This window comes from Antechinus flavipes, chromosome 3 (genome assembly GCF_016432865.1).
Source record: "Antechinus flavipes isolate AdamAnt ecotype Samford, QLD, Australia chromosome 3, AdamAnt_v2, whole genome shotgun sequence".
Taxonomy (NCBI): domain Eukaryota; kingdom Metazoa; phylum Chordata; class Mammalia; order Dasyuromorphia; family Dasyuridae; genus Antechinus; species Antechinus flavipes.
The window spans coordinates 262,443,352-262,515,440 of NC_067400.1; the positions used below are offsets into that span (position 1 = coordinate 262,443,352).

Sequence of the window (72,089 nt, forward strand, 5' to 3'; positions counted from 1 at the left end):
GTTATATATTGTATGTATTCTTTCTCCATATAAGAATGTAAACAGTTTAACCTTGTTTAGTTGCTTTATGAATTTTCTCATGATTACCTCTTTAGGCTTCTTGAGTACTACATTTGAATATCAAATTTTCTATTCAGCTCTGGTCTTTTTCCTCAGGAATGCTTGAAAGTCCTCTATTTCATTAAATATCCTTGCTGCTAGAGGATTATATTCAGTTTTGTTAGGTTTAATCTTAGACCATTTGCTTCCCGGAATATCATATTCCAAATCTTCCATTCCTTCATCATAATAACTGACTAACTTTTGTGATCCTGACTGTGGCTCTTGGTATTTGAAAATTTTCTTTCTTCCTGCTTATAGTATTTTTTTCTTTGATCTGGGGATTCTGGATTTTGGCTAAAATATTCCTGGGAATGTTCATTTTGGAGTCTCCTTCAAGGTTTGACTGGTGTGTTACTACTGGGCTTATATTCCAAAGAGATATTAGAGAAGGGCAAGGGACCCACATGTACAAAAATGTTTGTTGCAGCTCTTTTTGTAGTGGCTAGAAACTGGAAACTGAGTGGATGCCCATCAGTTGGAGAATGGCTGAATAAATTATGGTATATGAATGTTATGGAATATTATTGTTCTGTAAGAAATGACTTACATTTCTTGTTGTATGAATACAGAGAGGCTTGGAGAGACTTACATGAACTGATGCTAAATGAAATGAGCAGAACCAGGAGATCATTCATTATACACTTCAACAACAAGATTATATGAAGATCAATTCTGATGGATGTGGCTATTTTCAGCAATGAGAGGATCCAAATCAGTTCCAATTGATCAGTGATGAATAGAACTAGCTACACCAAGCAAAAGAACACTGGGAAATGAGTGTGGACCACAACATAGCATTTTCATTCATTCTTTCTGTTATTGTTTGCTTGCATTTTTGTTTTTCTTCTCAGGTTATTTTTACCTTCTTTCTAAATCTGATTTTTCTTGTGCAGCAAGATAGCTATATAAATATGTATACATATATTGTATTTAACATATACAACATGTATGGGACTACCTGCCATCTAGGAGAGGGGGTGGAGAGGAGGAGAAAAGTTGTAACGGAAATTTTTGCAAGGGTCAATGTTGAAAAATTACCCATGCATATGTTTTGTCAATAAAAAGATATAATAAAATGAAAAAAAAAAGTACTAAGATTAGAAACACTACTAAAAAAAAAAAAAAAAGATGTGTAGATAATACTTTTGTCTTCTCACTCTAAGATATTTGGGAAGTTTTTCTTTATAATTAAAAAAAAAATCATGTGTAGGTTCTTATTTTGGTTTTTAAGAAGATTTGTGAATCTTAGCTTATCTCTTGATCTGTTTTCTAGATCAGCCATTTTATTCTATGAAATATGTCACATTTTTTTCTATTTTCTTATAATTTTGACTTTCTTTTATTTTTTTTCCCCACGTTTCATACAGTCATTAGCTTCCATTTGGCCAATTCTAATTTTTTTTTTCCTGAGGCAATTGGGGTCCCACAGCCAGGAATTGTTAGGTGTCTGACGTCGGATTTGAACTGGGGTCTTCCTGACTTCAGAACTGGTGCTCTATCCACTACATTAACTAGCTGCCCCTCAATTCTAATTTTTAAGGAGTTATTTTCTTCAAAAATATTTTGTGCTGCTTTTCAAGCTGTTAATTCTTTTTTAAATAAATTTCTTGGCTAGCTATCTTCCTTTTCCCATTTTTTCTAATATTTTTATTTGGTTTTAAGAATATTTTTTTCTCTTTTTAAAATCTCTCTCTCTCTTTTTAAATTCTCCTAAGAATTTGCAGTGTGTTTATGTCCAGTTTGCCCATTTCTCTGAAGCCTAGAGGTAGTTACATGTTGTTCCAGCACAGACGCGTGCGGAGGTCTACGGTTAGAAGTGAGTTCTCCCTCTGCTCCTGGGCTCAGAGGCTAATTAGGGCTGCCTAATTTAGTCGTTTATTCCTTTCTCAGGATAAAGGGAGGGCCGCCACCCTCGTGACTGCCCTGGAATGGTACGCAGGACTGGGTACTGGGTCACAGCTGCCAGAAGCTCCCCGTTCGTGTTCCCAGTCCTTCCGGGCTGCCCGAGATCTCTTTCTTCTCAGTGCTTCCAGCTCTGGTGACCAGATGCAGCCTCCTGGCCATTCTTGTTGCTGCATCTGTCCTTGCTGCTACTCTGCGAAGACAAGTCATTGTGGAGCTTTCCTAATCACAATGTGGTAGTCAGTATGGTTGCGGAAGAGGTGAGTCGGGGAACTAGGCAAAAATGCTGATTTTTATTTCACCAACTTGACTCCATCCTTTCCTGCCTTTTCCCTCAGGTTATTGTATCAGGTTGTCTGTATCACTGTGTGTGTTAATTTTTGGCTCAAGATTTACTCATTTAAAATTTTACTTTGTGAAATTGTTATGACCCTCGGGGCCCATGGTTATAACTACTGATACTATTACATGATCAGAATAGGTGATAATTACTGACTATAATTCTTCATGCCCTGGAAAACAAATTTCAACAAAGTTTCTAAAGTTCATGACCAGCTATTACTTGATTGACTCATTTTAAGAAAATCTGACTTGGTAAGAGACATTGATAGAGATTTCATTTTGATACAATATGATTTCTTTTGGTTTTATCTGTAGTTGCCTTCACATAACATCCAGAATCTTGCTTCTTAGAAATAAAGAGAACAAAAAACAAAGATAAAAAAAAACCAAAAACCATTGCCAAATTATTTCTGTAAGAACACAGTATAGACAAATACCACTACACATGGAATATCAAACCTTCCATAAACTATCCCACCAATTTAATATGAATCTTCTCCTTCAGTGTCAGGGGAAGATTATTCCTGTGCAACTGACTTTCCTGCCTCTCACACAAATCCTGACATCATGATTTATGTTCTTGAACAAATTAGGCTTAATTTCAGAGAGGATCATCAGCAACAGGTGTAATAATCTTGGCAGAACATCCATTTTAATTAATTGCCTTCTGATTAATATAGCTGGGAGGATGTTGGTGCCACATATCCTGTAAGGATCAGTGCTGTCGTGTAATTAATTTTTTCTTTCCCCTGAACTTAAAATCTCATCAGTTTTAAATTACAAAGGCTTTGGCTTACTTCATATTTCATTACAACAATCTACCTTCTATGGAAATGTTTGCATAAGGAACTTTTAAAAAGAAAAATTAATCTTAACCACATTGCAGCATTTTAGATCTCAGCTACTTAACTAGCATGCTGTATTGTATATAAAAATTAATAGCTGACTCATAAGAATCTAAAATTAAGGGCCTTTGAGAAAAGGTGTGGGGGCTCCATAGAACAGTTTTATGATACCTTTTTCTCTTTCCTGTGGAGTTGGAAATCAGATTCATATTACAACTTTGCAACCTGTCTTTCCAGCCCTGCATCAGCATGCTTACAAAATACTTGGATAAAAGCAAAACAAAAAGCCTGGATGTCTCTTCTAGGACTTCTAACCTAGTTTATCCAAAACAAAGTTTATTCTTATTCCTGACCCTTGCCTGTCCTTCTAACCTATGTCTCCTATGGCTCCACCATTCATCCTCTGTTTGAAGAGGGGTTTTTACATTGTTCCTTTGACTATTCGATAGTAGTTTTTTATGGTGGGATTATTAAATTTTTTGTTTACTCATTCTTCCAATCTACTTCCTGACTTCAGACTTGATGTCAAGACTAAAATAGGCACCCTTCTGGAGGGAAGGTCTAGGGCTGGTCCTGCTGCTGCTTTCTTGGGGTACTGAATGTTGCTTTACCTCAGAATCTCAGGAATAGGAAACCTTTCAGTGATCCGATCCAGGGAAAGGTCTGATTGCTGCCCCGCTAGTGTGAGTCCCAGTAGTCTCCCCGGTGCCTCAATAGTCATTCAGGTAGGAGACTCTGCTGGGTCAGAGAGACAGAATTGCAGGCTTCCTCTTGGCCTGGGGCTCTGGCCGGCTATCCCTCTGCAGGCTGAAGATTAGGCTTGAAGCTGGAATTGAGGGGTTTGAGCTATATACTGCAGCTGTGGCTGAGTTCTGACTTCCTCCTCTCCTCCGGGCTATGTCAGTTCTCCTCAGTCCACAGAACGGGGTAGTGAGTGCCAAGGCAGCCAGCTGGTGCCTGTTCCTGCCTCCTGTAAGAGCTTGCAGTGCTCAGGAATGGGTCAGATTTAGAGGTAGGGAGCCTTTGATATGGATCTGGGGCCTCTTCTTGTCCTGGTGCACAGCCTCCCGGGGTCTGCCAAATGACTCTTGGGGACCTCTTCTTGTATTTCCTCACCAGTTATTGTTATTCTAGTTATTATCCTTCATAATTGAAGAGGACTGCAAGGGCATCCCAATGTCAGGGTACGGTGTGCCCACCTGCTGCCGATGGGCCCAGGCACAGATAGCCTATGAACATTTGCAGGGCAGAGTCTCTAACTGGCCCGGATCCCCTTCCTTGTGAGCTGCTGCCATTTCGTTGCTCCTGGAGCGCAGCCTGTGTTTGACACCAGTGGGCCAGGCTGGGGGGGCCTGTCTCAGGCTCTCCCGTCTGATAAGTGATTCCAGAGTTCTTCAGAGAGCCCTTGAGGGAGCCCTCGGATCTCTTCTTCTCACCTCCGTGGGCGTACCCGCCTCTGTTCGTTCTCTGTAAAATTGGTCAGCCCATCAGCTTTCTGGCTCGGCGGTTCTGCTGTAAAAGGCGTCAGTGTCTGCTACCTCCTCCTGCCGGGCCATCTTCAGAATCTTCCTGAGACAATTCAGATGAGAGCCCTTCGGCTTCCTGGCCCGGCGCTGGGCCGCGGTCCCCAGGCGTCCCGGCCCCCAGCAGCGAGGGCAGGGCAAGGCTTTTAGACCTTAGCTTTGCATCTTCCATCCCACTCTGTCCTTCGGAGCCTCCCAGCCAGTGAGAGAGCTCCGACATCATTCATGTCATCACCTTCATTATCCGTGGGCAGCACTCTTACCTCAGCACTGCTCTCTCTCTCTCTCTCTCTCTCTGTCTCTGTCTCTGTATGTATGTATACACATACACACACATATATGTGTATGTATGTATGTACACACACATATATGTATATATACATATATATAACCCATGGTTCCAAATATGGGTGTGTGTGGGGGGGTGCTCGCTAGTGGAGAACTCCTGTTATCTTGGGTTAACTGCCAGGCTAAAATGAGCACAAATGGTAGAGAACTGATCTGTATGTTAGATTCAATAAAGTGCATTTTATAGCTCTATTTGGGAGTTTTTAGGGGGAGTTTGCTATAATGAAAATTATACCCCAAACAAAGCTTATTCTTACTCCTGACCCTTGCCTGTCTTTCTGACTTGACTATGTCCTATCTAGCTCCACCATTCATCCTCTCTGTTTGAAGAGGGGTTTTTACATTGTTTCTTTGACCACTTGATAACTTTGTTTTGGATAAACTAAAAGTCCTAGAAGAGACATCCAGGCTTTTTTTTTTTTTTTGCTTTTATCCAAGTATTTTGTAAGCATGCTGATCCAGAAATGCTTTCTTAGTACTGTTAAAGATTCAAAATCATTTACAATCACAAAAGATTACATTCTCATATATATTTTCTCCCTATGATGCAATGCTCAAATGAATCACTGATTTTATCAATTTGGAATTTTCCTTTCAACAACGTAGACCATAACCAATCCTTACTCATATGCTCATTCTGTCAGTCATTAAGCATTTATTAAGTGCTTGATATATGTCAAGCATTGCGCTAAGTCTTGGAGAAAGAAAAAATGGTTTGGATTTTAACAGAGGAGATGATATATAAATACTTAAGTACACATATATGACATATATGTGGATAGATAATGCAAATGGAAATATATATGTGTTTGGGACAAATAGACCTACCCAAATTGACTACTACAGAGATCACTCATAGAAAGCAGAATAATTTATTAGAATCTCGAGAAGCGGACCCCATCCTGGTCTGCGAGCAAAATTTCACAGCAGGATAGGGCCAGAACCTTGAAGATGCTTACAGCTTTTATACATTTCAGACAAAGAACCTCTAAAATCCCACCCTCTATATGTTGTGATTGGTCACGTAAATCTACTGTTCCCCTAGTTGGTCAGTGGAATGTAGTAGACAAGATGATATACAGCTTCTTCAGCCACTTAGTCCAGGCCTTATCTAAAATCACGTGACTCCGGAGAAGCAGAAACTGAGGCCTAAAGGCTTGATCTACTTTAGAATCTGTAAGTTCTTCACCTTTTCCCACACATATGTGTGTGTGTGTGTGAGTGGGGGTATATACCTGTCTGTATTACATGGAAGGTATGTGAGAGAGAAATGTATTAGTAGTGGAAAGAAGTGGGAGTAAAAGGTAGAATTGGAACTGAATCTTAAAGGAAACTAGGACAGTGAGAGGGCACAATTTAAGAGGGAGAACATTCCAAGCATGGAGATAGAAGACATGGAAAAGACATGGAGTTAGAACCCAGGATCATATGGAAAGAAGTAGGTGGCCAGTTGCCTCTGGGTTATAGCATATATGGAGGGGAGTAAAATGTGAAGAGATTTAGAAAGACAGAGAGGGGCCGAGTTATGAAGGGCTTTAAAAGTCAAATAGAAGATTTTATATTTGATCCTGGAGGCAATAAAAGGTCACTATAGATGGAGTAGAGAAGTATGACATGGTCCAAACTCCACTTCAGGAGAATCTCTTTGAAAGCTGAGTAGAGAAAGGTTGGACCATGGTCTAGTTTCTTTTCTCTTCTGGACCTGTTTCCTCATGTGCAAAAAATACTAATGCATGGTCTTTAGTAAAACCCAGTGAGCAGGCTGAGCCCGAGCTTGAAAGAGTTCTTGCACCTGGGAACCTCGCCCTCTGCTTGGGCCAGCACCAGATGCTCGCTGATTTAGCTCTCCCTATTTCCCAGGGCCATCCATCCCATGGTCACAATCCCTGCCCCACTGTTCCTATCCTGTGCCCCCAAACTTGACAGTGCCTATTTCCATGAGACCCAAAGGACACCTATTTTATTCCATGAAATGCCAACATGAAAACTGTCTTTAGACCTAAAATTGTTGTGGTCCAACCCTTTTCATGTATGTAAGTGGTCCCAACCTTAGCAGTATTCAAGTCCCTTTTGTAGGAGGTGGGGCTTCTATTTGCAAACATAATTTTCCTTACTTGGAAATTAAACTTCTGTTTGTGTCCTGACTCTCAGCCTGCCATTTGGCCTCTGGTCACCAACAGGTTAGAGGCCAGTTCCAGGCCGGTTATGATGCTTAGGTCAGACTCCTGTGAACGGTGGTGGGTCTCTTTCAGGAGATTATCTAATATTTTAGGGCTTGGTGCAATTTGGAAGGATTTCACTATTGTTAGGGAATCCCTCTTTAACTTGGATTCTCTGCTGGCTTTTTCTATATAATGGAATTATTTATGAAGTATTATTATAAAAATAAATAAGAACAAATGAGTAATAGTTATAAAGGACAGTGCCTCACACATAGTAGGCACTTGATAAATGCTTGTTCTCTTCCTTTCTCTCATCACAGTGACATACATCTTTGATAAGCACATTTTTCCCTTTTATCACTTTTGGTATGAATTGAAAAGAACTGAACAATGTTCTGTTGTTACATCTTTTAGGTGACAATTCTTTAAATGTATTTTCTTAATGTAAATAACGACTGGGGTCTCTATATATTTCTATAAAGTATATGTTAAGTACATGTGTATATTATATACACATTCTTTTTTGAACTATCACTTGTGAATGCCTGCCTTTTCTCTACTAATAAATACCATCAATGAGGATATCTTCAGTAACTGTTAATGCTTCTCATAATTTTTTTTATAATGGGAAAAATAGAAATGCAGATCAACAATTGTTCTTGTTTCAACATCCTCACAATTGTGTTGTGCATATCCTGTCTACCCTTCACTTAACACATTTCCCCCATCTTTGTTCTCTTTAGTGCCATTTACTCTCTGAAGTATATCCTGAACTCTGATTCTAGAATTAACAACGAGTGGCTCCACTGTCCTGGATGGAGAAGTTTTTCATTATAGTTTCACAGATCTTTTCCATCCCTCCCCCTCCTTTTGCTGCCCTTCTCCTATTTTATTCTTAAGATCCCTTTGGTATGATTTTGCTTATTTGGAACCCTCATCAAGTTTTCCTTATCCTGGTTTTATAGTTTTTTTTTCTCTACTCTCTGAAGTACTAATGCTTTATAATCATCCATTTAGTCATCATCATAGATCTAGGTCTTAGTGAAAATAAGCAGAGCAGTTGTAGCACTATCCAAATTTGGACATATTTCCACTGGACCAGAATTACTCCATTTACATGACTTCAAATAGTGTTTAGTTGGATATATGTAACCACTTCCTTGAATTATTCACAGAAAACGGGACATAATAAATGAGTTGATATTCTAATTCTGTCATCAATTTCAGCATCTCCCTGCTTGACAGATAAGCCAGCTATTTGCTGCTGGTTTAGTAGTTTTATATTCCCCTTGCAAAATGAATTGATTTGTATCAGTTAAACTTGTGTATGAAATTGTTAGTGACCTTCCTTTCACTGTAAATTTTATCACAATTTCTTAAAAACAATTGTTACAACTGGATATCACTTATTTTCTTAGTATTTTTATTCTTGCTTTGTGCTCATTTTAATTTTTGTAATAACAAATTGGTAGACGGTATAGAGCTGATTCAGAGTTGACACCCACATCATAACAAGTCTTGTTAAAATATAATTTTCTTTTTTGTAAAGCTCATTATGTACAGCCTATCAATTTTTTAAGTATTCAAGACATAGGCATAAGCAGCCATTAGCTTCTCATTCCTTATTCCTGATATTAAATTTTTTTTCTCTTCTCACTATTTTGCGGGATATCAAAGTAAATGTTGCATATAAATTTCAAGATAATTGAGTTCATGAAGTTTCTTTTCCTTCTTTGCAAAAGATATTGTAGAGAAGCTGAAACTACCTTCTTAGTGGCATTTTTGCATATGTATGTTATGGGCAGTACAAGACAAGACCAAATAACTGATAAAATGTTGTTGCATGTGACACAAAATAAACCAACCCTGCCAATCCCTGTGTTTCAAGGATTCTGTTGTAATCAAGGAATTCAACACCACGTGGCCAGTTTCTGTGTATTTAAAAGTAGGCTGGCCCTCAGAAATTGACTTGTATTATTGCTGAGACTATTGGCTCTTCCAGCATAATGGAACTTTAAATAGTTTGCACTTGACTGACTAGCTGACTTTAAGAATCTAAAGCATTTTCTCGGACATACGGCATTAAGGGTAAGACTGTGGAGTATTAGTCAATCCTGAAAATGCATGATGCCCTTGGCCATCTTTGAGCAAAAATCCAACATGGATGGATGAGGTTCCCTAAGGGTAGGCCCCAACTGCATTGAGGTCCGAGCACTTGAGGCTAGCTAATTACCAATTAGACAATACTCTTATTAGTATATGCTTGGAGAAAGAATGGCCCCACCCATTCTGTGCAAGTTTGATGGGTTGTATAGGAGATAAGAGGATTTGGTGGGTGGGAGTGAGAGCCAGAGGCACTGCTGATTTTAAAATACCCTGGGTGCTAAATGCAGTCATCACACCCAGCTATCCAAAGATATTATTCACAATGACATAGCAAAGAAATGTTCAAATGCATAAGTATGTTTCACCTTTTTTAACCATGACAACTTTTCCTTTTCTCAAAAAGCACAAATGCTAGATAATCGATTTTTAGGGCATCCATCAGTAAAGTACTAATCGATGTCTAATGAAAAATAAACTTACACTATTAATTCTTACCTTCAAAATCTATGTCCATTTATTTGTGTTGTTTGATCATTTCAGTGTCTGACTCTTCATGGTCCTATTTAGGGTTTTCTTAGCAAAGACCCTGGAGTGGTTTGCCATTTCTTGCCAACTTATTTTACAAATGATGAAATTGAGGCAAACGGAGTTGAGTGATCTACCTAGGGTCACACAGCTAATAAGTATATAATGCTAGATTTGAACTTGGATCTTCCTGAAGCAGGTCTGGTGTTCTATCCTCTGTATCACCTGCCCCCCTTTATTGCTATTCACTTAAAAAAAAGATTATATTATGTGTTCAATTAAAAAAAAATTATAAAGAGAACTAAAATGCTTTTATTTATACTCATGACAATGATGTAAATAAAGCAGCGTCAGTACTCAAATGGGCCTGTTTTTCACTATTTTGAATGTTTCTTCTAGTGAAGACCAAAATCCATCATGCTTGCCCATCTTTCCCAAAATCCTCTCCCATAAGGCTTAATATGTAAATCCAGTGTACGAAGCCCTTCCTTATTTTCTCCTGATATTGCAAGCATACCTGGAACTTAAGGGCTGATCATCACCCCTCATTCTGAACCCATTTATCTTAACCTTTTATCACATCTTTGACATAGTAATATTTGTAAAACAGCTCATTTTAAAAGGGCACATGTATTTTCTAATAAGACAATTTTTTCTGTAAAACTACTTATTTCATTTCATATACAATTATATAGATGCGGTGAATGACTAAGACATATTTGCAATCCTTATCAATTTTTATTTCAGTCACTTAATAAGTTTGATACATTGATTCACATCAAAAAGTAGATTATCCACTTAGCACTCTGTAGAATGAGATTGTAATATCAACTGTACCAATTAATATGAGTTGAAAAACATACATGAAAATAAAAAAATGGATTTTCAACTCAAGCCATTCCCAAAAGTACCACCATAATAGAAATGTGTGTCTGAGTGCATAACTTACTGTAAGAATTCACAATACCATATGCTGACAGATGAGAGTATTTCAGAGTTGGCAGGAACCGAAATGACATTTAGTCCAACCCCCTCATTGTACACAAGGGGAAACTGAAGCCCAAAAAGTTTAGTGACTCCTCCAATGTCACACAGCTAGACATGGCATGAAGTGGAATTAGAACCCTGCTCTTCTAGGTCCAGTCCAGTCAGATACTCTGTGTTTCCTTTTCTAGGTCTTGCCCATCTCTTAATAGATCATCAAGCTTCCAAAAGAGGTTAAAAAACAGTTATCTTCTGTCTACGGGAATATTTTTCTAAAACTATGTATGTAAATATTTCTCCCATTTTAGGGCTTTTGTAGATCATAAAAACCTTCATCCAATACTGTTCAAGATATTTACATCATCTTAAGACATTTACAAGTAATTCATAATACATAACAATCTAGAGATGATTTCTATTCATACTGTTAAAGAACTTAGCAAAATATTTCTATTATACTTTCAGTGCATTTGTTCCCCAGAGATGAGCAACACACAGGCTAACATTTATAAATATTTAAAGTTTCAGTGCACATTTCCAGATTTAAAATGGAATGAAATTATTTTAATGCCATTGTATTAACATAGCAGAGTGAAGGATTTGTGTCACATTTTCACTTAAATATTACCCACTTTGAAAAATGGTTACAAGTACACACAAAATAGAAAACAAATATTATCCTTTAATACATTTTAAATACAACATTTACTTTAAACCATACCAAAAAACTTATCTTAATATAATATGGACGATTTCCATATTCTTTTATTAGGGTGACACAGAAAAAAGTTAATCCATTCGGATCTTCTGATTTGTCATCCTATAAATAATGCTATCATAGCCAGGATCCATGTTCCACAGGCCATAGGAGATGATGATCACAGCTAAGGCTAAGCCCAACATTATCCAAAGAATCATGTTGAAGATTACTGCGTAATTTATGTCGTATGTATATGCAAGATTGTATGGATTTACCGAATTGCTCTATAGTTAAGGGGGGAAAGAGAGAAAAGATAAACATAGAAAGTTATCTCAATTGTAATCAGAAAAATTATAATAACATGTCAGGAAGGCACAGGGAACAACATAATGCTGCTAGGAATGTTAGGTCTTAATTGCCCCCTCCCTCAAATTTCCATTTTCACCTAATATACAATCATATTTTACATAAATCAAATTTCATATCTGTATTAAATAGAAATTTAAATACTATTTGAAGTACATGAAAATCTATGATGTATTTTCAATCTTCATTCACCAAATACACTTAATTTTACTTAATTAAAAAAAAAATTCAAAGAGAAGAAACTTTCTACATTATAAAGAAGTCTAGTATCATTTGTAAAAGGATTATATTCCAATTCAACAAAATGCCTGAGGGATGAACTCACAGTTCACCTTAAAGAGACAAGAATGACTTGCAAAGGGATGTGGATTGGAAAGGCAATTTCAATACAAGGGATCAACCAAAAGGTACTGTTTTCCTTTCTAGTTCCCTGAATGCAAAGACTTTCCTAAGTTACTAGAAAACATGACCTGTAACATTCAAATAATGGGAAGTTTACTATTTAATCTTCTTGATTCAACTTCCCAATAGAATTGGATATGGAAGAAACTGTGGTTATACATGAAGAAGACTATATCTATGGATGAGTATATATATAATTTTACTTAAAAGTCACATACATAACAACTCATTGTTTTGAATGATCTACATTACTATTCTTCTAAATCAGTATTTAGAGAATACTAAAGAAATATGCTAGAGAAAATGAGCATTTCAAATTATGATTCTATATTTCAGTCTTAAAACTAAAGGGGTCATAGCCAAAGTCAACAGGAAAATATTTTCACCATTAATTTCTAATGCATAATTATATGACAAAACAAAATGAGCATCACCTTATTGATTCTGAACCATTTCCCTTTCATCCCTGATCCTAGAGAAAAATTAAGTGTTTTACCAACCAAACTCTGGAAATACACCTCAAAATCACTAGTACATTACAAATTTAACAGCTATACCTGAATGTGATTTCAAATTTTCTCAGTGGGAGTTTAAAAATAACAAAACTTATATTTTAATTGTAATTACATCTTAGATTCAGTATATTTAGTTTAACAGTTTCAAAGTGAATTATGATTTGGTTAGGAAAAAACTTCATCCCTTGATCGTAAAGGAGTATATAAAATTAGAATGCTCAGAAAATTAGAACTTACATTCTGTTTTGCCTGAAGAATAGAACGTGTCTTTCTCACAAGTGGGGAGTCAAATGACTTTACCGTTACTACTTCCACTACTGCATTCCCACCATAAAGGTCATACATCTCATCTGCAAACTAAGAAAGAGTACTTATTTTACTATCAAAATTAAATAGAAGTTTATGAATTTGAGATTAGGAAAAGGAGAAAAATGACTTCAGGTGGAGGCACTGGAGGTCATAAGGATGAAGAAAAGTACAGAAAAGGGAGGCAGGCACAAGGAAGAGAGAATCGGTTATGATGAAAAATAGGAATGTCAAGAGTTTTTGCTTGCAGAGGTTGAGAACTTAATGAAGAGATCCAGGATAATATTTTCCTTATGTGCAGCTAAGGTGGAATAAAGGCCTAAGGTCATGAAATTTGAGGATACTGAGGAAGTCAGAGGTTAGAATTTCAGGGTTTGCCTCAATGTCAATGATAAAGTCCCTTTGCAGAAGTCAGGAAAGGAAGAAAGTGAACCAAATATTTAATTCTGATAAAGGTGAAAGAATGACCCAGAGACCAATGGTCATGACTACCACAACCCATACTAGGTAATATATTTTGAGAGAGTACTAACTTTCAAAAGGACAAGGGGTTGCTGAGTGATAATGACCAAAGGAGAGTGAATAGGCAATAGGAAGCAAGGAGTATTCTATCTCCCTTTTCAGCATTAATAGGGACTAGGAGACAGTACAGCCAATGCCAGAGAGCATGGCCAGGGATGTCATGTCATATGGAAAAGCCTGATTTCTGTAAGTGCCAGATAAAAGGACTATGAGTGGAACAGATACAAAATGAAGGTTAGTTTTTTTAGGGCAACTATTTCTTTTGGATATTAACATTTCTGGAGTCCAAGATCCTGAAAATGTTTCTTCAAATCTATTTCCATCTAGCATCACTACTAAACCGATTTAAATAATCTACTGAAAAAGCATTGTCCCCAAATAACAGCTCAAGACTATTTAAGACAACAAAGTATTGGAGGAAAAAATACTGTCAAATAAAAAGTTGTCAATCAGTCCCCTCATATCTACTATAGATCTCTTCCAACATGTTTATTGCATTCTCTGAAGACAGTTTTTTATGTTTTGGTTTTAATTTTGTACATCTCTTTGATAATTTTTAGTATTTATACTTTTCTGATTATTTGAGGATTTAAGATTTTTTTTTTTTTAAAAACAAGACAAAATTCACCAGTTGTTTCTTTCTTTCTTTGGTTAATATGAATGTGGGACTTTTCCTTTAAGGATCACTTTCCTGCATCTGGTAAATATTACCTTCTCATTATAGTAAATGGAGTAATAATCATTTTTCTAAAATTATTCTTTGCCCTATGTATACATTATCTGGATTTTTTTTTAGCTCCCATTTAAGGATTTCTTTTGCTCAAATTTCCCTTACCGATTTTGACTTCTGTTGTTAACAGTTTTTAAAGAATGCATTTAGACATTTCTGCCTATAGATTTTTCTTCTTTTGTAAAATGAAGATAGACTCAAAAGCCTCTTAAGATCTTTTTCCAGCTCTAAATCTATCATTCTATATTTGTTAGTTTTATTCAAGTCTAAACATAGACATTGAAATCTCCTTCAATTACTATTTATTTATTAGTCTTTTAGTTTTTTTTGATAAGTTGATGTGCCATTCGGTACTTAAATATGTTACTATGGACTGAGAGCTGACCTTGAAACCAGGAAGACCTGTGTTCAAGTCTGACATACCCTGGATCAGTCAATAAACCTTTCACTATTTTAAGCAATTCTTTAAAATTACAAGTTGCAGAGAAAAGTACCAAGCTTCAGTGGAAGGAAAAGTGTCCTATCCAGGAATTCCCTTTATCACAAATCACTTGTTTTACTGAGAGAAGCAGGTTATTATGGTGGGTAGAGAGATGACTCCAAATCAGAAAAGACATGATTCAAAGTGTTACTCTGGCTTTTTTAATCCTGGGCAAATAATTTAATTTCTCATTGCTTTAGGCAATTCCAAGGACTCTTGAGTAAAAGAGAGAATGCCAATCTACATTGGAAGAATTTCCTGGTAGTTTCCTTTATTAATGAAATCATAGGTCCAGTTTAAAAATAAGTTTTATTTTCTATGGCAGAGGGGGCAGAATCAAGATGAGGAGTAAGGACAGTCAGATTCTTTCTCCTTAGAGTCTTCTCAATACAACTCCTCCACAACCCAGAAAATGCATCAAAATTAATTTTGACCAAAAATGTCAGGGAAAAGTGAGTCATTTTCCAAACAAAGGGAATCTCAGGAAGGTAGACAGGAAGAAGAGGATGGGGGCTGCCTGGGACAATAGGGATGACACAAGATTTAGCAGCCACTACCTAAAAGGAAGGAGAGTTTGAAATAGGATATTCTAGAAGGCAAAAGATCTAGGATTACAACCAATGATAATCTATCCAACAAAATAAAATATAATTCTTTTGGGGGGGAAGAGAGAAAGAAAAGGGAAAAGGAATAATAGAGTTCAAGCATTCCTGCTGAAGACCAGAGCTGCATAGAAAATTTGATGTTCAAATACAGGAAACAAGAGAAGCATAAAAAGGTAAATATGAGAAAGAATCATAAGGGACTGAAAAACATAAACCTTATAATTATATGTAATCCCTTAGAACATGCCCCTTACCTGGGAGGACAAAGGGCATAGTTGTAATTCTCTTATGTTGGGAGGACTTCAAAATAAGAATGTAAAGCTGGGGAAAGAGGAATGCATTGGAGAATAAAAAAAGGGAGAACTAAAAAATGAGGAAAATTAACCCACATAAAAGGGACATGCAGGGAAGGGCTTATATAATAAAGGGGGCAGGAAGGGAAAGTAGATTACTCTTGAACCTCAATTCCATTTAAACTGGTTCATGGAGGGAAGAATAAAATGAATTTGAAATTCATCTTATACAACAGGAAATTAGGAGAGAAGGAAGTTAAGAGAAAGAGGGAGAGGGAAATAAAAGGAAAGGTAGGTTAATGGAGACAATGGCTGGAAATAAAACCAATTCTTGAGGAGATGGGTTAAAAAAGCTGGATAAGTTCAAGAAAATAGGATGGAGGAAAATACACGGTTAGCAATCATAACTGTGAATGTGAATATAATGAACCTGTCCACAAAATGAAAAAAGAAGATAGAAGAATAGATGAGAAAACCAGAATCTAACAATATGATGTTTTTAAGAAACACACTTGAAACTGAAAGATACATTGAGTTAAAATAAGGAATTGGAGAAGAATCTGTTAGGTTTCAGCTTAAGTAAGAAAGGCAAGAATAATAAAAATCTCCAAGTAAAAGCAAATGTAAAAATAAAGCTAATTTAAAGGGATAAATAGAATGTATTTTATACTGCATCAAAGAACATAGCACCTAAACTCTTCAAGAAAAGGTTAAATGAGTTACAGGAATGAAAGAGACAATAAAATTATTCTACTGGGAGTCCAATCTTGGATCTAAATAAATCTACCCATAAAATAAACAAGAAGAAAATTAAGGAGAGATGTAGAATTTTAGAAAAGTTTTATATATATATATATATATATATATATATATATATATATATATATATAGGAGTATATACTATTGCCCACCATTATGAGGCACCTTATACAAAATGTTCAATAAAGAACTTTGGAAGAATAGATTTAAAATTTATTGGAAATTAAACAATATTAAAAAATATTAATGAATCAAAGAACAGATCATAGAAATAATCAACAATTTCATTCAAGATAATGACAACAATGAGACAAGACAGTAGAATTTGTGGGATCCAACTAAAATAATACTTAGGGGAAAATTATATGTCCAGATGCTTCTCATCAATTAAAAAAAAGCTATACCAATGATTGGGCATGCAATTTAGAAAACTAGAGGAACAAAAAAATCTCCAACTAAACATCAAAATAGAAATCCTGAAAAATTAAAGGAATGATGAAGAAAACAGAAATAAACATTAAACTAATAAAATTAAAAGTTTTTTTTTTTTTAAAAAAGAAAATCAATTAAATAAAACACTGGTTAATTTGTTTTTTAAAAAAGAAAGAAGATCAAATTACCAACATCAAAAATGAAAACAATGAATTGATAACCAATAAAAATGATTGTTAGGAATTACTTGGCCCAAATATATGCCAATAACCTGATAATCTAAATGAAATGGATGAATGTTTAATTAAAAAATATAAATTTTCTACACTAAAAGAAAAGGAAATAGAATACCTTAAATAACCCTATCTTAGAAAAAGAAATCAAACAATTCATAAATGAACTCTGTAAGAAAAATACCCCAGGACCAGATAGATTCACATTATCTATGGTACTTTAAGCATAAAATATTTTTTAAATAAATAAAAAGTTATTTATTTCTCTTGATATTGTCTACTTTACTAGCAACTCAGTTTTATATATTGGTAAAGTCACCTTTTGAAGACAGTCAGTAAGGATCTGTGAAGCATCTTTGAATTGCTGAGAATCTTCTCCATAGCGTTTTCCAATTTCGTCCAAGCCTGCCAGCTCCAGAGAATACAGGTCAGGAGAATGATCTTTGGCTAGATGCTTGTGTCGAGATAACTTAAGAAAAGATTACAGAATGAATAAAATTGCAAATATGTTCACTTAAAATTTATTTCAAACTAAATTTCATCTATAACTGGAGTAGGTTGTACGCAATTATATTCATGATATTTAGCAAGTTTCAAACATTCTCTGAGATGATAAAAAGATGAGCATCACATTATAGTCATGACATCAAGAGTTTGATAAAGGTAGTAAGAACTCAACTAATTCTAAGGAGAATAATTCTAATTCCTAGACACATAAGTATTTTTTGGTTATTTGGTTATTTAAATGCTAATTTCTAGTCCCATTGCTTGTTTTCTACATTAAAAAAAACAACACAACATGTAAAGTAGATTGCTATTTAGACATAAAAGTAAAAAAACTACTAAAAAGCTTTAAAAAACTACTAAAAAGCTTTAGAAGCAGATTATTGATTCAAGTGACATAATTATGAAATTAATTAAAAAACTAGTAACAATTAGAGTGAGTTATCCTATACAATAAGGTATGTTAAATTTAGCAAGAAATACATTAAGATTTTAAATAATTAGCCTTTCAAATATTATTTCTTCTAAGTTTGTAGCACTTTTATTTCTTCAATTATCAAAACTTAAAACTGCACTAATATTTTTGAAACATGCACATGTACTTCATGATCATTCAAGAGAACAAAACAAGAATAAGAATACTTGGTACCTCTAATTTTGCCAATGATTTGCTGTGAAAACATGAATAAGACTTGGTTTCTCTGCCCTCATGTTCACATAAATAGTATCACAGTGTAGTAGAAGGGAAAAATCACTGCCTTAATCACTTCTCTAAAACTAAGTTATAGAGAGTTTGTCTAGCTGTTTTGTAAACTACCTATGTGTGTTTAATTGTTGGTAAAACTTTTGGAAAAAGGCAAAGGATCAAAAGCATTAAAACTATTGCTGAAATCAAAGTTGGGGAAATGTATATCCTGACCTCTGAAAATCTAACAGACCAGCTATTTAATTAAGATGTACACTTAAACACAAAAGTAACACAGCACAGTGTATACAGGAGCTGACCTCAGTGCCTGAATTTAAGTTCTATCTTTTGATGCATACTGGTTTTATAACCCACATAAAAACACTTTTAATCTCAGTATCTCAGACACAGTTTAATTCCTAATCAGGAGCGCCTCAGACCAGTGAAATCACAGGTACAGTTAAAAAATACATAAACATATAATATGAATAATTTTTTATTAACAACAGGTATAACACACATATAAATTCTATCCAAATCTATGCTAATTTCAGACATAAAGTCATTAACAGTTTTGATAGGATTTTTATCTGGTACGTTAAATCATATTTCAATCTATTTTCCTACCTATTCATTCACCACCAGTCTTTTAAGAGAATTTCTTTAAAAAGGTATATTTTGGAACATGAAGTGGAAAACTTGAGGATTTTTAAAAGTTTTCTTTTAATACCAAAGTTGCCTGCTTACCAAATTTGCAATATCATGTAGAACTTGTAACTCAGAAAGAAATAGCAAATCAACCTAGAAGATCAAAATAAAATTATTAGTTTTCATTTTAGCAGAAAATGTAAAAACTGAGATTCATGTTTATTATTTAATGATGAAAATAATTTACTTTGTCTATCTGTAATACAAATTATAGATAGGTAGGTACAGATCTAGATCTAGATATCTTCAATACACTGTGAATTCTTGTTCTCGAGAATACTGCAAATAACCCAAATTAATAATAGCATAATCAAAGCACAGAAGAATCTGTAAAATGATCTTTTACAGAATACGTCTCTTAAAGATAACTTTTAGGACAGTAAACATTCTAAGTAAAATGAATAATCCAAGTAGTAATGATTAAAAATCACATTTTAAAACATTATTAATCACAAATTCACCAAGATACCAAAGCAATATAATTTTTTTTTCTTATTACAACATGAGAGGACAGTATGTTATAGGGCAGAGAGCTAGCATCAAAGACAGGAACACATGGGTTCAAATTTTGTTTCTTACACATACTTAGCTGTGTGATCCCAAGTCTCTCAGTACTTTAGGTAACTTTCTAATAGTGTCTGTAAGTTACATAGAAGGTACTAATTTGAATTAGTTAGAGGGAGTTTTCTCACCACAGAGTTCCCTATAAAAGTTAAATCACAGGTTCACGCTATATCTCCATATTACAATGCCTGAAGTTTTCATTTCCCCTTTGCCAATTTTTCTTTAGTTATATGAAGGATGTTGGTCATGTTTAGACCTAAGAGGCATGGTATTCATATGTGAATATAACATGATTGAGGCTTGAGGAAAATGGCTGGCTGGCTTGATAGATTAAGGAGCTCTACTTAGACTGGCTCCACTGCTATGATGTCCTGAATGGCCTAGTAAAAAATATGGCAACTAGGGGCAAGGAAAAATGATTATTACATTCTTGTCCCTCCCTTCCCCCAGCAATTGGGGTTAAGTGACTTGTGCAGGGTCACACAGTTACGAAGTGTTAAGTGTCTGAGGTGGGATTTGAACTCGGGTCCTCTTGACTTCAGGGCTGGTGCTCTATCCACTGTGCTACCTACCTGCCCCTGATCACGACACATTTAAACTTTTACAACAGGTGACAATCTTCATGCCTGAATGCAATTCTAGTTACTATAACAAAGTCACCCCCCACTTTCCTTGTTAGTCCTTCATTCAGCAATGTAAGGGAGGAAAAAATGAAGAGCACTATTCATCCATTTGTTATCTCAGCAGCACTTACATCATTGTTCCGGCTCAGAGAGTTAAGGGGCAGAGAGCTGAGAATGGAGTTATCCTGGAACAGGCGATTCCGCAGCTGCCGCAGAGTGACTGAAAGATCTTCAAATACAGCATTTGCTTTCCCCACCATATACACTCTCTGAAATAACAACACATTTAAAACTTGTCTACACACTGCATAGTCATTTCAACACATAGTACAAGTAACAGCAGCTGTTTTTAATTTATAATTAAATTAGAAAAATCTTGAGATTTCTTAATGATAAAGTATGTATTTTTCTCAAACAGATGACAGAAATTAGATTTTTTTTCCTATACAAACTTTATATATGGGTCTCTGCTGAGGACTATTAAGTTTATAATTAAAATAATTTTTGAAAAACTGAAGATAAAAAACACATTTGAAAATTGAAGACAATTTTTTGTTTTTAGAATATTTTAAAAACTGTATTACTTACTTCCTCACTAGGAGCCAACTGCAAAACTACAGGTGTTTCCTCAGAAAAAAATGTGTGGATAGAATTTGCCACACTGTCAAGACTGAAAGGAACTGCCTAGGATATAAGAATAACACTTTATTTTAAAATTTTTACCAAAAGAAAGAAAAAAAAAACTTGAGATAATAATCTTAAAAGGCTATTATGATGACTACTGCTTTTGCAAAATTTCTACCTATGTAAGCAAGTTTATTATTTATAAAAATTCAAGAGTCCTAAGCCACTATTTCCTTAGGAAGTTCTATTAAGTCATTAATAGATAACAATGTAATAATATATAATAATGATGATAATAATAATAATAATAATAATAGATTCAGCACTAGAGAGGACTTCCGATTCTCTCCTTTTACATGGTCCTGAGAAGATATGTGATATTCACTGAAGAACACAGTAAGTGTCTGAGGTGAAATATAAATATAGGTCATCTTGACTCTAAATTCAGCTGTTTTATCATTCCAATTAACAAGCAACCACAAAGGACTAGTGAGTAAATTACTATTCCTCCCAATCCAGTAGACTGAAAAGATCAAAAAAGTTCAAAAGCATATAATCTAAAGGCAAAATATGATACTGATCACAAATTATCAGTCATCAGTCATTTCCTAATCAAGGGCTAGTAAATTTTGTGAGTCTAATGCAGGCTTCTCTCTCCCTTAATGAAGATTACAACCAGAAATTGAAAATGCAGGTCTTGAGCTAGAAGGAATTGTAAAGTCAGCTAGTCAATTTCCTCATTTTACACTTGATGAAATTAAATTAAGATCTAGAGAACGATTAAATGATTTGTTTCAAGTCAGAGATCAGAGATTTGAATTCAGATCCTCTGACTATTTACATATAAAGATGTAAATAAAGAAATACTCTTTAGCAATCTATAAATTAGACTTTTATAGAGTTGTCTGAGATTCAAAGAGTAAGTTGCCTCCTCCATGGCACACAGTAAATATCAAAGAAATTGAACCTCACTGATTAAGTCTCATTCTATCTACCATGGAATTCTGCGTTTATAGATTTAGTCTCAACCAAATGAAGTTTTTTCTCTAAACCAAGGTGCAATTATATTTGGATGATTTTATAAGGGGAAAATGAGTATAAACCTCTTTAAAAAGTATTCAGGTTTGTATTCCTCTTTAAGTTTGAGAGTTCACTCTATCACACTCTTTAGCAACTTCTGGAACTTTCTTTTCCTGAAGGTGAAAAAATAACTAAATAATATATACCAAAATGTATGGAGGCCAAATTCTAACCAAAATAACTAGAGAACAATGTCCCCCAAACAACAAAGTGAATACTTTACCAACTCTTCTCCCTGTCTATACAATGACAGGCTATTTTCTACTCAGAATGACAAAATAAGATCCAAGAGGTCTAGAGCGCATCAAGTTTATTGACAATATTTAGTTTTTCTTTTTGGTAAAGCAATGGGAATTAAGTGACTTGCCCAAGGTCACACAGTTAGTATGTTAAATGTCTGAGGCCAGATTTGAATTCAGGTCCTCCTAACTTCAAGGCTGGTGCTCTATTCCCTATGCCACCTAGTTGCCTTAATTTTTTCTTTATGGGGGAAAAAAAAAGAGATGACTTCCTCATATTAATCAACTTATTAAAACAAACATAAGAAAATAGCTATATGCTACAAAACTAAAGTACCTAGTGACATTTACAAAATAATATTTTAAAAACCAGTCTTCTCAAATACTCACATTTTCAAGAGGGTATGAAACAACACCATTCTTGAGTAAAGCTAAACTGTCCACTCCCTTCACTGTCACCAAAACAGTAGCTCGAGGACGATGGAATAAGTTGCCCACAGCAAGTCCAGGCCATGAAAGGTCCTAAATATTTAAAAGTATAAATTAAGGCTTAATTTTTAATTTAGGCAAATCCCCTCCAAAATATCTTAAAAAGAAAAAACCAGGAGTAACCAGGATAACAATGGAAGTAAAATTTTCAGAAAATCCATGAATTTCATTTAATACAGTATGTATTCCAATCACACAAAGCCCTTATATAATAAGAGATGCTATTTGAGTTTTATCATCACTTTGTTTATTGATCATCTTCTCTACAAAATAAAATGGGGGGGGGAGGGGAGAAACTGTAGTGTCCTTCTAGCGCCCAACGTGGGGTACAAGAATCACAAGCTACAGTCTGAGTTAGACCTCCAGCAGCCACTGGCAGGTGGCTCCCATATCACAACAGGGAAGGAAGGTGGAGAGGAGGCAATCTGATCTACAAGTTAAAGAAAAATATGCAGACAATAAAGAGACATGAAGTGGTTTTCAAATTCTAAATCATAACCTTATTCTCTTAAATGAAAATATTATCTTCTCCCTCAAACTAATCTTTTGGTTATTGCTCTCTTCAACAAAACTGGAGTAAGAAGACATTTGTTTAACTAAACAGAATGCTACTGTAATTGTCCCGTGAGAGATGATGAGAGCCTACACCAGGTGAAGATGAACTGGAATGAGAAGACATTTGACTAAATAGAATGCTACTGTAATGTCTGGTGGGATATGATGAGAGCTTACACCAGGATGGTGCTATGTAAGTGAAGAAAAGGGAATGTATTTGAAAGATGCTGTTAAAATAGAAATGACAAGGCTTAGTAACAAAGTGGAGATGTGGGGTAAATGCAAGTAAGGAGTTGAAGATGACACTAAGTATGAGAAACTGGATAATGGGTAAAAAGGTATTACTCTAGATAGTAATAAGGAAGTCTAGAAGAGGGAAAAGTCTGGGGAGAACTTCAAGTTCTATTTTGAATGTGAAGGAGATGTCTAAGGGACTCAGTCTATGGAACTTATAGCTTGAGATATCCAAATGCAGCCAGGTCTGATTGCACTTGGATGCTAACTCAGGGATAAATCCCACATCAATAATAAATAATTTTTCTCCTTATTAATCAAATATATATGACAAAATGTCATTCTTTAATGAACACATTTCATTAAATCTTAAAAAATAAGAACAGTTTTTAAAAGAATTGCAAATTTTTAACAACCATCTGAAAGACTGATTTCACTTCAAACCCAGCAAATTAGAAAAGATGTTAAGACAAAGTCAGTGTTCTAGGGACTGAAGAAAAATCTTATTAATATGATTTATTATGTTTAATGTAATTATTATATTTCATAAATATATTCAACATAATCATTATTAAATATTAAATTTAATAATCATTATAATGATATTAAATAGATCATTAATATGCCTATCACCAGAATTGGAAAACCAAATCAAATTATAAGGCCTACTGATGGTGAGTCAGATATAACTTTAAAAAAACTATTATAAACAACTTTAAAACCAAAACCAGTTAAAAGTACATTCAATTGCAACAATTAAGCTTATTACACAGCAAAGTATTGTATATACATAGACAAAATTAAAACATCCATAACTATTAGCAATTTTGAAAATTAACTTCAACTTCTAAAATTTACCAATTACTCCATATAAACTAAGAACTAAAATAATATTATTTGGCAACAAAGCCAAACTAAGTTTTCTAAAATCTCCTTCAAACCGACAAAATAATATTTCTAAGTATCTGAACTGACACCATATATATATCCATCTGCCAATGGACCTTGAATGACTTTAGTAAAAACCAACAAAAGTGATTTACAATAGTTTCAAATACTATTGAAGATACACATACTTCTTCCACAGAAAACCCCATGGATAATGCAGCCACATCTGGGATTCTATCTCCGGGTATCGGCCATTTTCCATCTCGGAAAACAACAGATTCTGGTGATCTTAACACACTAAACTCATTCCCCAGTACACCTAAAAAAAGAAACAGAAAAAGTTAATTTAATTATAGTTTAAATACTAGCAAATTTCCCACTTCTACTACTAAGGATAGATTGATGTGACCAACTTGTGATAGTTACAACAGATGGGCAAATGTGGATTAGTGATAATCTGCTTCACTAGAGGAAGTAACAACACATTGATGGGATTATAGACCCTTTAGAGCATTGGAAAGGATCCAGAAAAGTGTTTATTATGCTCACATTATCTACATTCTCAAACTGTACTCACAATGCTAATTGCAAAGACTATTCAACATGAGAAACCACAAGTGGATTTCCACATACCTCCTTTTCCACAGAGCCTGGTCAACCATGAGATCTAGCTTATTTATAACTCCATACTGCATTCTTTACTGCCACAATTTTTCTTCTTTTCCCAGATTCCCTAACTATATCCTCTAAAGGAGAAAGAATTCAGTTTGTCTTGATTTATCCTCTGCTCCCTTTTCCCAAGTCCTCCAAAGCAGCACACTCTATATATGTATTTTAAAGGTATCTGTTACAAAGGAAACAGACACATATGGGGGCAAGGACTGAAGGACAGATGTGTCTAGCAGTATATTTTCTAAAAACAAAAGATTCCATTCAAAAGAAGATATTTGGGGACTAAGATGTTTTCCTCAGGTTAAAGTAGAACTACATCATGTATACACACACAATATAACACAACACAACACAAAACATACACAATGTTTTTGCCATAGTTAAGAATAAGATATGAGATAACAGTATAAAAATCAATACTAATAAGAATATTAGGAATATTTTTCGTTTTTATTTAAAATTTATCTGCAGATTTCTTCAAGACTAAATCAGTTCTACCTGGTTTGCTTGTGGTATTAGTTCCTACAGAAATCCATTTTAGATGTAACCATGCAAGTACAACTTTGTTCAATTTAGTATCAATAAGCAGAAGAAATGTAAAACACTCATATCAATTACAGATGGATTAAGAGCCCACTGAGAGCACTAATAAGCACATGTCTTTGCATGTTCCCCAAATGGACAGTGAACTGGGTTCAAGGCTGAATAAGAGGCAAAAAGCTTAGATAATGACAATAATAATGATGATGATGATAATTATAACCAACAGTTTTATATATAATACTATTAAATGCTTTATTTTTAAAGCTGATTGCTACCATCAAAGATGCCCAGCTGCTCCCTACTTTAAAAGCTCTTTTTTTTTTTTCCCATCAATAGTTTCCAATGATGCTATCTATATATGGAATCCCCTGATCCCTAAAGAATCAGAATTTCAGGTTATATAAAAAAAAAATGAAAGAATGACAGGTCCAAATAAGACCTTATATATTGCCTACTAAATGACTTTATAAGTATGTATGTGTGTGTATGTGTATATATATATATGTATGTATGTGTGTATATATATATATATATGTATGTGTGTATATATATATATGTATGTATGTGTGTATATATATATATGTATGTGTGTATATATATATATCAGAAAAGGTGGTAAGCTAGTTTCCAGAATAAGGGATATAGAAAGTCAGGCTTGAATGCTACAATGGTGTTCAAAATTTTTTTAGTACTGGAAAACTGCTAATAATTTTACATAGCTGATCTGCCCAATACATTAACTGAAAGATAGCCACAAGATTGCAACCCATACATTAATGGAGAAATTACATATCTTAGCCAAACCACATTTCCACTTAAATATCCATTTATCTAACAATGTTTTGTTAACCTACTTTTCTAAGATTTCACTCCATGACTGACTGCCTAGATCTAACACATTCCTTCATGTTAATGAAATGGATTTTACTCTGCAAAACATCTTGTCTAATGCATATAAATCACAAAAGTTGCTGAGGCAGCTAGGTGATACAGTAAACAGAGTACTAGGCCTGTAGTCAGGAAGGCTTGAATTCAAATCCAGCCTCAGATATACACTAGCTGTGTGATCTTGACCAAATAACTTAGCCTTGTTGGCAATAATTATATCTACCTCCTAGGGTTATTTTGAATGTCAAATAAGATAATATTTGTAAAATGCTTAGCACAGTGCCTGGCACACAGTAGCCATTATGTAAATGCTAGCTATTACTACTGGTAAGAACATATCAGAACAACTTCAATCACTACTTTGTTCTATAGAGTTAATTTCTAAACTTCACTTCATTTCCTCCAAAGAAGATTATCTCTGATTAACTCTTAGTAAACTTATATTTGGAATTTGAAGCTAAACATTGAAATGTTATATATGTTATTACATATTTAAGTATAATAAAATTTTCTCTTCCCAAATCTCCAACTGAAAAATTGAAATACTGGAAAATTCGGGGTACAAATATATTGTATGAGTAGCAGCTGTCAAGCTGTACCAGTCAGTTGATATACTAAATGAAATTATTTTTATCTTTTTGAAAACTTAATATAGTTTTTCCAATGATGACTTCAAAACAAGAATTTTCATTTGAAAAAAAAACTCATGCCTATTGAGTTTTTTTCAGCATAGATCTGTTATGTAATAGACAGAAATATAATCTATTTTGTATTAAAAAAGAAACTATGATTACTCTATGTGTAAAGATATTGAATTGGTTCTAAATATTTGCTAGCTATTAAAAGCATACCTTACTTTACCTCAGAGACCATACTCATTCCAACTCATAGTTACAACATTCCCCAAAAGCTGCATCAGTCTTTGCCTTAATACCTTCAATGAGGGAGAATATACTACCTATCTCAAGATCAATTGATTTCATTTTGGATTGTCTTAATTGTTAGGCAAATTTCATCTTACTCAATTTGACCAATTTGTTCTAGCTGATTAGGATAGTAAACTGTCTAGTGTTAGCAATCTCTCACCTTTATGTAATCTGCAAATATGGTAAGTAAGCTATCTATGCATTCACCTTCCAAGTCACTGATAAAAAATGTTAATTACCACTATACTAAGGACATCTATCAGTGAGGATAAAAAACAAATTTTTTTTTTGAGGCCACAATTTCCAACCAGTTCTAAATCCACCTAACCACAGTAATATCTAACTCACATCTCTTCCTCTTTCTATAAAAAAAAGCATGAAATGATAAATAATTGGGGGTGGAACCAAGATGATAGTGTAGCAGGAAACAGTTGCCACTAACTTTCCAACTGCCTCACAATGGCTGAATCCATAGGCACTAACAGTCTAGATAGAGTGGCTCAGACCCAAATCCAGGTGAGAAATCTGTCCAACTCATAACAGAGAGGAAGCAGTCAGATTTTGCCCTGATTTAATAACCATTGTGGAAGCCTTGTAAATTTGTTCATCCCTAGACTGAACTGTTCCTGAAATACTAGAATAACACAACATTCAATATCTCCAAGAAAGCAACAATAAGACTAGCCCCGATTTTCCCTACAGAAGTAAACAGAGACAGTCCTAACTTCAAGTCTATCATAACAGGAAAATTCAAAACATGAATCTAAAATAATACCTTACAAGAAAAGCTTCAAAAAAAAAAAAAAAAAAGATAGCTTGGGAACAAAAGAATAACATCAGATAACATCTGTAAAGCGTTCCAATAAAATGCTCTAGTGTAACCTATATCATATTAATTGCCCTGTAGGGAACAGAGGAAAGAGAGAAACATTTGGTATTTAAAAGCTTTCAAAAAATAAATGCTGAAAATTGCCTTTCCATGTAACTGGAAAAAAAAAAATCTTCTTTCTCCCCTCCCCTCCCCCTTCTCATGCCTTTGCTAAAATTTTAGGTAATCACTGGCAGTTAAGGCCAATTAACTGGGAGTGTATCTTCAAGACTTTGTCAGTCAATAAAGAGCCTATTAATAAATATTTATGAAGCATTAATAAGTGCCAAGCACTATGTGCTGACTGCTGGGGATATAAAATGAGGCAAAAGATAGTCCCTGACCTCAAGGAACTCAATCAAATGAGGGAGAAAACAAACAAGACATACGCAGAATAAACAGGAAATAATTAAAAGAGAAGGGAAAGACATTTTATTAAAGATGTTGGGAAAAACTTTCTATTGAAGAGAGAATTTTAGCCAAGTCTTGAAGCCAAGAGATAGAGATGAGAGCAAAAGCATTGCAGGAATGACGGATGGCCAGAGAAAATATTTGAAGCTGAGGATAGTATCTCATTCCAGGAAGAGCAAGGAGGCCAGCATTAGGGAGGAGGGAGTAAATGATAAGACTGGAAAGGTAGAAGTGTCTTGGTCACACTGTAAGCAATGGGGGACAGGAGAAGTGTGTGTGGGGGAAACCATGGTTGAACAGTTCCTTAGGAAAATTGCTTTGGCTGAATGGGGGATGGACTGAGTGGGAAAAGTGGGGCAGGAGGCGGGGCTACAGCAATTGTCCAGATGTGAAGTAGTGAGGGCCAGCACCTGAATGTTGGTAATATTAGTTAGAAAAGGAAGCATATAAGGCAAAGTTGAGTTCAACAGTTCTTGGCAACAACTGAAGATGACACCTAGGTTGAGTCTGAGGGATTGGGAGGATTAAGCTCTATATTGGAAGGCAGAGGCAGGGGGAAGGTTTATGGAGAAATATAATGAGTTCAGTTTGGATATACGAGTTTAAGATATATGTACAACTAATGCACATACAATGTACATACTAATGAATGTACAATTCAAGATGTCTAAAAGTCAATTAGAGATAAAACCTGGATGGAAGTCAGTAAAAAGGTTGCAGCAGCATTATTTTACAAAACTGCTGGGAAAACCAAAAAACAATATGACAGAAACTAGAAATAGACCAACATTTCACACCATATACCAAGATAAGGTCAAAATGGTATATGATTTACATATAAAGAATAATACCATAAACAAATTAAGAGAGCATGGAATAATTAATCTGTCAGATTTACGGATAAGGGAAGAATTTAGAATCAAACAAGAGCATAACTAGATGTAAAATAATTATTTTGATTATATAAAATTTAAAAATTCTTACACAAACAAAACCAGTGCACCAAAATTATGAGGAAAGCAGAAAAATGGGGGGAAATTTGGCAACATGTATCTCTGATAAAGGCCTCATTTTTCAAATACATGGGAAACTGAGTCAAAGTTATTTTTTATTTATTAAAAAAATATACATTGCTTTATTAATCATGTTGGGAGAGAAAAATCAGAGCAAAAGGGAAAAACCATGGGAGAGACAAAAACAAAACCAAAGAACCCCTCCCCTCCAAAAAAACCAAACAAACAGAAAAAAGAAGTGAATGTAGACAGCATGTGCTGATTTACATTTAGTCTCCTTAGTTCTGGATGCAGATGGCATTTTCTGTCCAAAGTCTGTTGGGATTGCTTTGGATTATTGAAAAAGAACCAAAGTCTTTCATAGTTGATCATCGAACATTCTTTTTCTCCCCTCCCCATCTAAGATGATAAAATCTTATTTTGTATTTATAACCCTAAAAAACTGACTCCAAAACCTCTTCAATTTTACTATACCTTATTTCACTTTACAAACTCTATGATTTAGTTAAATTGACCATATGGCTAATCCTGATACATTCCACCCACCAAGTTCACACTTTTGTATAGACTATTCCTTATGTTTGGAATGCATTTTTTCCTCATCTCTTAGAAATCTTCAAAGCTCAGGTCAAATATCACCTCCTACAAGAGGCCTCTACTGATTCTCCAAATTCCCTTCTATTTTATTCGTTATGCACTTAACATTATCCCATCCAAAAGATAAAACTTGTCGGTTTCATTCTTGTCTTTGTATTGCTATAGAATCTATTCACTCCATCAAATAGCAACAGTCTGTTGCCTAGGCAACATTTTGCCTAAAATGACAATCTGAGTTCTACCATTATTCTTAAAATATTATAGAATGCTTTTTTATTCATCCTATTTCTTGCTCTTGATTCCATCTCCTATTGATTTTTTTTTTTAAAGTGAAGTTTAGATGGAGAGTTTCCAAGGCATCCATTTAAGATATCTATTTAGACAACTCCATATTTTTAATAACCTTTATCCAGATTTCTATTCACAACATCCTTAGACAATATTATGGTCAAAGTATGGCACTTATCGAGGATCTTTACCAATGGAGGGGGGAAAAGAAGGAAAATGGCCAAGTGCTTTCCACATAGTAAGCACTTTTTCTTCATTACTACCACCATCAATTTTACTGTCTTTCTTTTCAATGTAATTTTCATCACTCATTACCTGGGAAGGGCAACATGTCAAAAAGAAATACTCTTCCCTACCTTTCACCACTCTTGGAATATACAAGAAATAGAATTAAATGATGTCACAGACAGATATTTTTATTTATTAGATATTTACTAGATAAATATCTATCTTGATTATTTAGTTGTTGTTTTTAAAATTCTTTTTTCTATAATTATCAACCTCTATACCTTTTCTGGGGGAAGATCTCCACAACTAGATTTCAGGCTCAAATCCTTGCTATTGCATCCACAACTTTTCCCAGAAGCTTATTCTGGTTATGAGTTACACAGAAGATCTTCAGTTTTCAATTTCAATTTTAACCTTAAAAATTCTTAAAAACAGAGAGTCTCATAGTTGAAAAGGATTTTATTAATTACTAAATCTAATTTCCTATCTAATACAGGAAAGAATTCTCTTCTATTATATAACTGAGTATATACATCTAGTCTCTACTTTTGGATACCTCTAGTGATAGGAAGCTCACTATACACCAGACAGTCATTGTTGAGACTACAATTGCTAGAAAATCATTTCTTAAATTTCTATGAGCTGAAATCCACGTTGGTAATTTTCACCTATCAGGTACTCATTCTGGATTTTAAAGCAATACCAAATTTATCTAATCCCTCTTGTATTATGGCAATATTCTGATATTTCTTTCTCTTTTCTTCAGACCAAAGAATCTAGTTCTTTCAACCACATCTCTGAACTCTACCTTGTCAGAAAGTACTAGAAGAAAATATCTACCTTTCCCTCCCCCACAACAGGGAAGTTGACCTCCTTAAAGGTATTTCTTATTAAAACATGTTCAGTCACCAGGAAAAATAGTATGATTCAGCTGATAAGCACAACCAAAGCAAAAGTGAATTAATCTAGATTCTTGGGCTGTGTGTACTGGCTTAAACTAGTAAGAAAATATCAATTCACTGTCACAAAAGGTCAAAATGTATATAAAACATAATTTTATCTTAGGCAATAAAGTAGTCTAAGCCAAATTACTCCTACTACAAAAATATGGTACTAATCTTACTACTAGAATTAGAACACAGACTTAGAGAAACATTAAAATTCCACTAGTCTGAGAACACTGTGATGGAAAAAAAAGAATCATCCATGATCCCAAGAAAGAGCTTCTCTTCCATTTCAACTGTATGACTTTGGGCAAATGGCTTTAACTCTCCAGGTTCCCTCATCTATAACATGAAGGTCCCTAATAAAAAAGAAAAAATATTACGATTGTTTCAAATTCCATTTCACTAAATTTAGATATTTATGTTTTCAAAATAAATATCTTTCTGAATAAAAAAACGAACAAAAAATCTGGAATTTTATTAAAAATCCAAATCTGAGGAGGAAAAAAAGTCTTCTATAAATTAGTGCCAGACTGCAGGTGTTTTTCTTACAAACACGGAATAGGAAGGTAATAGGCACTGTATAGTTGGGGGAAAAAAACTCACTGATGTTCCCCTGAACCAGGGACTTTTTTCATTCCTGAAGAAAGGTTTAGTTAAGTACCATCCGATACACAAACTGCACTGGAAAAAAAGAGAATTTCCTGAATTTCACAGGATGATCAAGTTAAGAGTTCAATATTTTAAGAAACTACAGCTCGGATTGCAATTCAGCTATAATAAAAGGGGTCGATTAAATCCGTATATATCTTCTACATACACGATTTACAGGTTGTCTCCCCATTTTGAAAGTGCTCTCTCTGAGGGCAGTTCCCATTAAAAGTCTTTGTCTCCCCAAAGCTTAGGGATTTGAAAATGGCTGATTGACAGACTAGATGGGCTCCCCAGAGGACTACAGAAATGCATGGGTAGGTGAGATATAAACCAGGGATATCTGCCCTAACAGGCAGGTTGAATGAACAGCTCTTCCACAGTGGGGAGACAAAGGGGGAGGGCTACAGATTTGCATTTTTTAGGAGCTGCCTTTTTAAACAGCATCAAGCATCTCCTTTCTCCAGTCATTTAGACATTAATATTCTAGGCAACATCCCCGATACTCCTCCCCCTCCCTTTCTTCTTCCTCCACCTCTTTCAGGTGGCTGCACACACTCCCAAACCCTGAAGAAGGGTTCGTCGTCACCCCCTTCCCTGCAGGAACTCACGGAATCGAAGCTGGGGACCTGGGGGTGGATCTGAAAGTGAGGCTGGGGGACCTAGGGATGGGTGGGGGTGGAACTAGAAGCGAGATTGGGGATCTAGAGGGAGGGGGGAGGGAATCTGGAATCGAGGCTGAGTATCTGGGGGCGGATCTAGAAGCGAGGCTGGGGACCTGAAGCTGGTGGAGGGGGAGGCAATCTGGAATCGAGGCAAGGGACGGGAGGGGCGACTGGTGTGTTTGGGGGGGGAGGGGGAGCCTAGGAGGTGGGAAGCCGCACGGAGGTCACGAGACTCGTCAGGTTCCTCCCCCACCCCACCTTATACCCCTCCCAGCCATGACAGCACTGCGGCACCAGAAGGCAGGGCCACTTCCCTCTTTTCCCTCAGCCCAAGAACCAGTGGAATCCTTGCCCCACCCCCACCCTCAGCTCTTCTTCGACAGTCTTATCATCCCCCTCTACAGGTTTCTCTATTTGTGTACAAGATTCCCACTCCCACGTTCCTTCACTCAACCACCCCTGCCTCTTTCCCTAAGGATTTATCTATACAACCACCGCATTGCCCCCTCCTCTATCTACTGTTCTTTCCCGCCCCCTCTCCCTTTTCCTTCCAGGAACTGCGTGAGCCCGGACGTCCAGGGGTACTGCTTGTCCAAGAGCACCTTCAGGTTCTCCCACAACGACCCGCGACTCCTTACCGGGAAGGAGCAAAGCCAGAAGGGCGAGCGCAGCCATGGTCACAAGCCGGCGACGACGGCAGCAACAGCAAGAGCAGTCACCGCAGCCGCAGCCTCAGAGCAGAAGAGGAAAGGGGAATGACGTTTCCTAGGCCCCGCCCCCGCCTTTCTCTGCATTTTCGCCTCCTCGAACAACCCCCCAGCTGATTCCGCCGCCACCCTCTCCACCAATCAGCCCTAAGAACCCGCCTCTCTGTGGAGGCGCAGCTTCCGTTGGGTCTGGGAATGGGGCGGGACCTCGAGTGACTGACGGAGAAGATAAGCTAATGAGAAAAGAGCATCTAGTTTTCTGGGGAAGCCACGCCCCTATGCTGATCTGCAGTCACGGGGCCTTGGGTGGTAGAGCCGGCCTCTGGGAAGCTGGGGTGGGTGCAAAGAATTGATTATTTCTCGAATGGCTTTCTCTTCTGTCTTCTTGTCGCAGACAAGCTACTTCCCATCCCCCGTCAATTGCGTTATGTAATTCAGCAAGCAAATGCTACCCAGCTTTAGCTAAATGCGGAAGGATTTAAGCAGTCTAGGTTTTCTCACTCGGAGGGACGGGGGAGGGGAGGGAGGGAGCTGAGCCGAGCTGGTTTAGTGCTTGGCTATGGAGAGCATTCAATCCTTAATTTACTTAACCTTTAACCTAGTATGCTCCTTGACCCCTCACACTTCACCGTCTCAGATCCAATCTGTTGCTTTGACTTTTTTCATTTCATCTTCGTCCATTGTCCATTTCACCTTCGTAAGATCTCTTTGATACCTCCACCCCCCTTTTCACCTCTGATATTTGCCACTCCCTGGGGCAGGCCCCCATCGCCTCTTGCTGGGACGATTGCAATAACCCCCGCCTCAGAGAGCGAAAGGATTTTTCTAGGGCACGGGTCTGACCGTGTAAATAGCATCCCGCCCCCAACCCACTCGCTCCAGTAGCTCCCTATAATCTCTAGGATCAAATCAAATATAAAATCCTGTTAAGTATTCAGAGACCTTTATAATCTTGCCGCTCTCATTCCCTCCCATTTGTCTTCTTATACGTTACACAGCTCCCCTTCACCTTCTCTCGCACTCCGGCACCCAGTGACACTGGCCACCCCGCTGTTCTCTCCCAGACACACCCATCTTCCAACTCTGGGCATTTTCAGTGAGCAGAGGAGCGTGATTCCATCCCTAGGAAGAAGCTTTGGATGTGGCTCCTAAAACGGGGTTGATAAAGTAATTGATGGCCACCTCATGGGGGCAATTATAAAACTGCCCAGAGGAAATTAAGCACTTTGACCCTGAGGGACCCTACAGACCCACTGAAACCTGAGAAAGCCTCCGAAGCCCCTACTCCATTTGATCCATTCAGGGGAGGATACCGAGGGCAATCCACGGAGGGAAAGAGAAATCCTGTGTGCAGGGTTTGTGCCATCCTTTTCAGCAGTTGCTAGGTAGGTTATTGTGAGGAGGACCAAATGGAAGCCTTAGCATTACCTGCACTGCCCCACATAGTTAATACCGTATAATATTGGATTCTTAAGGATTAACAAATTTTCTTCTCCAGTGACACACAGCACCTGCAGCTTTCAGTGGACCACAGAGAGCTGAACAAAGTTACCATGCCCATCACTACAGCTGTATCTGAGCTTGTCAGTGTTGTAGGGTGAGTGGTATTGGGCTCTCAACCTTGCTAATGTTTGTTTGTTTGTTTGTTTTTTTCTCCCTATCCCTGTGGCTGAGATAGGCAGCAGTTTGATTTTACCTGGCAAGGAGTTCAGTGTTTAAACCTGTAAGAGGCCTCCCTCCCTCCATTACTAAGGACATACACTATTACATTGTTGACGTGATGTTGACCAGACCAGATGAAGCCATGGTGGCAGAATCCCTAGATCAGATAGGGGGCCTATATGAGCAGTAAGGGGTGGAAAAATTCAGGGTCTAACCCTGCTCACTCAAGTTTTGGGGACTACAGTGGGATGGAGAAAAATCCAAAAGATTCGAGATACAATTTGGAATAAATTATTGAAACTTCTTCTGTACTATCTAACAAAGTTGCCCAGAGATTTAAATGGATTCTTTAGATTTTGGAAAACCAGCATTCCCCACACGGATAGCCTGATGACTCCCATTTGCTAACTAATTCAAAGAACAGAATAGACTACATTCCTGAAAGAGGTAAAGCAGGTTATCCAGTAACCTATTCCCTTTCATTCTTATTATCTTGCAAGGTCCCTTTCTGAAGCTCTCTGTTCATAAAGACTAAGGCCCAGAAAAGCCTTTGGCAGGCACCAGTGGATGATTTAAACAAGCTGTAAGCTCCTCAAAACAACCACTCACCCTACTGCTTTTAAAAAGCATTTGCTTTTACATGTATAATTGTCAGGTAAGAGGAAGAGAGAAAATTTGGGACCCAAAATTTAAAAAAAAAAAATGAACATTCAAATTTTTTAAGGATGTAATTGGGAAATATTTAACAAAATAAAAATACATAAAGAGAAAGAAAAGTAGTGGTTCTCCTCTTACTAGATACTACTTGCTACTAAACAGATGACACCAGGTCATTCAATCTTGCTTTGTCCAGATTTATCTAGTATGGATTGGGTGATAACAAGATCATTCTACTAAGACAGGTGGAATATAGAAGGCTTCTCTTGATAAGTGGAAATGGTATATTAGAAATCACAATTGCTTTGGTTCCTCACAAACAAGTGAAGGCTAGGAGAGACTGAGGCCTCTGGATCATCTTGGAACATCGACTCCTCTGCTGCTCTAGTAGATTCCTACCTTTAAAAATTTACTTCCTGAGGAATGCCATTTTGTCTGATTAACCAATTATCTCATCTGCCACAAGCGAGGCTTACAAACTAGACTTCAACAGCCTGGTTACAGGAGATTCTCTTGTACAAGGTTCTTGAACTTTTGTCTCAGTATCCTTTTATACTATTACAAATTATTGAGGATCTGTCAAAAGAGTATTTGTGTATATGGGTTATTTTTATAGATAGTTATCATATTAGAAATAAAAGCTAATTTTTAATTTGTAGACCCTTTGTCACAAGAATAGGAGAAGTTAGGGATTGCAACCAGTGTCCAATTCAGTGGTTATATCCTGCTGTGTTGGGCAAAGGAACATATCTTCCTCACTACAAACAAGACCATTTATTCCTCATTCACATGCCCCTCCACTTGTCTCCAATTGGCAAATTAGTGTTCTCACATATTAGGGTAAAAAGTTAACCTTTGCTGATAAAGAGGTGCATTATTAAGCATTTGACTGTCCAACTCCCCTGAAGCCATGGCCATGACAAATTGATGCTACCCTGGAAAGGCGAAGAGTTCTTTGTCCAGGAAGAAGGGATTCCTGAAAAGAATAGACTATTTTAGAACATTGTTCCAGCTGATCTTCTCCAGCCTTTCTTGTTCTTTCCCCAGCACAGAATTGTCTTAGCCTCTAGATCCTAGTCGCCTCACTGACTCTGTATACTCTGCACAAGTAAGTCAAGTGCCCCTCAGTTAGTAGACTTCCTTTCCTTTGGGATGGTTCAAAGAACTCCTTTCTACAGAACCTTTGACACTACAAAAGATGGCATTGTTGGGAGGTGTCTTGCCTTCTAATATCATGAGAGAGTTGAAACTCTCGCTATATAACTGGTGAGTATGTTTTCCTTTGGAAGAAAGGGGATGACTTAGTTGAGTTGGTGGCAATTTTGAGTCACTGCATGAGAATGAGGGAGAATCCTTATTTAGCTACTATAAAATAAAGAGACAATTCCTCCATAGAGGCTTCTAAGGGGGTAAAGATTTTGTGTTATTGTCCTGATGGACCTCTCAAGTAGGGGGAGGTTTTGGCAGGTGGTCCAGGGAATACTGAGTAAGTGGTAGTATTGGGAAAGCCTCATTATCAACTTATATCCTGGTATAGGCTGCATACAAGAGATTTATGAACTTCTTAACCACTTTATTACAGATGATCCTTTTACAGAATGAAAAATTGACTGTCCCAGAAGTATCCATCTTCCCCCCTTTGAAAGGACCAAGTCTCACATCTTTTATAGGGAAGTCTTTCTAGTACAGAAACACCAAGATAAAGTGGGGAAACATGTGATGACTGCATATTTAAAATCAGCCAGAGTCAGGAATTCAGGTTAGGGGAAAATTGTCGATCTTTATTCTTAGTGAAGGTGGAGAAGGATCGAAAGTGAAGGGGAATGGGAGGTGAAGGGGGATAGGAGGTGAAGGGGAGGGGGTGTTGCGATAGCAATGTGAGCAGCTGCAACAAGACACCAGCCAGCAGTCTTTCCTTCCCCTTCCCCTGCCTCCACCCACCAAAATCGTCATTTCCTATACAACACATCAGGACTTGGGCAAAGAGTGGGCAGGGGCCATTGTTTCTCCAAGCATATATATTAATAGAGTATAGTCCAATTACTATTTAGCCTCACATGCTTGGGACCTCAGTGCATCAACTCAAGCCTCAGTCCATTACAGAAACAGAAATAAAAGAAAAACAAAATATAGACAAATACAAAAATCCTTCAAAGGAAAGATGATGTTACTGGAGCTGCTCCTGTTCATCATTACCACCTTACATCAGAAGAAATCTTTAATTATTCCACAGGTGTTATATTTTGTATTATGGTTCTAATGTTCTTGGTACTACTCTAGTTCATCATCATTTTGTATTATTTCAAAGATATAGTATCCCCTATCACTTTTTGGACTTTGAGACTTAGTGTTTTTGTAGAAAGAAGAAAAGGCTTAGGATTTCTGACTTTTGTACAGTTTGGTTTGGTTTGTTTCTGTTTCCCCACTTTTAACTGTAGCACTGTTCATACTAAGAGGACTATTTTATAAAAGCCCTGAGACTTGGTCCTTCTAAGGGAAGGAGGAAAGACCAAGAATTTCTGACATTTCTCTCCACATTTTTGTTTTGCTTTGTTTTTGTTTTGTTTTTGTTTTTCCTTTTCCCCTCCTCTAATACTACAAATGACAGGATTAGCCAGTCATTTAAATGTCAATCATCATACCCTGATGCAGCATACTGATGCACTTTCTAGTTGGAAAGAAGGAGGATTGAATTTTTATTTTTTAAGTAGCAAGAATTTTTAAAAAATTAATCTATCCTTCTTCCACCCCAAATCAAGCAAGTTAACAAACAAACAAAAAAAAAAAACACGCTAAAACATTTCTCAATATATAACTACATTGTCTGGCAAAACAAATTCCCATGTTAACCACATCTGAAAATGTATGTCATATCTCTTCTTGCATTTTAGGTTCATCATTTCATCAAGTGGGGAGGGGGGAAGCCAGTGGCATATTTCATCTTCATTCTTTTGTTCTCATGGTTTAGCAGTGCTTTAAGAGTTCTAAAGTTTTTCAAAGTTGTTTTCTTTGATAATTGTTCAGTTTGATTTCATAAATGCCTTTTCCATTTCTTTGAATTTTTTCATTTTATCATTTTTATGTAACAATAATATTCCATTATATTCATATACCACAATTTGTTTGGGGAGAAGGAATCCTTTGACCATTTATTGATAAGGAATAGATTTTAATCTTAAAAGTTCAAATTAGTCCCTTATCTGTCTTGGAAATGAAACCATGTATCACTTAAAAATAGAAAAAAAAACTTATCAAAAAAGATAAGGAGTTCAGAGTTTTTTCATCTAGAAAACTTAAATGTGATAAATCTCTACCAACTAATCAATGGTAATAACAGGGAATATGCTTATATTCAAGCTATACAAGGCACAGGTATATGTAGCCAAATCTTAAGGGAAAATCTACATCTCAAAAACATTTTTATCAATAAAGGAAAAACTAATTATATAATTGGACCTGCAATTAAAAAACTTAAGGAAAAAAACTTTAAATCACAACCAAAGGCAAAAATTTAAATTCTGAAAGTCAGAGAAATAAAAAACAAATAATTATTGAATGATAAATAAAACTAAGAGGCATGGGGATTAATCAAATATATAAAACATTCAAAATGCTGATATAAAAAATGAAAAAAAGGAGAATTCATAATAAATTATGAAGAAATAAAGGAAATGAGAAACTATTTTGCCCAGTTATGTGTAAGCAAAAGTGGTAAGTTAAATAGATGAATATCTACAAAGAATTTAAACACTGATATTAATAGAACAAGAAATAGATAATTTAAATAATCTAACTACAGAAAAATAAATTTAACAAGCTATAAATGAAAAATCCTCAGGATAAGATTATATTTATATTTTTGTTCTATCAAACATTCAAAGAACAATTCTAATATTACATAAACTATTTGAAAACAGAGGAAAAATATTATACCAAATTCCATCTATGATACAAAATCATCCTGATACTTAAGCCAGCTAGAAATAAAGCACAGACATAAAATTTTTAGACCAAATTTCCCAATATTAAAGCAAAATTGTTAATATAATATTAACAAAAAGCTATAATAATATTAAAAAGATAACATATGATGACATAATTTTATATCAGACATTCAGAGTTTATGTGTTACTAAGACATTCATAAAAATAATAGATCACATTGATAATAAAATATTTTAAATTCCAGAATTATGTCAATATACATAAAATATTTTTGAAAATACAGAAATTATTTCTATTAAAATATTAAAAAGCATGAGAATAAATAGACTATTCTTTAGTATGGTTGAAAAAATATCTATATAAACCAAAGAGTTAGGATTCTTCGTAATGGGAAAATAGGAAAATTTTCTCCAATAAGACTAGAGGCAAAGCAAATATGTTCATTGTCATTCCAACAATTGACTCAACTTTAGAAATGCTTGCTATAGCAAATAGACAAGAAAAATAATTTGATAATACGGGCAAAAAGGATAGGGGGAATGATTACTCTTTGAAGACTTATAATGGTTTACTTGGAGAACTCTTGAGATTCAACTAAATTAATTGAAACAATAATTTCAGCAACATATAAAATAAATCCATATCAATTTTCAGCTTTCTTATATATTACTAATCCCTTGGATCACTGTTTTGTTGTGATGGAAGGACTTGAGTAGTCAATGAAACTGAGCTATGAGGGTTACCCAAAATGGATAGGTCATAACAGAGAGTTCTGGCAAAAGATGATCTACTGGAAAAGGAAATTGAAAACCATTCTAATATCTTTGCCAAAATATTGCATATCTTGTATAGGAGCACATAAAAACTAGCTTGAAGCTTAACATAGAAAATACTTATGATCTTGGCAACTGGTCCCATAACTTTCTGGCAAATAGAGATAGAAGAAATGGAAGGAGTATCAGATTTTATATTCTTGAGCTCAAAGATCACAGATGGTGATAGCAACCATGAAATCAGAAGATGCTGGCTCTTTAGAAGGAAAGTTGTGGCAAATTTGTTCAGCTACTAAAAAGCAAAAATATGATCTTGCTAATAAAGGTCTGTATCATCAAAATTTTGATTTTTCCAATAGTAAAACATGGCTTTGAGAGGAAAGCTGAGCGCACTCTTGAATTGTAGTGCTGAAGATTTTTGAGATTCACGTGGATAGCAAGAAGGTCAAAACAGTCAATACTTACAGAAACTAATTAAGCTATTTATGGAATATCAAATACTGAAGCTAAAGCTTTAATATTTTGGTCACATAATAAGAAGATATGGGACTCATTTGACAGTATTCTGATCATGGGAAAGATTGAAGGCAAAAGGAAAAGGGAATGGCAAAGGATGCCATAGATAGATAATGTCATCAAGATAATGAATATGAACTTGGACAGACTTTGAGAGACAGTGGAAGATAGAAGAATCTGTCATGTTATGGTCCACTGGGTCACAAAGAGTCAGACATGACTGAACAACATATATTATCAACAAAACCAAGACAACTGGGTGGCACAGTGGAGAGCATAGATAGGACATGGAGTCAATAATGCTTCAAACCATTAATAGCTAGAGAAATATAAATTTAAACAACTCTGATGTTTCACATCAAGTTAACATGACATCGACATAAAAGCAAAATGAAAGGTCTTGAAAGGGTTGTTGGAAGACAAGCCTATTAATTGTACTTGTGAATTGTTCCAATAATTCTGAAGAATAATTTCTAACTGTACTCCAAAAGTCACTAAATTAGTACATATCCTTTTTTAATGATGCACTTAATAGTTCAAATTTAGTCTCTGATACTTGCCAGTTAAGTGAAGCTGGATAAGTCTGTCCATTCCACTTTCCCCCATCTGTAAAATGGGCATAACAATAATAACTATCCTTCAGGATTGTTGTGAAGATAAAATGAAATGATATTTGTAAAGTATCCTAAAGCACTATATAAATGTTAGCCATTTTAAGCTACAATATAATTACAAAACACTTTTTAGAAAGACAAGTCAAAATAATTGGAGATATAATTGCTCAGATTGGGCTATGCTAATATAATACAAATGACAATATTTCCTTAAAGTAATTTTTTGATTTAGTGCCATGCCAAACAACAAAGGATCACTTTATAGAACCAGAAGAAAATAATTTCAAATTCATCTGGAACAGCACAAAGTAAAAGAATCTCAAAGGAAAAAAAAATTAAAGTAAGAAGAAAGGGGGTATATTAATCCTAGATTCCAAACTATATTACAAAGCAATAATCATCAAAACTATTTGGTACTGATTTAAAAATAGCAAAGCTGATTAGTGGAACAGATTAGGTATAAAAAAATCTAGAAGTAAATCAACATAATGGTTGATAAGCCTAAAGATCCCAATTACAGGTGTTACATATTCACTATTAAACAAAAATACTAGGAAAACCGAAAAGAATCTGGCAGAAATTAAGCTAAAATCAACATCTTAGGCTGTTTACCATCATAAACTTCAAATGGACATAGGACTTAGAAAAGATCATATCATTAACAAATTAGAAGAGCAAGTAAGGAGATACCCTTTACAAGTATTGATAAAGGGAGAATTGTTGACTAAACATGATATAGAGAGGCTCCCAGGAAATAGAAAAGACAATTTGGGAGGGGCATAAAATTGAAGTTTTTGTTCAGACAAAATAATCAGAAGAGAAAAAGTTAACTGAGAACTATTATCAGCAAAGTCATTAATTGAAAGACATAATAGATGGTCAAAGAATATGATTAGTCAGTTCTTAAAACAATAAAGACAAGCTATCAACAATCATATAAAATGTTTCAAACCATTAATAGAGAAATGTAAATTTAAACAAATCTGATTGATATGACATCAACAAAAAAGCAAAATAAAAGGTCTTGGAAGAATTGTTGGAAGACAAGCTTACTAAGGGCTGGTTAGTGGTACTGTGAACTGTTCCAACAATTCTGAAGAATAGTTTCCAATTGTACTCCAAAAGTCACTAAATTAGTACATATCCTTTATTAATGATGCACTTAAATCAGATTTTATTCCAAAAAAGAAAGAGAAAAAGAAATCATATGTACAATATAGTCATGGTAATGCTTTTCATTTTAGCAAATAATTGAAAATTAAAATGATGTCCATCAATTGGGAAATATGGCATATGAATATAATATAATGCTATTATTTAGTTAGGAAATGATGAAAGGAAAAATTCAGAAAAAATTGGAAAAATGTATGTGAGTTGATACAGAGTGAAGAGAAGAAACAGGATAACAACCTATATGACTACAACATTGTAAAAGAAAAGAACTGTGAAAGAATTAAAAACTATGATCAAAACAAAGATTAATCATAACTTCAGAAGACTAATGATGGATAAAATATGCCTCTAACATCCTGGCAAAGAAATTGCAGATTAGAAGGATAAAATGAGATGTACATTTTTCAATTACTGCCAGTATAGATTTGTTATAAAATAGGACATTTATTTCTTTTTTGGAAACAGGGACTTAGGGAGGCAGTAGGGAGGATATAACATTGATACAAAAGAAGAGAGAAAAGAATGAAAAGAATATAATTAATCCTTAAAAACATAGAAAGGAGAATAGAAAGAAGTTTAGAAGAAGATACAAACAGGGCAATATTGTAACTACTATGCAAAAATTTGAAAGGTGTGTGTGTATAATATGTAATGTATACATATGCATACATATGATCTTCAAACTGTGCATAATTCAGGTTTTTATCTTTTCTGTGCTTCATTGTGTAAGAAAAAGTTCAAGGTTGTTTTTGTCAAGTTTATAATAATAAAAAAAGAAAATTTGAATAAGGGGAATAGAGATAATCAGGTAAACTAAATTATGTTTAAGAGCTCCATAGATGAAAAACATAATACTAAATATATATTTACTGAATGTCATATATCTAAGTACTTAAAGAAGAAATGAATAAAATTACAGGAAGAAATTAAAAGTAAAACAATAATTTTGGCAACTTCAACATGCTCTTTTCAGTTCTACGTAAATCTAATAGAAAGATGATCAAGAAAGATATTAAGATATAATACAATTTTAGAAAAAAATTATACATGATAGATCAATGGCTATTTCATTTAATTACCAAGCGGAAGTCATAAGGAATATTCCTATTTCTCCCCTTTGCATGGCACCTTTATAAAAATTGGCTATGTACTGGCAATAAATAATTCAAACCAGTACATAAAAACAAAAATACTAAACATATTTACAGAAAATAATGCATTGAAATTATAACTATTCAAGAGAATTTCAAGAAACAGTTCAAGCATAACTGATGACCAAATAATATATTCCTAGAGAATATGCATTCATGAGGACTTTTACTTTTCCATTTTCATGTTCTATGGATCATAGTTTCTAGTGAATAGTAGGGCTTTCGTATCTTTTTTTTCATTAACTTGTTACAAGTGAGGGTTTCAAAGGTGGGGCAGTGTTTAGTTACTGGGAAGTGATAATGATATAAAGAAAAGAAAATTAACAAAATGCTTATTATCAGGAAAACTTTATTATCTTTTAAGATCAGCCTGGGTAATCTAGTCATCACCACCTCTGTCTGTCTAATTGGAAGGTAGAGTCATATACTCCCAAAATTCCGTTTAAGGAGGGAGTTCAGCTCAGAATTTTTCCTCATTTCTCAACTAGTTATAGTACTTTGGAACTTTTTTTGAGTTTTGCACCATGCCTCTATGTACTTTTTCTGCTACTCCCTTTTCCTAACACCTGATTTCCTTTTACTTTTCAGCTGCCTTTTGTGTGTCTTCCTTCATTAGATTCTAAATCCCTTGAAAGCAGGGACTATTTACTTTTTTTGTATTTGTTTCCCCAGCTTTTAGTATAGTGCCTGGCACCAAGTAGGCACTTAATAATATTGATTTATTGATTCATGGAAGATGATATTTTTGAAGGGGGGGGTCATCCTAATTTGTGATTCATCAGTTATAGAAATTCTTTATCAAAATATATTGGCAACTCATTTGAATTATAGTTTTAGGAACTTGCCCAACACACTAAGAGATTGTGACTTGTATAGTATAAGAGGCAGGTCTTAAATGAAGGTCTTCCTCTTTCCAAGATTAGCTTTCTATTCACTATGTCATGTATTCTCTCATAGAAGAGGATAATGGGGAGAAAAAAGAAGACGATAAGGGAATATTATGAGCAGTTACTACTTCAAAAAAGTGCAGTGGCTAGAGAACCAGGCTTAAAATCAGGAGGATCTGATTGGTTCTGGATGAGTTACTTTTTAAAAAATCTATGTTTCAGTTTCCTCCTCAGTTTCCAGTATGGGGGCATACTGGAGAAGGAAATGGTAAACCACTCTAGTATCTTTGCCAAGAAAATCCAATGGACAAAAGTCCATGCAGTCATACAGATATGACTGAACAATATGCAAATCACCTCATAAAACATCTATATAATACCCGAAAAATGATTGCAGCCTTTCCAGGTAGGATGCTAGCTGTGGCATTTAGGCAAGAAAAGAAATTCAAGAAATAAGCATAGGAAACAAAATTTTGTTTTTTTGCAGATGAGATGATTTAGAGAATCCTAGAGAAACAACTAAAAGTGAATTGAAATATAACTTCAACAGGGTAGCAGAATATAAAATAAACTTATACTCATCATTAGCCTTCTTGTATATAGATTAGGAAGGCAGAATGATATTCAACTTGAATGTAAGTTGGGTTTCTACACAGTCTAAGGCAAGCATTTAACATTCTTACCTGGTGGAGAGGATGCTGATATGATGCTATATTCCTGTATGAAGGGCATAAGTTATGTGTTTTGGAGAGGAAAGACATTCTTCTTCAGCTGTCTTTGAGAGGATGCATGAGAAAAAAAGAGAGGCTTTAAAAATACTGACACAAAAGATTGCTCAACATGTTATTATTATCAGCTTGTCTCCCCCCAAATTTGTACACTTTCCCCTTGGATGAGATCATGGCCTTTTTACTTGGATTAAATTGAGATATCTCACTGAAATTATGAAATGAGCATGAAAAGTTATTCACTCTATTTTCTATTTATATTCTAATCTGTGTAATTTTTCTAATTTCTATTTATTAATTTGTCTGGGAAAATAAGTTTACTTATCATTCACTTTTTGTGATGATCTTTTGTATAGCTAGCATTTGGAAGGAAAAAAGTCAAACTGGCAAATGTACTAAGAGAGACCATTCCTCCTACCCTTTTAAAGGAGAATGACTTGATAAGTGAGCATCTGCTTTGTTCTGAACCAAACATTTCCCTAGATCACCAGTATTTAGAGGAACCCCTCTCAAATTAGAAGTTACCTTATTGGCCTCAAGTCAGGAATTTTAATCTGCCCTGGAAAGTGAACAACATTCCAGAGATCCTATCACTGCCTCTCCTTGAGTATTTTATATGGATATACACTTTGCACAAAATAACTCCAGAATATATATACCATAGTCAATATTTATTAAATACCTACAATATGCTTAAGCACCTTTTCTAAGAAAAAAAAAAAAGGACAGCTTCTGCCCTTAAGGAACCCACAGTTTAATGAGTTTAATATGGGGAAATGTGTGCCAGAGAGTAACCAATACAAGGGCATGATGGTTGTGAAGTCCAAACCAAGCCAAGTCACTGGTGGGAAATGAAGAGATAGTTGAGATTCTAAGCTCTCTATAAAGGGAAACTGGAGAATTTTTTGCTCCACCCTCCAACCCTCCAATCGATTTATTTTTTCCTCTTGGTGGTGCTTTCTGGTCTAAATTTGAAGAGCTAGCTCTTGCTTGACCCCAAGAGAGCTTTCTTTTTGCCAAAGGGCACTGAGCTGCAGCTCTTCTAGCTGTTTAGCTCTGCAATTTGACTTCTGACCTTATTACTCAACTTTCTTTAAAGTTACTAGCAATCTTTTAATTGCCAAATTGGATAGTCTTTTCTCAGTCCTAATCATTTTCAACCTGTTGCATATGATACTGTTGACTACCTGCTTCTGCATACTATACTTTCCCTTCTGGATTTTACTATTATTACTTTTCCCTGATGAGCTTCCTATATGTCTAATGGCTTCTTCTCAGTCTCTTTTTCTGAATAATGACCACTCATGATCCTAAACCATGGGCATTCTCCAATGTCCTTTCCTGGACTCTCTTCTCTTCTCTTCTCATTATACTGTCTTGTAAATCTCATGTGTTTCCATGTCATGTCTATGTAAATGATTTAAAGATATAGACAGACAGTTCCAATCACTTCCCTAAAGTTCAGTCCTGGATCACCATTTGTCTATTGGACATTTCGAACTGGAAGTTCTGGAGATATTTTAAATTCAACATGTCTAAAACTTATTCCATTTGCTTTCCTCCTAAATCCTTCCCTCTCCTATATTTCCCTTTCTGTCAAAGATATCATTCCACTGTCTCACATTCATATTCTTGTCAATATTCTGGGAACTCCTCATTTACTTTCATCTTACATATCCACTCAGTTGCCCAATCTTGCTATTTCTAACTTCACAACATTTCTTGAATCAGATTCCTGATTTCTGCTCACACAGCTGCTTAGATTAAGACCTCACCTCTCATTTAGATTATTGCAACAGCCTGTAATTAGTCTTCCTCATTGCACTCCATGTCACACAGCTGCGGAAGTAAATTTCTTTAAATACCTGACTCTATTTCTCATTTGTTGCTTGTGAGATAAAATTTAAACTCCTTTGATTAGCATTTAAAATATTACATCACCTGGCTCTAAGCTACATTTCCAAACTAATTGGTCTTTATCCTCTATATGATTATAAAAAACTGGAAAGGGATGGACATTAATTTAGGAACCTCAGAATTGCTTTCATTTACATTTCTTTTATTTGTAGTGATTTGGAGCATTTTTTTTAATATGGTTATGAATAGTTTGGGTTTCTTCTTTGGAGAACTACTTATTTCTGTCTTAAAACTATCAAGAATTCCTTTTGGAAAATGACTCTTAAATTTGAATTTTTAAAACTATATTGTGGAAATTAGATCTTTGCCATAGAAACTTGCTGCAAAGATTTCCCTCAGTTAATGGTTTCCTTTTTGATCTTAATTTACTGGATTTATTTTGTATAACTTTTCTAATTTAATATAATCAAAATTTTCCACTTTATCTTATATGATTCTCTCTGTCTTTTGTTTGGTCATGATCTTTTTGTCTATTCATAGCTCTGATAAGCAATTTTTTCCATTCCCTTTAACTCAGCTATACCACTTCTGGGACTATATCTCTTGAAGAACAAAGATATAGGAAATAGTCCCATATATACTAAAATATTTATAATAGCTTCTTTTGTGGTGGCAAAAACTCCAAATTAAAGGGAAGCTACCCTCACTTTCAGGATAGGAGACCCAGAAGCTTCATGTTAGGCAGTCTGGATGTATTCCAAAAACCCCCTCAAATTCACCTTCATGTAAGGTGAACTGGGTATATTTTCATTCTAATTTGGGGTGTATTGGTTTTGTTTGTGCAAACCCTTTTAAATTTCATGTAATCAGAATTTTCCATTTTACCTCCCTAGCTCTTGTTTGGCCATAATAGTTTGCTTTATTCATAAATCTGAGAAGTAGTTTTTTTTTCATGCTCCCCTAATTTGCTTTTGATATAATCTTTTATGTGTAAATCAGTTACTCATTTTAATTGTATTTTGGTTTATGTTATCAGATATTACTCTATGCCTAGTTCTGCCAAATTTCTTCCCAGTATTTCCAGAAATTCTTTTTACAAGTTTTACAGTTTTTGCCCCCAAACTTGAATCTTTTCGTTTATCAAACACTAGATTACTATAGTCATTTCTCTATTTTTTAGTATCAGATTCTTTTGGTGATTACCACTTTATAATATAATTTTAAATATGGTACTTTCTTCACATTTAAAATAATTGGTTTTCTTGATATTCTTTATCTTTTGTTCTTCCAGATATCCAGATAAATTTCATTATTATGTTTTTAGCTCTGTAAACATAATTCTTTCATAGTTTGGTATGGCACTAAATAAGTAAATTAATTTAGGTAGAATTGTCATTTTTATTACATTAGCTCAGCCTATGAACATTTAATATTATCTTCAGTTGTTTAAATTTGTCTTTGTGTGAAAAGTGTTTTATAATGTGTTCATATAATTTCTGCGTTTATCTTGGCAGATAGACTTCAAAATATTTAATTAGAATTTATCTTACTTTGACTGGATTTTGTTGGTAACGTATAGAAATTACAAAATTACAAGCTATAAAATAAAGTTTATTTTGCTTAAGATGTTCATTGTTTCAACTAGTTTTCCTAGCATTCTCTAAATAAACTATAATTTGCAAAATGACAGTTATTTAAAATTTTTTGTCCATTTTTATTCTTTCAATTTCTTTTTCTGGTCTTCTAGCTATAGCTAGCATTTAAAATATAATATTCAACAATTGTAGCGGCAATGGACATCCTTGTTTCATCCATGATCTTATTGTGAAGGCATCTAGTTTATCCTTATTACAGATAATGCTTGTTCTTGATTTTAGAAAAGTAATGCTTATCATTTTAAGAAATGCTCTATGGGTTATTATGTTTTCTTGTGTTTTTAATAGAAATGAGCATTTTGTTTTGTCAAATTCTTTTCTGCATCTATTGAAATAATCTTATGGATTTTTTTATTATAGATACAGCCAAATTATACTTCAAATTTTCCTAATACTTAACTGGCCCTGTATCCCTAGCATAAATCCCATCTGATCATGGTGTATGATCTTTATGCTACATTGTTATAGTTTCCCTTAATATTTTATTAATTTTTTGCATCAATATTTATGAGAGAAATTAGCTTATGGTTTTCTTTCTCTGTTTTGCTTTCCTTTTAGGTATTAAAACTATATTTGTGACACATAAAGGAATTTGGCAGGACTCCTTCTTTACTTATTTTTTCAAATATTTTGTAGTATTGAAATTCATTGTTCTTCAAATGTTTTGTATATACCAGCCCTGAAATCAGGAGGACCTGATTTCAAATCTGGCCTCAAACACTTAACTCTTTCTATAGCTGTATGGCCTTAGGCAAGTCACTTAAATCCAATTGCCCCAGCCCCCCCCCCAAAAAAATGTTTGGTATAATTCCTTTGTAAATCCATCTGGTCCTAGAGATTTTTTTTTTTTTCCTTAGGAGCTCATTTATGGCTTGTTCAATTTCTTTTTTTGAAAATAAGGTTACTTAAATATTCTATATCTTCTGTTACTATGGGCAATTTATATTTTTGTAAATATTCATCCATTTCATTTAGATTGTCAAATAGGCAAAATAGCTCCTAATAATTGCTTTCATTCCATTTTCATTGATAGTACATTGATACTTTTTATTTTTGATACCAGAAATTTGGTTTTCTTCTTAAAAATCAAATTAACCAATGTTTTATCTATTTTTTGTTCCCCCCTACAAAACAAGGTCCTCTTTTTATTTATTAGCTCAATATATATATTACTTTCAATTTTCTTTTATTATCTCATTTGATTTTCAGGATTCTATTTTGGGAATTTTAAATTTATTCTTTTTCTAGTATATTTTAGTTTCCTTGATTCGTTTTAAAATTTTTTTTTTCATTGAGCTGTTTTTTCTCTTTTTTATTGGTGTAAGAATTTAGAACTGTATGTTTTCCCACAAGTATTGCTTTGGTTTTAATCTTCCAAATTTTGGTATGTATCTCAATGTTGCCACTATCTTTAATGAAATTATTAATTGTTTCTATGATTTGTTATTTTACCCACTCATTCTTTAGGATTAGATTATTTCATTTACTATTAACTTTTTGTCTATGTTTCCAAGGTTCTTTATTGAAATAATTTTTATTGTATTATGGTTCCCAAAGGATACATTTAATATTTCTCTTTTAATCATGGTTGTGAAGATTTTATGCCCTAATATGTGGTCAATTTTTGTGAAGATGTTATTTATAGCTGAGAAAAAAAAATGCCTTTCTATTCCCATTCAATTTTCTCCAGAGGTTTATCATATTTAAATTTTCTAAAATTCTTTTCATCTCATTAAAGCCTTTTTTATTTATTTTGTTATTAAATTTATCTAGTAACGAGAGGGAAAAGTTGAGGTCCCCTACTGGAATAGTTTTGCTGTCTATTTCCTTCTATAACTTACCTAGATTATTCTTTCAGAATTTGGATGTTCTACCACTTGGTGCATATGTTTAATTTTGATATTATTTTATTGCTTATGGAATCTTTTAGCAAAATATAATTTCTCTGATTATCTCTTTTAATTAGGTCTACTTTTGTTTTTGCTTTGTTTAAGGTGATAATTGCTATCCCTGCCTTTTTTTTTTTTAAACTTCAGCTGATAAATTGATTCTGCTCTGTCTTCATATTTTAACTCTATGTATGTTTTTCCATTTCAAGTATATTTCTTGTAAACAACACATTGTTGGATTCTGGTTTCTAAACAATTCTGCTTTCCACTTCCATTTATAGGTGAGTTCATTTTATTCACATTCACAGTTATGATTACTGTGTATTTTCCTCCATGCTATTTTCTTCTGTTGAATCTTCTCTATTTCTCTTTCTCTCACTCTTTTAAAAATTTTTGCCCTCCTTAAAATTCTGCTTCCATTTACTCAACCTCCGTCTTATTACTCCCTTCTCTCTTCCTTCTTAGCTCTTTCCCCTCCCATTTCCTTGTTGGATAAGTTAGATTTCTATGCCCCACTGAATGTATACATACTCTTCCCTCTTTGAACCAGTTTAGATGAGAGGGAAGTTCAAGTATTGCTCTCCCTCTATCTCATTTACCCCCACAAAATTTAACTCTACTTTGCACATTTCTTTAATATGACATCATTTTACCCATTTTCCCTTTTACTAGTGAAAGTAAATTTTTTCTATTTTTTCTCTATTTTTTAATAGAGTTTTCTCTATCCTCTATTTTTTTTTTTTTGCAATCTCAACATAATCAATTCACATTCATGCCTTCAGTCTTGTAGACTTCTTCTAATTGTCCTAATAATGATAGTTCTTAGGAGTTACATGTATCATCTTCCCACATAGAAATATAAAGAGTTTAGCTTTATTAACTCCTTTATTATCTCTTTCATGTTTATCTTTTTATGCTTCTCTTCATCTTATGTTTGAATGCCAAATTTTCTATTCAACGCTAATCTTCTCATCAGTAAAGTATCCTCTTTTTCATAAAATGTCCATTTCCTGCCTGAAGGATTATATTTTGTTTTGTTTGACAAGTTATTCTTGGTTGTAACCTTGGCTCCTTTGTTTCTCTGGAATATCATATTCTAAGCCTTTTGCTCCTATACCATGGTAGCTGATAAATTTTGTGTCATTATGACCATAGCTGGCTGCTTGAAGTATTTTCTTCATGACCTGAGTACTCTGGAATTTGGCTATAATATTCCTTGGAATTTTCATTTTGGAATTCTTTTCAATTTTAACTTTCTTTAATTTGGAGAATTTTTAAATTTTTATTTTGAACTCTAGTTCTAAAAATCTGGACAGCTTTTCTTTATAATTTCTTGAATTAAAGTGTATAGGCTTTTGTTATTCATGGCTTTCAGGTAATCCAATAATTTCAAAATTATTTCTCTTTGATCTACTTTCTAGGTTACTTGTTTTTCAGTTGAGATATTTCATATTACCTTCTAGTTTTAATTCTTTTAAATTTCATTGTTTTGTGATGTCTTATTAAGTCTAGTTTCCACTTGACTAATTCAAATTTTTATTTGGGATTTTTTTTCTTTTTGGAGAGGCAAGTGGTGGTTAAGCAACTTGCTCAGGGTCACATAGCTAGTAGTAAGTGTTAAATATTTGAGGCTGGATTTGAACTCAGATCCTCCTGACTTCAAGACCAGTGCTCTATCACTGCATCACCAACCTGTCCCTAATTCAATTTTTTTTTTAAGAAATTATTTTCTTCAGTAAGGTTTTTGCCTCTCCTTTTCCATTTGGCCAATTCTTTTTTTTAAGGAGTTATTTTTTTAAAAGCAGCTATTCAGCCTTTTTTGTCTTTTTTTTTTTTAACCAAGCTGTTGATTATTTTTTCATAATTTTATTGCATTGTTTTATCTTCTTTTCTGAGTTGTTCTTCTACTACATATGACTTTAAAAAAAAATTTTGGAGGCAACTGGAATTGTGACTTGCTCAGAGTCACATAGCTGTTAAGTGTCTGAGGCCAAATTTGAACTTAGGTCCCTCTTAGTCCAGGTCTGTCTTATTTTATTTTTAAAATAATGATTTTACTCAACAAAAACTAATTTTTTAAAGTTCTTCTAGGAATTCTGGTTGGATTTGTATCTAATCTGCATTTTTCTTGAAAAATTTTTTAATTCGTTTTGAACTTAAATACAAAAAGACCAAAAAGGAGAAGACATTTCTACACACATAGTAAAACATAAAAAGGATTCAATTATAAAACCACGAATTTACATTTTACACTGTTTACTTAAAAAAAAACTATATAATAAATACTACACATCATTTTCAAAGCTACCCACTTTTTTGTGCTTTCTTCTAAGTTTTCCTTTGTTTTCTGCTGTGCACTTTTAATTTTTTTCTAACTCCCCAGAGTATTCTAGAGAAAGCTGCCATTAGAAACAAATATGCATATATATGTAAAACCATAGCAGACATATTTCTATTTAACAGTTCTTTCTCTAGGTGTGGATAGTGTCTTCCTTCATACGTCCTTTGTAGTTGATTTGACTATTTATAATAGTCAAAATAACTTAGTCTTTCAAAGTTTTTCTTAGAATAAAATTCATGTTACTGTATACAACTTTTTCTTATTTTTACTATTTCATTTCATTATTGCATGTAAATCTTTCTGTTGGAATCCTTACTAACTGCTAACTAATTAGAGTTGATCTAATCTTACAAGAAGATGTTTTGGGCAGAACCTGAAACAAGGTACTAAGTAGAACTAATTAATACAAGGCTTGTGTTCACACCTTTACTCATTGGAGTTCAATGAGTTCATACCTCCCTTGAAGCTCTTTGGGCCAGAGAGCACTATGAGAGAAAACCCATAATCCCTCTCTCTGGAAGGAGCATAAATAGGCCAATGGGCCAGTTGAAGAAGTTCTTCAGAGTGAAGAAGCTACAAGTCGGGATTTCAGCAGAATTACGCCAGAAGCCCTCTCTTCAAGGCAAGACAGATTCAACTTGGTACTGGCTCTGGAGGCTGAAGAAAGCAGAGGCAGAAGCAAAGGACAAAGCGGCAAGAGCTCTTGGAACCAAGCAGAGAGATAGGCCTCTAAGCTAACCGGGCTATATTGGAGATAATAAAAGATCTGAACTTTTATCACCTGGCTGCATTTTGAGAAGAAAAAGCTCACCGCATCTTTCCATGTTTTTTTTTCTAAAATCAATCAGCTCATCATTTCTTATAGCACAGTAATATTCTATCATAATCATATACCACAATTTGTTTAGCCATTCCCCAACTGACAGGCAACACCTACTTCATTTTCCAGTTTTTTATCATCACAAAGGAAGTTGGTTGCTATAAATATTTTACAACATATAAGTTCTTTTTCTTTTTCTCTTAATCACCTTAGGAAACAGACCTAATAATAGTATTGCTGAGTCAAAGAGTATACAAAAATTTTGACTCTTTGGACATAATTCCAGATTGTTCTCCAAAATATTTGCATCAGCTTGCAATCCCAATAAAACTGAATTAGTGTCCTAATTTTTCCACATTCCCTTCAACATTTATAATTTTCCCTTTCTATCATCTTAGTCACTCTGATAGATATCAAATGATATCTCAACATTGTTTTAATTTGCATTTCTCTAATCAATAGTAATTTAGAGCATTTTTCATGTAACTATAGATAATTTTGATTTCTTCATCAAAAAACTTCCTATTCATTTTCTTTGATCTTTTATTGATTGGGGAATGATTTGTATTCTTATACAATGTTCTTTATATATTTGAGAGATTGTCTATAAAAATTTTCTCCCAATTTCCTATTTCCCTTTTATTCTTGGCCATTCTAGATTTATTTGTACAACCTCCTTTTAATTTAATGTGATTGAAATCATCTATTTTATGATTCACAATGTTCCCTATCTCTTGTTAATTTATAAATTGTAATTCTATCCATAAGTCTGATTGATAAATGTTCCATGTTTTCTAATTTTTAAAATGATATCTTCATTTATATTTAGGTCATATATCCATTTTGACCTTATCTTGGCAAATGATCTAAAATATTAGTTTATGCCCAATTTCTGCTTTCCAGCTTTCCCAACAATTTTTAAAAACCAAATAATGAATTCTTACCCCAAAAGTTTAAATCTTAGCATTGTCAAACACAAGGTTATTATAATCATTTTCTACTATGTATTGTTCCATGTTTTACTTCTGTTCTTGGGAAGAATTCTTGTTTATCCTCATCACAAATAATTTTTGCTGATGGTTTTAGGTAGATGCTTCTTGTCATTTTAAGGAATCCTATTATATTTATGTTTTCTAGTGTTTTTTCTTTTTTAAAATTTATTTTAATAGTATATTATTTCCCAATGACATGTAAAGATGGTTTTCGATATTCATTTTTTAAGATTTGAAGTTCCAATTTTTTTCTTCCTTCTGTCTCTTACCTTCCCCTTCCTTAAGCTAGCAAGCAATATGATATAAGACTATATGTATACATTCATTTTTAACATATTTCTATATTAGTCATTCTGGGAAAGAAAAACCAGAACAAAAAAGAAAAACCATGAAGAAGAAAATCAAAACTAAACAAAAAGGTCAAAATAGCATGTCTTGATCTTTGTTCAGGCTTCATAGTTTTTTCTCTGTATGTGGATGGCATTTTCCATCCAAAGTTTATTAAACTTGTCTTGGATTATTGTCTTGCTGAGAAGAGCTAAGGCTATCATAGTTGGTCATCACATAATCTTGCTGTTACTATATACAGTATTTTACTGGTTGCCGCTCACTTCATGCAGCATCAATTCGTGTAAATCTTTTTAAGTTTTTCTGAAATCAGCCAGCTCATCATTTCTTACAGAACAATAATATTCCATTATATTTATACCATAACATATTCAGTCATTCCCCAATTGATGGGCCTTGACTAAATTTCCAAATCTTGACACCATAAAAAGAGCTTCTACAAACATTTGTGGGTTTTTTTTCCCTCTTTTAAGATGTGTTTGGGATATAGACCCAGTAATGGCACTACTGGATGAAAAGGTATGAACAATTTTAAAGCCTTTTGGGCATTGTTGCAGATTGCTCTCCACTCCAACTACATCTACAATGCCTTAGTGCATTGTAGTTTTTCTCACATCTCCTCCAACATTTATCATTATCATTTCCTGTCATGTTAGCTAATTTATGAAATGATACCTCAGAGTTATTTTAATTTTCATTTCTTTAATCAATAGTGATTCAAAGCATTTTTCCATATCGCCATAGATAACTTTAATTTCTTCATCTGAAAATTGTCTGTTCATAAACTTTGACCATTTGTCAATTGGGGAATGATGTATTCTTTTAATTTGACTCAGTTCTTCATATATTTAGAAATGGGGCCTTTATTAGAAATATTGACTGTAAAATAATGTTTCCTAGCTTTTTTTATCCCTTCTAATCTTGGCTGCATTGATTTTGTTGGTGCAAAAACTTTAAAACTTAATGTAATCACAATTATCCATTTTGTATTTCATAATAGTCTTTATTTCTTGTTTGGTCAAAAATTTCTCCCTTTTCCAAAGATTTGACAGATAAATTATCCCTTGCTCTCCTAATTTGTTCATAGTATTATCCTTTATGTCTAAATAATGTACCCATTTTGACCTTATCTTGATATAGATGTGAGATGTTAGTCTGTGTCTAGTTCTTGCCATACTATTTTCCAATTTTCCCAGCAATTTTTGTTAAATAGTGAGTTTTTATCCAGGAGGTGGAATCTTTGAATTTATCAAACAATAGAGCTATTCTGTAATTCTTCTCCTCCACCCTCCCATCTTTGCACAGCTCAAATACCCACCACGATTGCCTTTTGAAGGATAACTCAGAAAAAGGTGTAATTAAAGTCTTGAGCTGATGATACAGAATTTCAGCCAGAATATCTGCAAATTTTTATTATTTGCTGAAAATGGGTACTAGATCATGCTGCCTTTAGAAAAACACATATACACACAAATCAATATTGTCCCCAGAGATAATGCACCACATATTTAATTATATGAGGAAAACATGGAACTTTCATATTTTCTAATCCTTATTGCTAGAATGTTTGGCTTGGCCTACTGAAGTTAGTATTTTTAAATTGTACTTAATGCAGACACATATGAAATTGCTGAATGCTATGGTTTTAAACATATCTGTGAAAAACAGTGAATTTTATATGTGTAGCATTTTACAGTAAGGTTACATTTTATTCCAAAGCCAAATATTTTCCATAAATATAAATACATGTCTGATACTATTACTCTAAATATCTAAGAACTTTATATGTAAAATAAATATATATAAATTATATAATTAATATATAATTTATTATATAGCAATTAATACATAATATAAATATATATAAAGTAAATAAAAATATATAAAATAAATAAATACACAATTATAATACATTTACAAATAAACACACAAATACAAAATAAATAAACATATATACAGAGTGAGGTGGCACAATAGTCAGAGTGCTGGGTCTTGGAATCAGGACAACTGATCTTCCTGAGTTCAAATCTGGCCTTAGATAATTTTCTGCTTGTTTCACTCAGCAACTGTTTGTGTAAATCTTCCCAGGCCTTTCTAAAATCAGCTTGTTCATCAATCCTGGTCCTTCTCAGCAGCAAGGATAAAGAGCTGCTGGGTTTGCTCCATGATGACTTCCGCAGTTTTGCATATCTGTCCTGTTGGGCAGAATGCCCAGGAAGGACAGGAATCTTCTGGGGTTCACAAAGAGCAGATTATAGTCTATCCCACAAATGTACCTCACTCTTTGTGACCAAATTGCTAGTTAAGGTGTGTGAAATGTAGTTTATCTGTCCTTGAGAATCAGTACTTGAGATTCTACCTCAACAATTCCACCTCTTCCCTGAGCTTTTTTATATTTTATGAAGCTATGACTATATGACTCTGTTGTAATGCAGTTGGCTTCTTGCATGGACAAAACCTGTTTAAGTGCATCAGATATTTTACTCTTGGCATAGGATCAATAAAAGCAATTAACCAAAACCTAATAACAATAAAACGATGCACAATAAAAAATTTATTCCTCAGCTTGTATTGAGGAATTCTTGGTACTCTAGAATTCTTCTTCTGTACTCCAGACATTTTCAGACACTACACAAGCTGTTTGACCTAGAGTGCTAGGAAATGCTTGTTTTACTTTTCTGAGCCTATGGGGCCACTCCTGTATGCAGTCAAGGAAGTGCAGACATTATAGCACTTGTAAGGGGGATGATGTGTGCTGTGTTGTTTTGTGTAGGAAGGTTATGTATCTACATGGATCTGTCTAGATGTAGCTCACAGGGTGGTGAGAATAGATAACTCTATAGTCATTTCCTCTCACCACCCTTGTCCAAGAGAGACTTTGAATCCTGATAAGAGGGAAAGCAGGAGATTAGGGCCAGAAGATGACTATTCTGCTTTCCTTAGAGGGAGGGGTACTGGGATAAAATTATACCTATCTGTTCCCTTAAATATTGGTACACTAGGAGAAGTAATTTTTAGATGTATATCAAAATCTTTGTCACTATCCCTTAATGTGAAAGGAGGATCCCAAGCTATATATCCAGGGCTTGACTCCCTTCTCACTAAATGCCAGTTCCACAATAAACATACATAGAAAACAGTAAGTAAAGCCATTTACTCAAGTCATTAGTGAAACAGAAATCAGAGAAAATACAAATATGAAAACATGCCAGATAAAATAAATTGAATGGGCTCTCCCACTGGATGTGAGATAATTCAATTTAGTAGAGAAAAAGGAAAGAGAGAAAGAGACAGAGATCGAGACAGAGAGACAGAGACAGAGACACAAGAGACAAAGAGAAAGAAGTAGAGATAGAGACAGAGAGAAAAAATTCAGAGATACAGAAACAGAGAGAGAAAGAGAGAGAAAAATACCCACAGAGAGAGAGAGAGAGTGAGAAAGACACACACACACACACACACACACACACACACACACACAGAGAAAGAGAGAGAGAGACAGAGAGACAGAGAGACAGAGAGAGTGAGAGAGAGAGAAACTGAGAGAGAGAAAGAGAGAGTGAGAGAGAGAGAAAGAGAGTGAGAGAGAAAGAGAGAAAGAGAGAGAGAGAGAGAAGAGAGAGAAGGAAGGAAGGAAAGAATGAGGGAGGGAGAAAGAAAGGGAGGGAGAGGGAAAGTCTCAGATTTCACCCTAAGAAAAATTCCCTGAAATGTCTCATATAGCAAACTGAGAATAATGACATGATCAAAATATCAGCTCTTATTTCTCTCCCTTCAGGTACTTTCTGTCTTGAAGATGAAAGTCTGAAAAATAGATCTCTCTTCTCTCCAGCTCTGTCCCATCCCTCCTTCACATTGAGAAAAGTTTCCATTAATGAAGATAAAGTTTTATGCAGTTGTCTTTAGAGTCAAAGATATCATTCAATTACTAGTAGATGTTCTACTGATACTTCCAAGAGATCCAGGTATTAGGGTCTCAGGAAGGAAGAAGGAAGGTTGTAAGGCATGAGGGGAATGGGCAAGGGCAGAGAGAACTCAAAAGTAGTACTACACATAAACGGCATTGGCAGAAGATTCATGGGAAATTTTTGTCAGCTGGTAGCAATGGTTTTATCCATCCATATGCTGGTGTCCAAAAAAAAGTAGATGCAAGATCATTCAGGTCAGGATGGTATAATGGAAATATGAATGATATTGTAATGAATTTCACACAAAAATACTTAAAGACTCTTTAGAAATTTTCAAATATCTTATGTGTAAGTAGGGCCAGTTTATTCTCATTAAAAAAATTATGGTTTCCTTTTCTTGGCTTATTAATATCTAAATTTACCAGTCCCATGGGGAAATATATTATTGATATTTTCATTAACATAGTAAGCCTGTAATTTGAGTTTTCTGATTTTAGGAGAAAATTATTTCAGCAATGTTCATACCAGCATGACTTTTTTTATGTAGAATTATGATTTTATCCATGTAGAATACTTCCACTAAGGAAATTCCCTCAATCAATGCAGATCAGCAAATTTCCAAACACTCAAATAATTTTAGAGAATTGCTTAGAGTATTTTAAGATCAAGTGACTAGTATATAGTCACCCAGCCAGTATTCAGAGAAAGAACTTAAACCCCATATATGCTACCTATTTTGATGAATGGAACATGACTTATAATTTTGCTATTATATATACCATGACTTTTAAGTGGCATTTATTCTGACTCCCAGAGTAAATCAGTGAAACTTGCTATCCATCATAGGATGCTTCAAAGGAAAATCAAGCAGGGTACCCACTGCTGTAATAAAGATGGGATAACTTCAATGTGTGGAGAATTTTGATTTGTCCAAGGACATATAATAAATGGCAGATCTGGGATTTAAACACAAATTGATTCTAAAATCAGTCTGCTTTCCACACACTAAATCGTCCACTTAAATAATCATGATTTCAAGTCACTTGGCTACTTGGACAAATTTTTAGGAATTTCAAGTCATTATGTCTTCTTCCATATTCGTCATTCAATCCCTTGGAAGAATATAAAATGTCATATTGACCTTCCCAGATATAGCAATACTGTTGCAGCAAGTGATTAGGAAGAATTGCTTAAAGCAATGTCATTGAGTTCAAAATTATTGATATTACTATCCTTGTTAACTTTGTTTTATTTCATGAGGACAGAGGGTTCCTAGTAATCATCCAGATACCTAATGGTATAATACATGGGGACAGGGATACCTCAGTGTAAACCTGAATATTCTATGAGATGGCCTTTCCAGGCAGCCTAGTAACAATAATTATTTGCACAATGACAGCAATATTTTTTTTCAGTCTGTTTTGCTCTTTCCTCTCAAAATCACAAGAGATGATGCTTCTAACTGTAACAGTTTTCACAATGGAATATATATCTATGTCAAAGGCTCAAGTACTAGCAGAATTCTTAGTGAAGTAAAATAACATGGCCATTTTTGGTTTTTGTTAATGATACTGTCATAAAAAGGACTCCTAGCATTTTAGATAGTGTATATACCTCATACTAGCCTTGAAAACGGGATTAGAATTCAGAAACTATGAATTATAAGACTAAAGACTTAGACAAATATTATGTGAACCCTGGACAAGGTTTTTGTTGATTTAAAATGGGGACAATTAAACCTTCCAGAAATTGGGGCAAGTATCAATTATTCAGACAATCAGAACCTTAGAAATGGAAGAGACTGCAATGGTCAGCTAATTGAAACCATACTAGAAAGGAGTCTCCACTACAACATACCCATTGAATGCTCAGTTATTCAGTTTTTGCTTAAGACTTCTATGAATTGGAGCCCATCACCCTGCACCCAGATAGCCATAAGATATTAAGGCAACTCAGATTGTTCTAATTCTATATCTGTTTCTCAAATGGAAGAGAAGTACTCAGTTACTGACACCAACCTTTTTTTGAATGCTCATTATGTACAAATCCTTACTTTACTGTAAGGGAATTAACTGTGATGAGCAATAAACCAGTTCCAATGGTCTTGTGATGAAGAGAGTCATCTGCACCCAGAGAGAGAACTGTTGGGATTAAGTGTGGATCACAAAATAGTTTTTTGTTTTTTTTTTTTTTTTTACCATTTTTGTTTGCTTGCATTTTGTTTTCTTTCTCATTTTTTCCCCTTTTTGATCTGTTTTTTTTTTTTTTGTACAGCATGATAATTGTGGAAATATGTATAGAAGAATTTCACATTTTTAACATATATTGAATTACTTGCTGTCTAAGGAAGGAGTGGTGGAAAGGAGGGAGAAAAAATTTGAAACACAAGGTTTTACAAGGGTGAATGTTGAAAATTATTTATGTATACATTTTGAAAAAAACTTTAATAATAATAATAAAATAAAAGCACCATAGATAATGATAAAAAACTGAAAATCCTACAAGTAACATGTAATTTTTAAAAGGTAAAATTTATAATTTGTCTTGAAACTTTCATTTGGGAAAATGCTCTTAATAGTAATTAATGAGGGGATAATTTATGAGTAGTTAATATAGTTTTAATAATAATTAATGAAAATACAAAAAAATGAACAATGAACTACTTGCTACAGTTGAATTAGTAAGTAAAACAAATTTTGTTTAAAATTTAGGTTCATCATTATATAAAGTAATAACAATATTATATGATGATTAATTCTGAATGACTTGGTTACTCATTGATTCAAGATACTTCTGAAAAATACTATCCCACGAGAAAGAACTGATAGAGTCTGATTTCAAATCCGAGCTTATTTTCCTTTACTTTATTTTGCTTGGATTTGTTTGTCCATGTTTTCTTTCATAACAAGACTACATGTTTTCTTTCACATCATAATTACCATGAAAATGTTTTAGATGACTGCACATGTATAACCTTTATCAAATTGCTTGCCTTCTAAATAGTGGGAGAGAGAGAAGGGAGGGAGGAAGCGAGAATTTAGAACTCAAAATTAAAAAAAAACAAATATTAAAAATTGTTTTTACATGTAATTGGGAAAAATAAGATATTAAATTAAGAAAAACTTAAGTTCGTGATAATTTAAGTCAAAAGAAATAGGACAATGTGAAATGTAGAGGATGTTGGCAATGTGGAGTAAGCAGAAATGAAAACCACAAAATCCACTTCATCTTGATTAGCTATTAATTTTTTTTTTTTTTTTTTGGATTCCTCAGTAGACACTCAACATTCTTCTATCTCCATCGTGTGGTCAAATGTAAAACTGCAGCATACCTAGTGTTCTTTTTCTTTGAATTTCTAGAGAATGCATCATTTCCAGTCGTTCCTCATCCTTCCATGATGAGAAAAACATATAATTTAATTAAATTCAGCAACAACCATTTGCTAAGTGCTTTTAATGAACTGGCAGTTTGGTTTGCAGAGAAATAAAATCAGGTCAATTTTTCCTGATTTAAGTTGGTGAATCCAGGTCTAGATTTTCTTTATGATGGAATCTGAAACTTTTCACTCTCCTTTCCCCTAGTTCAGGAGTGCATTAAGGCATAACTAGTAAGAATGCAACAATGATGAATGAAAATGCATTCCTTGAGCCCCTCTTTTCTTTGGGAATGCTACTTTTCTGCTGTTGTCAACAAGCATCATTCCATCAGTGTTGTTGACATATAGTTCCAGTACTTCTCTGAAGGAATATTATGTCTATTCTCCAAGTCAATAAAATAATTTATTAATTACTTCAATCAACAAACATTTATTAAATGGTGCAGGACATTCTGCTGGATACCATTAGGGTAGATAAAAAAATTAAATAAAATAAACTTTCTTTTAAGAGTTTATCCTCTAATAGGGATATAAGGACCAAAACCCAGAATATTGTAATATCCATTCCTTCATGAATGCATTAGAGGGTTAGCAAAACAAAGCACCATGCAAAGTTTGAGAGAGAAGATCCTTCCAGGAACAGGGTAGACTTTGTGGATGTGGTGACTTGGGGATTGGACCTCAGAGGAATGGTAGGTAAAGAGAGAATGGGAAGACATTCTAAGTAGACAAAACTGCGTGAGTAAAGTCATACTTTTTTGTTGATCATTTCCCAATTATATTTTTAGAATATTTATTTTTAATTTGTATTTTCAGTTCCAAATTTCTCTCTCTACTTCCACCCCTCCCCCACCTATTGAGAAGGCAAGAAATATTTATTATACATATGAAGCCCTGCAAAACTTATTTCCACTTGGAGGAGATAGTGTTGGACATGTCTGAGATGCATGAAGGCAGCGGTCATTTTCATCCACCAGAGGCAGACAGGAAAGCTGTGATCAGAATGTTGGGCATGTCTGATTGCTGGTGAATTTTCTCCTGGCTGAAAATTCAGGTGGTTGGGGAAGTATGCCTTTCTTTCCCCACCCCTGCTTCCTTTTCCTTTCCATTTGATAAGGTAGATATTTTAAAAATCCAGAACTTTTCTGTTCTTTTAAGTTTATATTGCCAATTTAAATATTCCTTTAAGGACAGGTTTTTTTCCTAGATAAAAATAAGATTTATTTCAGATACTTTTGATGCATGTATGTCTTTAATTACATACAGGTAAAGAAATGGAAATACCAGGGACTATCTAGAAATGAACAAAATTTAATAAATCTGAATCTTTTAATATTAGGGATTTTCTTCATTGGGAGCTTGATGAGCTATGTATGTGGGAAAGGATCTAATAGTGATAATTTTTAATTTTTTTCTTTTAAAATTTTTTTTATTCATTTTAAACTTAAATGATGAAAATAAGAAAAGAATAAGATGAGGACATTTCATGTGCATAGCATAAAGAAAGGATTCAATATAAAACATACATTTCCATTTCAGACTGTTTACTTAAAAAAAACAACAACAACTATGTAAATGTTCACAAAGCTACCCAGCTTTTCTAGGCGTCTTCTAAGTTTTCTTTTATTCTCTGCTGTGAACTTTTAATTTTTTTCTGTCCCTTTCTCCCTACTTCATCATGGAGAAGGCTACAATCAAACACAAGAATCTATCTATCTATCTATCTATCTATATTTTTGTGTATATGTATATGTGTGTATGTGTATACATATATATCTATATTCACACATATACAATATGCAAGACATTACTCTATATATTTCTATTTGTCAATTCTTTCCCTGGAGGTGGATATTATCTTCCTTCAGAGGTTCAAGCTTTTCCATATTGTTCTAAAATCAACCAGCTCATTATAACTTCTATCACAGTTGGATTCCATTACAATGATATAAGACATTTCCCAAATGACTAAACTATTTTTTTAGTTTATTGTAGGTGTAAGATGATATATGAAGTTATTTAAATTTGCATTTCTCTAATAAATACTGATTTACTATATTTTATATGCACGTACATACATAAGCAGAAACATATAATATCTATTTATTTTTATTTTTATTTTTTTTTTGCTGAGGCAATTGGGGGTTAAGTGACTTGCCCAGGGTCACACAGCTAGACAGTGTCTGAGACCAGATTTGAACTCGGGTCCTCCTGACTTCAGGGCTGGTGCTCTATCCACTGCGCCATCTAGCTGCCCCTAATATCTATTTATTTATCTACATCTATGTCTATATATCTATATAAACATATGGGCCAGGGAAGGAGAGAGTTTTGATTGCTTTTGAAAAACTGTTCAAACTTTTAAATTGCTTGTTGATTGGGGAATGATTTGTATTCTTATAAATTTGACAAAAATTTTTATATATTTGAGAAATGAGACTTTTATTTGAGAGACTATGCAAATTTCCCCCAATTTTTAGCTTTTCTCCTAATTTTGGCTACACTGATAGAAGAATTTTTTAAATTTAATATATCCATTTTATATCATAATGCTCTCTATCTCTTATTTCTTTATGAAAACTATGAATCTATGGATCTGATAGGTAATATGCTTCATATTCTTTTAATTTTTTGTGCTATCTCCCTTTATATCTAGTTTATGTATACATTTTGAACTTACCTTGGTATATAATTTAAGATATTAATCTAGGTCCAATTTACACTAGATTGCTTTCCAGATTTCCTAAAAACTTTTATCTAATAAAAAATTTTTATCCCCAAACTTATATCTTTAGATTTGTCAAACATAAGGTTACTATAGTTATTTGCTACTGTGTATTGCATGTCTACTGTGTTCCATTGATCTACCTTTCTATATCTTAGCCAATACCAGTTTTGATATTTAGTGCTTCATAAGGTAATTTGGAGTCTGGGACTGTTGACCTTTCTCTTTTACATATTTTTCATTTCTCTGAAATTTTTGACCTTTCCCCCCAAAAATGAATTATTTTTCCTAATTCAGTAATATAATTTTTAATAATTCAATTAGGATGATATTGAATAAAAAGATTAATTAGGTAAAATTGCCATTTTTATTATATTGGCTCTGCCTACCCATGAAAAATTAATATTTAAATATAACTTTATTTGTTAAAAGATCATTTTATAATGATGTTCATGTAGTTCCACGGTCTATTTTGGCAGGTTAATGGGATAAAGTGAGAGAAGACCTTTCCTAAGAATGTAGCCTTGACCTATTCCCTGATTGTGACTGGAGACTTTGCAATAACAAGTTGATCTGTAACTAAACGCTGCAGATGTTCGATTATCTTAAATAAATAAGCATTCCTCTCTCTTTTCATAAGTATTTAAATATCCAATACAGTAAAGAGTGTGCTATTGACTAAGTTTCTTTGTTTCTGGGCTTTGGGTAAATTAGAATTCTTCAGACATTGAGAGAAATGGTTGGAGGGCCGGGTTAGGGGCTTCTGGTTATATAATCTTGTGTTTTGCACTTTGCACTCCTCTACTGACACCTTGTCTGTTGGGAATTGCCCTTTCTCTTGAGATACCTTTTTTTGCTTTTTATCTTGAGTCTCTGATTTTAATTTGGGTAAGGGTCATTGTCCTACACAGAACATATACTCTCAGGTATTTTATACTGCTTACACTTATTTTATTTTATTTTTTATTATTATTATTATTATTTTTTTTTACTGAGGCATTTGGGAGGTAAGCCACTTACCCAGGTTCACACAGCCAGGAAGTGTGAAGTATCTAAGGTCAAATTTGAACTCAGGTCTTCCTGACTTCAGGGCTGGTACTCTTTGCATTGCACCATCTAGCTGCTTCTGCCTACAATTCTTTTAAATGAACCCACAGTATTGTTTCTCTGTTTTTCTCTTTTAATTAAATCTATTTTAGCTTTAATTTTGAGATCATGATTGCTACTTTTACTTCTTCTCCAGCCCTTTATTTTAACTCTATGTGCATCTCTCATCTTTCATTATGTTTCTTGTAAACAACATATCATTGAATTTAGATCTGTAATCCATTTTGCTATCTGTTTTCATTTTATGAGTAAATTCATCTCTTTGCATTCACATTGTAATTACTGGTTGTATTTTTCACTCCATTCTAGTTTTCCTCAATATCCCTCTCATTCTATTTATTCTGTCTCTCCTCAGGATTTAATTTACTACTAACCACTATTCCTTAATCTGCCTATTCCTCTAAGAGTCCCTCTCTTATTTTATCCCTTTGCCCTCTTATTTCTTTATAAATTTAGAAGACTTTTATATACTTCTAGATGTATATGTTGTATCTGTCTATATTTTCTCTTTAACCCATTTCTGATATGAGTAAGGTTCCAGCACTACCAGATCTCCACTCTCACATACTTCTTCTGTATCAATTGTTGCTATGATGCCTCATTTGTATGATATAATATTTCTTTTCACCTATCCCTACCCAGTTCTATTTTTTTTTTAAAGAATCATCTTATCATATTCAGTTTGGCCCAAGCCTTTTTTTTTTTTTTCAAATTACCCAAGTAATGATGACAATCATAAGAATACTAATAGCAGTTTCACATATGAGGAGTAAACAGTTTGACTTCATTGAGTTACTTAATGTTTTTAATGTCTTTATTGTTTACTTTATATTACTCCTTATATGTTGAATTTTCCACTAATTCTAGACTTTTTTTGGTCACAAATACTTAAAAAATTTTCAATGTTCATTTTCCCCCCATTCAGGATGATACTTAACTTTGCTAGATAACTTGTTTTTGGTTGCAACCCCATTTCTTTTGCTCTTCAAAATATAATGTTTTAAAGACCTATGGTCTTTTAATATTGAAGCTGCTAAGTCTTGTGTGATCCTCATTGTAGCACAGCATTTAAACTGATTTTTTTTCTTGTTACTTATAATTTTTTTTCTTAACCTGAGAGCTTCGAAATTTGGCTACAATATTCCTGTCAGTTTTCCTCCTAGAATCTCTTTCAGGTGGTGATTGGTAGATTTTTTTTTGTATTTTTTCTTTGCCTTCTTGTTCTAGAACTTTAGGACAACTTTCCTTAATAATTTCTTTTAATATTATATTTATTCATATTCACTTTTATTTTTTCATTCTTTTGATTTTATTATTTCTTGTTGCCTTTTCTTAGTCTTATCATTAACTTCACCTTGCTCAATTCTAGTTTTCAAGGCGTTGTTTTCTTAATTAATTTTTTAAAAAATCTTTTCCCATTTGGTTGACTTTTAAAATTTATTTTTCTGATTTTATTTATTGCAGCTCTTTTTATGGTAATTAAGAATGAGAAATTTAAAGGATGCTCATCAATTGAGTTATAAACAAGATAAACAAGTTATAGTATATGATTGTAATGGAATATTATTATGTTATTTAAAAAAATGACAAACAGGATGATTTCAGAAAAGCCTGGGGAAAATTGCATGAAGTGAAGCACAGTGAAATGAGCAGAACCAGGAGAACAGTGTATCCTATGACAGCAATATCATATAATGAAAAATCATGAACGACTTAGCTGTTCTCAGCAATGCAATGATTCAAGACAATTCCAGAGGACTAATGATGAAGTATAGTACCACATCCAGAGAAAGAACTGACATTGTCTGAATACAGATTAAAACATGCTATTTTTCATTTTCTTTCATTTTTTAAAATGTTCATTTTTTAAAAATTTGAGTCTTCTTGTACAAAATAACTAATATTTTAATGTTTTACATAATTGTACATATATAACCTATCTCTGATTGCTTACCATCTCAGGACAGAGGAGACAGGGAGGAGGGGGAAATAGAGTTTGGAACTCAAAACTTAAATATTTTGACATATAATTGAAAAGAATAAAATATTGCATATTTAAATTTTTTCCTGTCTTGCTTGGATTGCTTTTATTTTTTCCCCTATTTTTAAAAATTTCTTTCATTAGATTTTGAAGTCTTTTTAAAGTACTTCCAAGAATTTTTTGCGGGGAGGGAGAGCTTGTGATCATTTGACATTTCTCTTTGAAAAAAGAGTGGCTTAAAAATTCACTATTTTCCTCTGAATGTGAACCCAGATTTTCTCTATTCTTATAGTTATTCTCTTTGTTGGGTCTTTTTCTTTGGCTTACTCATTTTTACTTTTATTTTATTTTTAGCAGTTTATTATTATAATCAAGTTCTAATTCTGAGGTGTGGGGAATGGTATCTCCACCAAGACTCAGGTTTTTCTTATTGTTATTTTCTAAATATTGTTATATTTCTTCAGGTACTCCTTTCCACCTCCAAGCCATGACTAGGGCCTCCCAACCCAGTCACACTGTCCCTCAAATGCTCTTGCTCCCTGCAGCCCTTTCGATGGCTGCAAATTTGAGCTCTTCCCTTTACTCTGCAATCAAAATCAGAGATTCAGCTTTCCTGCAAATACTCGCAGCCAGCAGCAGGGTCCAGCCTTTTTGCTACTGCACTTACCCGAGCCGGATGTGGAGGAAATTTAGAGAGTCTAGAATTTTCTGTTTTCTACCATCTTCCCAGAATCCTCTCTCAGTGATAATTTTTAATGAATAATTTTGACAAAATTTCTGAATATTAAAGTTTAAATTGCATCTGGGACTTTTCTTTTATTCCTGGACCAAACAAGCTCTCTTTGTCACAGCTAGAACTGATTTCTCTGAATGTTGGAGCCTCAGGCAAAGTTCTTACTGCTAATAACTAGAGCTCAGCTTCTTAAACTATGGGTGGCAACCCCGTAACTAACTGAATGTGGGGATTGTGATTATTATCAGCAAGTGTTTAATTTGTATAACTATTTTATATACCTATATATCCAGGGTCACGTAAAAATTTATCAGGTGAAAAGGGATGTGAATAGAAAAAGTTTAAGAAGACCTGGACTCGAGTGGGTGGGGAATATGAGTGGGGGATCAAAGGAAAGCTTGTCACTTGTCACCACATGGCCCTGTGGGAGAAAGGATCCACTCCTCCAATTTTCTATTGGGAGGAGGGAAAGCTCCTCTCCAATAAACTTTATTTACTCCCTATTATTTATAATAAAAAACATTATTCTGGTAGCAGTATAAAGGACAAATTTGGGGAAAAAAGATCTGTTAATAATCTGTTAATAGGCTATTGCAATAGGTAGGTATTACTTGAGTACCCTCTGGACTAGGATGATGGTATGTGCGTAGGTAGACTGATAGATGTAACAGAGATGCAATTGACAGGTCTTGGCAATTGGATTGAGGCAGATAAGTGATATAGAGCAAAACTTCTTAAAATGTAGGTCACAATTCCATGTAGGGTCATGAAATTGAATGTGGAAGTTGTGAAAAATTTGGCAACAGCAAAAGGAATCAAATATTCTGCCAAGATTTCATTCTTTATGTAAAAATAAATAAACACATCCTTCTCATTGATATGTAAATTTGCTTCGTGTTTAATAAATGGTAAAATTACACATATATCAAAGATTGTTTTAAAATAAATTTCTTTATCATTTGATTCAGTAAATTTTTGATTTGTATACCTATTTTATATACCTTTATATTTGGGGCTGTGCAAAAATTTCTCAGGCAAAAAGGAATCATGAGTGGAAAAAGTTTAAGAAGCTGGTATAAAATGCTAGACTTGGCATTAGGAAGACCTGAGTGCAAATGTTGCCTTGGTATTTACTACCAGTGTGTCTGTCCCTAGAAGAGTCATTTAATCTCTGTAAGCTTTAATTTTCTCATCTATGAAACAGAAATGATAATTGCACCAATTTTTAAAGGTTGCTTTAAAGATCATATATGTTAAGCACTTTGTGAACATTAAATGTTTGCTACTGTAATTATTGAATAGTAAGAAGAAGAGTCAAGCTAATCTTCAAATAACAAATGTGGGAGACAGAGTAAATTAAAGTAGCACATAGAAATTTTTTAAAAAGTCATAAGGAGAGCAGATTTAGAGAAAAACATGTTTGGTTTTAAATATGTGGAGGTTGAGGTACCATAGTGAAATCTCTCTGCAGATTTTTATCTAGGGACAGAATATACAGATTTGGGTACCATCTACCTAGAGATGTTAGGTGAAAACTTGAGAATGAGTAGGATTCAATTTAATTCAATACAACAGATTTATGAAGCAACTAAGGGAAGAATATTAAAAAGGGAGTAGAGTAGAGAGCAAAGGACAAAAGATAAGGAACCAGTGAAAGAGGTGAATAAGAGAAGTAAGAGGAAAACAAATTCAGTGTGTTGTCTAAGAGGTCAAGTGAGAAGAGAATATCCAGTAGGAGGTGGTAGTCAAATATTGCAGTATGGTTAAGGAAGATGATAATTAGGAAGTCTTTTAATTTTGTGATTAGGAAGTCATTGGGAACCTTAAAGAAAGTAGTCTCTGGATAGTGACGGAGGAGTGGGGAGAGGGAAAGCCAGATTTCAGGATAGTAAAGAGGAAGTAGGCAATGGGAAAATGAACCTATTTGAGTGATTATTCCAAAAATTATATATGTTCAAAAGTAAATCTGATGAACAATTTAATTCCCATTGCATATTAACAAGTATTTAGATGAGGTAGCTATCTATAGGATAATACATTTTAAACATTTAGGAGTTATAAGCATGGTCAAATGTTTTTTACTTAAACTAGGTTAATATAATTAATTACATTTTTTCCTTTGGTCAATTCAACAAGCACTCTTAAGCATCTACTTCATTAGCTTTTAAGGGAACAAAGACAAATAAAACACTTCTTTTTCTTTCTGGGATGAGACAACATGTGCCTGCAAAATTAAACACAAAAAACATACCAAACACTTTATCCAGGTGAAAGGCAATGTTCTTAATATGAAGAGCAGTTTGTTAATAATAGAATGGAAGTTCCAGAGGGCACAATGGAAAGCTAAATGGAATTAGAAAAATGGGAACAATGATGCTGACATAAATGTGCCTGAGAGAATTGAGGTGGTAGTCTGAAAGAGAGCTTCAACCTAGTTTCCTTTCAACTCAGAATCACAGGAATTGTGAGTCAAGC

At 34.1% G+C, this 72,089-nt stretch overlaps 1 protein-coding gene across 1 annotated transcript; it reads right to left on the reverse strand.

Moving 5' to 3' along the window:
• Positions 1-10,573: 10,573 nt before the first annotated feature.
• ATP6AP2 (ATPase H+ transporting accessory protein 2) lies at positions 10,574-33,898 on the reverse strand. The gene is made up of 9 exons (XM_051985027.1): positions 33,709-33,898; positions 24,565-24,695; positions 22,601-22,732; positions 20,856-20,951; positions 20,399-20,536; positions 19,120-19,173; positions 17,503-17,652; positions 13,060-13,179; positions 10,574-11,823 (listed from the first exon to the last, which is right to left on the reverse strand). The coding sequence occupies exons 1-9, from the start codon at positions 33,743-33,745 to the stop codon at positions 11,629-11,631; spliced, it is 1,053 nt and encodes a 350-aa protein (XP_051840987.1). The 5' UTR covers positions 33,746-33,898; the 3' UTR covers positions 10,574-11,628.
• Between the last annotated feature and the right edge of the window lie 38,191 nt (positions 33,899-72,089).

What these genes read in the sequence shown, in the direction of transcription:
- ATP6AP2 (XM_051985027.1), bottom strand. Translation starts at nt 33,745, where the DNA reads ATGGCTGCGCTCGCCCTTCTGGCTTTGCTCCTTCCCG. An exon ending in TGGGGTTTTCTGTGGAAGAA is followed by an intron (nt 22,733 to 24,564) that starts GTATGTGTATCT and finishes TTAAATATTTAG; the next exon opens with GACCTTTCATGGCCTGGACT. An exon ending in TTACTGACTGTCTTCAAAAG is followed by an intron (nt 13,180 to 17,502) that starts GTGACTTTACCA and finishes ACTCTTTCTTAG; the next exon opens with TTTGCAGATGAGATGTATGA.